The sequence below is a fragment of the Pyrus communis genome, chromosome 5, assembly GCF_041283825.1.
Source record: "Pyrus communis isolate YQ-2024b chromosome 5, ASM4128382v1, whole genome shotgun sequence".
NCBI lineage: Eukaryota > Viridiplantae > Streptophyta > Magnoliopsida > Rosales > Rosaceae > Pyrus > Pyrus communis.
Window position 1 is genome coordinate 27,214,745 of NC_142569.1, and position 72,089 is coordinate 27,286,833.

The following is a 72,089-nucleotide window of genomic DNA, read 5'->3' on the forward strand; positions in this document are numbered from 1 at the left end:
TCAACCTCCCAATCACATCAATGTAGTATATGTATTGATGTGTAATTAAATAAATCATAGGAATTAGTAATCGGCAAGATGCCAAAATAAACCTCTACAAAGATCATTCATAAAGAGCTCAAATGTAGTGACTGTTCATAACACGATATAATGATGATCCTGCAGTTATTAAAGAAGTTCAATTTTGTGCGCACCCATTTAATTAAATTTCATTAGAATTGGCTACATTCATAAGTACTTGCACTACTCTTCGGGTTCGGGTAGTGGAGGATATTATGCATACTGGACATAATTCAATTCAGAGGAAATTCTGACAATCTTGAAAACATATAATCAATGCAGCAACCAATGAAAATGCTTCGATGCTTGAACTAACCTCATCGAAATCAACTCCGCACTCAACTGCGATTTGGCGGATCAAATCAGATGCATGGGTATCAGCTGCAATGATCAAATCATGACCGCTATCCACGAAATCCAGTATACCAGCCAGATCAATGGATCCTCCAAAACCTATAATACACGACAAACACAATTTCTGAATAAATTGATCCTCCATTTCAATCGATCGAAGTTGGCAAATTCCACAACTTTCTCCCAAATCACAAAAACACAAACAATCAAAAATTCAGAACCGAGAGACGTACGATCGACGGAAGGAGAAAAGAGGATTAGGGCGTCGTAGCTGTAGAGGCCGTATCGCTGCAAGGAGATCTTGGGATCATCGGCGAGCTTGAAATCGAGCTCGAAGCCTCGAGACTGGAGGGACTTGAAGAACAAGGAATGGGAGGATTTGACGGCGAGGTCGTCAAGCAGAACGAGAACGCGGCGGTCGGTGGGGTGGTCCGGCGAGAAGGAGTGGGCCAGAAATGGGAGGGTTAGGGTTAGGAAGGCGAGGACGCCGACGAGCTTCGACATGGTTTGTTGGGTTTGGGGAGGGACTGCGGCGAAGAAATGCGAGCTACTCTGTCTCAGATCGCAAAACTAGCGCGGAGGAGGTGTTGACTGGCTTTTCGTAATTTCCTTCTTTTTTATTTTTTTTTTTTATTTTTATTTTTTTATTTTTTTTTAAATATCGAAACAAGAAAATTCATTAAAGGAAAAGTCCCGAAGACAACCATTCCTAGCACAATCGAAACGTAAAGCTTGGGTCGCGCAAGCAACAGGGGTGCGACCCCAAATAAGTTTTTGAAACGAAAATTATACAGAGCATCACACAACCCTTAACCTCCGCCTTGATATTGTATTATTTCCTAAATTGATTTTTCAAAAAAATTGGTTCAGTTTGATTAACTTGTTTTATTCAAGTCTGATCTTGTCAAATTTTTATTAGCATGGACAAACTCTTTATCCACCAACGCCGCTCACATTCGACTTTTGTAGGATTGGGGTTTATGTCCCTAAATATTATGTTATTTCTTTCATTCCAAATTTGCTAACAAATAAGAAGGGCTTTACTTGGGAGAGATATTTTATCTTCATCCCTGGAGGGAAGTTGATCAAGCCAGCTTACAATATCATTTGCATCTATCACTACACGAGCAATAAAATCATGTCAACAAACTCAAACACTCTCAGCAAATGGACAAGATAAAAATAAATGATTTTGGTCCTCATCCACATCGTAACAAGGGGACATTTGGAATAAATCTGCAGGACCTATCCCTTGTCTGAAGCCTTCTACGAGCTAGCAACCATCCAAAGAATTTAACCAATGCTTCCGTGAAACAATGGCAGGGTAATAACCCTGCTAAGGAACCTTAATCTGTTATAAGTTACATTTATGGAGAGTGTTGGAACAGCGGAAAACCCAAATGTCACAAGTGCAGTAAATTTGAGCATATTGCCAAAGATTGCAATCTCAACAAGGCTGTACAGCAGGTGAACTTTGCTAATCAGGTTGAAGAGACATGAATCTGTTCTATGCAAGTAATTCTACTGTTGAAAAGAAGAAGAGTGATGTATGGTATATAGACGGTGGGTGCAACAATCATAAAACCTACAGAGAGTATTTGCTGTGGATATAAACCAAAATGTTAAAGCTAAAGTGTAGGTAGGCACTGGAGTACTTGTAGATGTCATTAGAAAGGGCTCGCTGGTGATTGAAACAATGAAAGGAAAGAGGTATATCGGGGAAATGATGTTAGTCTCGGGGAATTGCTGAAAACTTGCTGACTGTGGGGCAAAGGACAGAACATTGACAAATTTGGTTGTGAGTGTTCAGCAGAAACGGAACAGATGTTTTCCCTTGTCCTTCAATTCTAATTGTCAAGTCAGAAGTCTTCAATGTGTTTAAGAAGTTTAAGTCAATGGTAAAATTGCAAAGTGGTTACACACTGAGAAAGATGAGAAAGGGATATAGAGTTTACAATCCCAGCACTGGACAAGTCTTAATTTCAAGGGATGTGCTGTTTAATGAAGATGGTAAGTGAATTCAGTTAAGCAAGTGAGAATCCCACTAATTGTCACAGAATTAGAGGAAGAATGAGCCAGCTAATTCTGAGAAATATAGTCAATCATTGTCTCCACTGTCTCAATGTGAAGCTTCAAGTTCAGTGATCCCAGTGATTAGCTTGACTCTGTTGATCCCGAGAGTTATGACATGACAACTTTGAGATGGAAAAAAATCAGTGAGGTTTATGAACATAGTAACTTGTGTGTCATGGAAGTTGGAACCTGAGAATTATGCAAAAGCCTCTGCTGATGTATCTTGGCACAAAGTAATGAAAAATGACACTTAGGAGCTAGTGAAAAGATCCACAGCTAAGCCAATGATTGGAGTGAAATGGGTGATAAAACCAAACTCAATCTTGATGGATCAGTTCAAAAGAATAAGGCAAGGCTGGTTGCAAAGAGTTATGCACAGAAACCAGAGATTAATTATAATGAAACATTTGCGCCAGTGGCTTGATTGAATACAATCAGAACCCTCATTGCTCTTGCTGCTCAAAAGGATTGGAAACTATTTCAATTGGATGTGAAATCTGCCTTCTTGAATGGGATATTAAAAAAGGAGGTAGCTTGAGGAATTGTGGTGAATGGAGAAGAAGAAAAAATCTATAAGCTAAACAAAGCTCTTTACGGCCTTAAACAGGCACCTAGAGCATGGTACGGTGAAAAGACTCGTACTTCACTGAGTGTGATTTTCAAAAGAGTTCAAATGATACAACACTCTATACCAAGGGCGATCCTGGTGGAGAAATCATGATTGTCTCAATTTATGTAGATGATGTAATCTGCATAGGAAGTGATCGAAGGCTACTTCAAGATTTGAAATTTGATATGATGAAACGAAATGAGATGTCTGATCTGGGATTGCTTCATAATTTTCTAGGAAAAGGAGTCATTTAGACAGAATCATCCATCTTCCTCATCAAGAAAAGTATGCATCTTCTAATCTGAGCCAATTTGAGTATGGATTGAAGTATGAAAATGGGAAGGGATCAGTTCTAATCGACTACTGTGATAGTGACTGGAACGGCTCAGAGAATGACATGACGAGCATTTCTGGTTATGCTTCTACTTTTGGCAGTGGGATGTTCTCTTGGGCTTCTGTGAAGCAGAATTGTGTAGATTTGTCCACCAAAGAGGCAGAGTACATTAGTGCAGCTGAAGCAAACATCATAAGCTATATGGCTGAGATTTGTTTTAGAGGATTTGGAGAGTTACAAGCTAAAGCAACTCCATTGATTTGTGATGACACCTCAACTATATCCATCACTAAGAACCCAGTTTTTTATCAGAAAATCAAGCACATTGACAGAAGATACCACTTCATAAAGGATGCTTTGCAGCAAGGTACAATCGATCTCATTTATGTCCAACAAATTAGCAAATTGCTGACATCTTCACTCAGGAGACAGATTCAACTATTTGAGAGGATTGCTCGGTGTGAAAGCAGTGCATGATTTGATGGGAAGTGTTGAAATAATACCACACTGAATTTACACTTGTAATTATGTTATTGGAGATTTCATTAGTTAGCTTATAAGCTTTTTAATGGTACATTAGTTACAATGATTGATTAGAAATGTGTTAGCGCTCTCTCTCTCTCCTCTTAACGATTATTTCTGTACATGCAGGAGCTCGCAAGCTCAGTGTGTGAATGAAGGAGTTTAAATTCTAACAAAATGAAGGAATTTTCAACTTTCATCCCATTTCCGAAACATCTCCGTTGGGGTGTGAAAAGTGTTCCGATTGGTTACACATTCGGTGCTGGAACGTTCGAGATGGACTCCCTTAAAGGATACGGTGCCGGTGTCTTTTCTGCTGATGTCACCAGGAAACCTAGTGAAACAGAAAATACATGGCTGCACAGAATATTGAACACTAATTTTGTTTCACAAGAACATGAAGCTCAATGTATTTTGATAAAAATGGACCCTCTCCTACGGATATGATTATATGACTGCACATCGGAGATTTTACAATACTATCGTACAAATACAACATGAAAACTTCACAAACACTGGTTAGCATAGAAGAAACACTTCAATCTCAAAACAACATATTCGGCCAACCCAACCCCGCTACCCCCCCCCCCCCCCCCCGGGGGACTCACAAAGGATGAAGGTGACATCCCTTCACTAGCCCCCCCCCCCCCGGGGGACTCACAAAGGATGAAGGTGACATCCCTTCACTAGCTAGCTCAGTATTGGCAGACCAATGGTTGGTCGGCATTGTAGAAAATGATGACGGATTTCAGTTTTTATCAACCTTCCTTCAATGAGCCATTTCTAGACCTTTTAAACTCCCATGGTGGTAGGCAGCCTTTATAGTGAGAATGTAGAAACAATGACGACATTGATACTTCCCTCTGTGGCATTGACATTGATGACAAGCAAGTGAAGGCACTTCTTAGTCTCTTTTTTTCACTTTCGCATCCTTCAAAATTGGGGTCATGTGGAACGGTGGTCGTCTTTAGGGTGTCTGGGAGTATACAGTTGCACAGAGAACCTAAAAGGAATCAGAAAAAATGATTTAAGAACAAACTGACCATAATCCTTAAGAAAATGAAGAAAAACACGTCACTTAATGTGTTCTTCGACAATAAATCATATAGATATTTTCTTCACTATAGTAAGGTGAGCCTCGTGGCATAGATGAGTAATTATGAAAGGTAGCGCTCAATGAGCTGCATGTGTGGAAGATAAATCTACACGAAATTAATGTAAGTGTTTGGTCCCCATCATGATATCTAGGGAAGAATACAATTATTGCAAGTCTAGCTTCACAGAAACAGGGGTTGAGAAAGACGTGCCATATACCTATTCTTGCTAGTCGATTGACCCATTTTGGTATTCGCTTTCCAGTCAGCTTATAACATATATCTTCACAGAAATGATTGCAGTTCTTGACAATCAAGTGATATGAGTCACCATTGTAGATTGCAGATTGATGCTCCATGAACTCTCTAACCTGGAAAGGATCCAAGCATGTCATGCCAATGAAAATTGACCTTCTAAACTTGAAGCCAGGGCATTGTCGAGGTTCAACCTCGAAAACACCGCTTGATGAGTACTCATGGGCTCCAAAGGCATATTCTACCCCATGAACTGTAAGTATGAAAACATGATCAATTAACATTTGTATAATCTTGAGAAACCTAAAACTCAGGACGCAGCATAAAATTGTTTCAAAGGAAATAATTGTTTGGAAATTTTATATTCAAGTAATTGTAATTTCCTTTAAATATGTCCAAGCAGGGAGCATCGCTATTCATCCTAGCGAAAGGAAGAGGAGGTAAGGTAAATATTTCCAAAGAGGACTGAGGCTGCAGGACCAAACTAATTTAGAGAGTTTCGCTCTTACACAAAATGTTGGTCATTGAAGTGGCCATAATGGTGAACAAATGCATATTGCACAATAAAGTTTAGGAAAGTTTTATCCAGCTGAATTGGCTTGGGTTGAGTTTGTCATTAAGGTTTGTCCGGCTTAAATACGAGTAATATCAAAGTAAAAGTTAGACAACAGTTTAAATTGATTAATTCACAATTGCTTTTTCAATCAAGAATCATACATAACCACATCAGTTTCAGGGACCATGGGGCTACTCTCTTCCAAAGAAACCACTAACATAGATTTATCATAAAATATGTACCGATTAAGGTAGCTAACCTTCTACGCCAGAGTGAAAGATGCCAAGGCCTGCCCAATAGACATAGCCATTTGCCGGTGTCAAGTCATATACATTCAGATAGACAGGTGCGCTCCCCTTAACGTAGTCTGCTGCCTTCACATTTGGAAACATGCAAAAATGTGAGGCTGCTTTGCCTCTCAAACAAAGAGGCATAATAGAGTGCCAGCCATCCTTTGGTCCTGATTTCATGCTGAAGGGTGAAACCAGGAATCAATAAAAGCCTTGTCCAGACCTGCAAATATGAACAGAAAATAATTTACGACAAGATACAGATTTTGGCCGTGAAATATTAAGGTCAAATAACATATCTATTTTATCATTTCTCTTTGTATCCATAATACCCTAAAAGATCATACTCGGCCCTCAATTTATCTAGTTATGTCATAATCTACAAATTCCGTATGCTTTGACAGAGTACATGAAATGAGAAACTTCGACTACCTCACCCAGTTCAGCTTTAAGATAGCTTGTTGCACAAAAACTGTGGTGATACTGGTTTCATTTAGCGTCAACTTTCAATAATGCATAACTGCAAATGCATATATCTCGCCGTAGTTCAATCTTACCAATTATAATATTGCTTAACCAAGTAGTAATATTCAGGACACCATTCCAAACAAACCTAATACGTCTCAGATTGCAGTATTGTCAATAGAAAATTTGCCCATCCAGAAAACATATCGTCTGTAGAACCTTACAAACTGGCAACGGTGAAGCTTCTTACGATTATTGCTGGGAAATTTTCAACAGAATTATCACTGTAAAGCATATAAATTCGTTCATCTTTTGATTATTTGTCTAAGAGCTATATCTAAAGTGAATAATGCGGTCCCTCACAACCCCAGTTCGATCATCACCCATCTAAAGGACCACATCCACCGGTCATCATATCCAGTTTGGCCTCAACATATTAAACCCATTTCGGTTTCCATTAATCCTCCTCGCTGAATTTCCATAAACGCATCAACTTGAATCATGCTAGCGCTCATAAGGCACCAGTGGCCCTTAACCAAAATAGTGAAAATATGTTGGGCTCTGGCATGACGGCGTAAGTTCAAACTCTGTCGTTGGTAGCTAATCTAACATCTTATCTACCAAAGACAAACCAAAAAAAAATAAAAAAGGAGGCAAACGAAATGTGGAAACTTGAATGATATTGGTTAATATCAATGAACGTTTAAATTCACAAAATGGTGGCAAAAATAAACCATTGTACAGCTCTCCTTTTTTTCTCAAAAGAGAAAAAAAAATTGAAACCTTTTAGTAAGACGACTGTATTAATCTACTTAAGTTCTAACCAGAGAAATCTTTGAAAAAGGTAGACAAGATTCATGAGGAAATAAAAACTTTATGTTCAAATGCGAAAAGCAAATCAAGAAACGCAAAAACTTGAGAAATAATCGAAACCCAATAGAGCAAACGAAAATCCAGAGAAACCCACTAACCTGTTGGAAGAGTGACACTCATCACCAAGTGGAGGAGCCAATGCACCCGCCGCTGAGACGCAAAGCAGCCCTTTTTTTTATTTATTTTTATTTTTTTCAAGTTCAAAGCAGAGAAGAAAAGAGAAGGGAGGAGCGTTGAGGTGGTGTGTGGCTGAGACCCACACATAATTTTTCTTCTCTCTCCTGGTCCTGACAGAAATCAGAAAATGAAAGCTGGCGTAGTACAGAAACTACTGTTCTTTGGGGAAGCCCAATAAGGTAAAGAGAAAGAATAACTCTTTTAATTAAATTTTAAAATTAAGCGAAATGTTACCAAAAAAATATATATATAATATCTCCACACTCTATTTTACTTTTCATACATCTTTTTAATTTTCAGCCGTGAGATCAGATGAATTGAAGAAGATCAACAGACAAAAAATATTAAGGGGTGTGTGAAAAGTAGAATGGGGTGTATGGATAGCACATCCTTAAAAAATAAACACGTTAATTAACACTTAAATAATAATCTAATAATTAACATACATACCATGAGAATTATTATTAGCACTCCAAAAATCTTATTCTACACTCAAAATTTCTATATTTGGAAAGATATTTGTGAGGAGTGTAAAATGAGATTTTTAAAAGCCAATAACACTTTCTCATATCGTTTTATTTATAAAATTTGGTTTAAAAATTTAATTTTCCTAGCATTATCGAAACTGATAAACCAAATTATGTGAATGTTAATAATTAATTAGTATTTAATCATTGATCAATATACTTATTTCTTATTAATATACATCATTTAATTTATAAATTTAGTTTAAAATTTGTTCCTTAATATTATCCAACCGTAAATGGTATGTATCTGCAATATTTAACTACTAAATTTTCGGACTATTCAATAGTACGCTATATCGAAAGAAAAATTTGATTAAAAAAAAAACAAGAAGAAAATGTTAAATGGTGGGGCTAAAGGTGAAAGAAACTCGTCTATTTCATTGTGACACTTTTGACTGACCCTTGCTTTTTATGTATAAAAACATACATGACGAAACTGTGCTTCTATTTCCGCAAAGCGAACTGTTGGGTCCGCCTTTCTCTTTCTCTGCCATAACCTATCTTTATAATGATCTTTTTTCACTTTTTTGATGTTGTGGTTTGAAATGATCAAAAATTCAAATATTGTGTTCTGTAGTTAGTTCTTGACCCGGAAAATCTTACATATAAAACATGTTGGAATTAAAAATTAAGTGCTCCTTCAAAGAGTAATTTCACGATCTAAAAACATTTTAAACTACTTTGCCAAACTCAGTAAAAACGCGGTTTTTGTTCGAACTAACTGCCTTAACTCGCACTTATAAGTCACACAATGGGCAATTTAATTTGGTATTAAAATCGTCATCCACGAGATTCGAACTTAAGACATTTCACTCACAAGTGAAGAGGAATACCACTACATCATAGTACTAGGTGGCTTTTGTCAAACGATAAATTTGTTATATTAGATGTTAGATTAGGGAACCGACAGAGTTTGAACTCACATCATGGTGCAAAGACAACACTCTTCTCTACTGTGGTAGAGGCCAATTGCTGCTTTTGTTACTTGTTAACGACTTGGAAAATTAAAGTGAAAATAACACTTGACCAAAAATAGTAATGTTTTATTGTAACGAGCTGTGTTTGATTAAGAGTCGGCTCCATCCCATGGGAGCTGGCTGCCTACAATTGTGAGTCCCGCGATGGATCTTGGATTAATATATGTAAAGTTTAAATTACCTGCAAGAGGAAGATGCACATTTTAATTTCCTTGATTAATATATACTAGTGAATGCCCACACATAGTGTTTTAAAATTTTTTATTTTTGGTTTTAAAATTGAAGTAGAAGGGAAGGGAGTGAGAGAGAACGTGAGAGAGGATTAATTTTTTTTTAAATTAGAGATGTTAAAATCACCTGTAAATTATGCTTAAACAAAAAATAGCAAAATTTTGCTTTGTGAAATTATGTTAATGCCCTTAACTTTTTTGTTGTGATAGAAGACTAAATAGTCTTTCCACCCTTTTTTTGTTAACAAAGAGAATTCTATTAATATGTAGTTTAGATATATATACACACACACATACATACATATATATATATATATATATGTGTGTGTATTGTAGACAGAGAGAGGGTTCTCTTGTACATTGCATTTGCCATAACACGCAGACTCTCCAGGATTAATTATTCTAACAACCGGAATTTGTCTTGACAGGTAGAGTTTTTTAAGAAAAATAAGTATTCTCTTTTGTTATTCTGTTGGTACATTTGTGATGGATCTTGCTAAATTAGGGTCACATGCATAATTAGTACATATGGCCTGAATTGGCAACAGATTCACATTGGTATTACTCTTCTTTTTCTTTAACACTAGCCTTCATACGCGCGTAAGACATATGGATACTGAATTGGCAACAGATTCACATTGTTATTACTGTTCTTTTTCCTTAACACTAGCCTTCATGCACGCGTGTGCAAAAGACATTTTTTGAATCATGGCGTGCTACGCGCGACTTACACGTTTTAAATGTATTTATATGCGTAAATTGACAAAAGGAAAGTCAAATATTGGAAGTAAATTAATAATCTTAGATCATGTTAGAAGAAACCCTTAGTGTAGATAATATCGTTTAAAAAAAAAAACAATCATTTGACAACTAATTTAATCACATTATTATGCGAGTGCGAAAAACCTTTTTTATAACCGACATTACACGTCTATCAAGATTTTTTGAAAGTGTTTAAAAATAGAGTAAATAATATTTAATGAACAACTGATAGAATTACGTTATTACTAGCCTATTATGAGGTACTAATTAAAAAAAAAATACTATACAAAAATAATTATTATTAAAAGACAATGTTAAAATGACGAAAATACCCCTACCACATTTTTTTTTTTTTTTGAGGAAACAAAATAACATTATGAGAGGAAGGGAACACCAAGGCCTCTAAAGTCAAATAACAAGGTATCAGAAGCAGCCAGAGGCACATAGCCAACCCAAACATGAAAATTCTCTAAACCATGCCCACACGAAGTGATGGCATCAACTACAAAGAGAGATCTCTTTCATAAATTCTCAAAGGTACAAGGCTTAACAAGGCCTAAGATGGGGTTTGGAATTAGTTTTCAACCAATAATAGACGCACCTCGGTTAGAACCTCATTATCTCAAGGCAGACCTCACTATTCTCTGTGTCACCATACCACCAGGGGAGTGCCTAACAAGGTATCCAAGATTATGGATGTGAGGATGTTGGCCTAAATGTTAAGGGTGATGTCACAAAAGTTGTCGCCAAAGGTGAATTCAATCCTGGTGCAATTTGGTAAAGGGTGTTGAAGTGTGTAAAGATAGGTGTATTAAGATTTTTTTTCTCTCTCTAGAGAATAGACAGCAAAGGCTACCATATATGGAGGTTAAGGAATGTGGACTGGGATCGGAGGTGATTGCAAGACTAGGTTTTTGGGTTGACAACTTTTTTATAAATTATTAAACCTATTTGTAATTTTTTTTTAAATTTAATTAGACTTTGTGTGACCCATTTATGAGTCACATCAGCACATAACAAAATTTTTGAAAGAATTGTGATAGAATGACTACATTGATTTGAGACACCTACTTGCGGGACTACATTAATCGATTTTCAGTTTCATGGACCATTTTGAGGTCGTGGGTCAATTTCAAAGACCATGTTGATGTCACGAGTGAATTTCAAGGACTATTTGTGATAAAACAAGGACTTATGGGACCCATTTATGTGCCACATCAGTACTTAAAAGAATTTTTAACAAAATTGTAACAGAATGACCACCTTGATTTGCAACACCTATTTTCAAGGACTACATTGATTGATTTTCAATTTTAGGGACCATCTTGATGGTGAGGGTCAATTTCAATGACGATTTGTGATAAAAACCTTTTATTTTTAGTGTTTTATGTAATTTGGAGCTATTCTTTACATTTTTTTTTCAGCTACTATGCTTTTGTGTATTTTATTTTGGGCCAATGGGTTTGATTCTTATGCATGTGGGTCATTTTTTTTTTTGGACTTTGACTCTTTGTATATGTGCTACCTTTGACTCCTTATTTGGGGCTTCTTATGAGATGCTTTGAGCTTTTTAACCATAAGATCTTGATTTTTAAACAAAGATCTAATGGTCAAAACAATCCATATTAAGTTGAATTTAACTACTAGATATTGATTTTTAACCATTAAAGGTGTTGTATATTTAGATGGGTTTGGGGCGTGACAATTCACACTTAAGCCTAATAATTATGCTCTACTACCATTCTGTCATGCCACATACCCGACTTAATGTGGCTCTTTGTAACCATTAGATATTTGTTTGAAAATCAAGACCTAATGGTAAAAAAACCCATCTTATAAGAAGCCCCAAACAAGGAGTCAAAAGTAAGCACAATTACAAATAGTCAAAGTCCAAAGAACTGACCCACGAACAAAAAGAATCATACATATTAGCTCAAAATAGAATACACAAAAGCCTAGTAGCTAAAAAAATGTAAAGAAAAACTCCAAATTACACGAAACTCTAAAATATCCCAAAATCTTAGGGCTTTTGAAAAGAGTCATTTTAGACAGTGAAATCCGGATTACATCAGGAGAATCTTGAAGAATATATAGCATAAGATATTGGTTTTTTTTAGAATTCTAATTACTTGCGGACAAGTCAATCCTTAGATTGTAAGAATCCCCAAGAATATAGGAAATAAATTTGATCCCCAGTCGGATTAGGTTTCTATGTCTTGCAAAGCAAGCATGGTCATTCTCAGCAAGGCATGTGGACATTGCCTATCATTCCATAGCCCCACAAATGTGGTGGCACTGTCGGTCCGTTTAGGCGGCTTAGTTTGATTTGAAGTTATTAAGTCCATGACTAGACTACAGAAGATTAATGGTCCCCCAATGTACATTTATATATGGGTTTTTGCTTCAGCACATTGATATAGGTAGTATATACTTGTTTCTACCCACTAGATGTGTTGACCCCAGACCATGTAAGGTCCTAAACCCCAAATCATGTTTTAGTGAGTAGATTAATGTAGAAAGAAAATTTGTTACGTATTGGTTTTTTCTTCAGTATATTAATATTAGGATTAAGTATCTACAACTCCCCAATCTGTTAGTGTCATTCCAAATTGGCCTCAACTTTTTTAAACTTTACAAATAAGTACACAACTTGTTGAAAATGTCACATCTGTTAAGCTCCATTTAAAAATCTTTTAAATTGACTAAGGCTTACTTTTCTCCAAAATCAATAGAAGGTAATGAAAGCATAGCCACCACTAACTAATAGTCGCCACCATCCCATCATGCCATCACCTGCAAACCCAACGCAAAACCACCAACTTCACCCTAAATCTCAAGCCGCCAATATTGAGAAGAAGGTTATGGAGATTGTTGAAATGGTATGGATTGCCATAATGCGGCCACCACCATCTTCACCGCCTACAAAGAAGAACTTGAAGCTTTATGAGCCGACAATTGGTGAATGAGGAAATCACTTGAGAAGAAACAATCTCCTTGAAACTCTATCTGAATTTGTAACCCTCTTCTTTGTTAAGAGATTGCCCTCCTGATGTAATTTCAAATTAAGTCCATTTTTTATTCAATTTAAACCCTGTTTGATCATTGGTTTTTGAGGTACCTAATATTAATGTCGATCATGATATACCCAAGTGGTGAGTTTTGAATATAATTTAGGGTAAATTACACTTTACCACCTCAGGTTTGAGGTCTATTGCAACCTTATACAACATCTTCAAAACATTTCACTTTCATACCTCAAGTACTATTTTATTTCAATATAATACATCTGTTACATTTTCCATCCATTGATCTGTTAAGAGCTGACGTAGCTGCCACATTGATGCCACATGGTAAAAAAATAATTTTTTATACATTAAAAATATTATAATAATTTACCCTATTATAAAAAATAAAAATAAAAAACACTGAAAACCCAGAATCCCATTCCCTTGACCACCTCTTTCTCCTCCACTCTCTTCACCTCCCTCCCATCTAAAAACCCACCCCACCCCACCCCACCTCCCCCGCAACCCCCTACCCCACCCCCACTCTTTTCACCTCCCTTTCCTCCACTCTCTTTACCGGCTTTAAGCAAGTTCGTACCGAGATTCTGGCGATTACCAACTTCTTGCCAACTTCTTGCCTTCGGATTCCATGCCTCCGTCCACCACCTGGGACTTCTTCAAAAAACCCATGTCTCAATTTTGGAAGAAATCGCTGACTTCTTAACTGAAATCCAACCAAAACAGAACAAGAAAAGAGCTAAAAAAGATAGGATTTTGATGTGAGAATCAGAATAAATTGAGTAAAAAAAAAAAGATGGGATTTGATCTGGGAATCGTAACAAACCAAGAGAACAAGCTCAAAGAGTCGGAGAAAGAAATGAATGAGCTAAGGGGTTTTTGGGGGTGGGAGGGGAGGTGGGGTGGGGGTTGCGGGGAAGGTAGGGATTATGGGCTTTTAGTGTTTATTTTTATTTTTATTTTTATTTTTTATTTTTTTAATAGGGTAAATTATTATAATATTTTAATGTATAAAAAATTATTTTTTTGCCATGTGGCACAAATTTGGCAGCCACTTGACACAAATGTGGCAGCCACATCAGCTCTTAACAGATCAATAAATGGAAAATGTAACAGATGTATTATATTGAAATAAAGTAGTATTTGAGGTATGAAAGTGAAATGTTTTGAAGATATTGTATGAGATTGCAATAGACCTCAAACCTGAGGTGGTAAAGTGTAATTTACCCTATAATTTATTTTTTAAAATTATATGGGGCTTAAGGATATGACCTTTTCAATAGGTTGGGTATTTGTTTGGAATGTTTCAAAAAGTTGAGACCTATTTGAAATGACACTAAAATATTGAGGAGTTTTAGGTACTTAATCCTTAATTTTATGTATGTTATTTCCATGTTTATCATTATACTGATGAATAAGCATGACTTAACGGTTTAACATTTTAAATAGAATTTACCTTGCATCTGTGAATTACTAAATTATGGATAAATTTTGACACACGTAATATTGGAGGAAGGGAAGAATTCAAATTGTGACTCGTGTAAATTTAACCAATTAAGTGTGAAACTCTTTCCAAAATTTTAATACATTTGATATAAGCATAACTTGGTCAATGTTTACTCGAAATCAAAATTGAAATCGAAATCAAACAAACATAAACTACATACACCAATCTTTCTTTAGGAAACTACAATTCACACACTTGCTTACCTATTATGATATGATAGCCTTGATTTATTACCACTTTGAGTTTCAAAATTTTCCATTTAAGGAATCTGTCTAAGCTTTCGTCATTATGCTTCATCATGTATATGCATGTATTTTATAGCAAAGTTCTAAAAGACGCTAGACGCTAGTCGACCGGTAGGGAATAAGCTAGTCTAAGCAGGGTCTAGGCATTTTTTTTTAAATTTTGATTAAATTTATTATATAACATATAAATAAATATCTATATATATATATATATAATTGTATCGAGATACATAAATTGCAAAATAGAATGAGAATTAAATTATAAAGTACTAGAAAGTATTGAAAACATTGGGACAAGCATATAATTAGTGCTCATTTAAGTATCTAACAAGTCTCTTACAATTTATTAAAAATATAAAATACAAAATAAAAGTTTTTATTTTATGTCTAAGTGAGAGGTGTGACCTAGGCAATTTAGGCGATCCTAGGCAGGTTTACGCTCCCTTTCTTATTTTCTAACCATCTAGGGGTTAATTGTGGCAGTGTCCAACCACTTAGCGCCTATGTGAGAATCTTCATAACATTGCTTTATAGAGATATCATCAACAAAGGAGGCAATGTAATGCTTTTTTGCCATATCAAAAGCCGTAGTTTACAATGAATTAGAGATGGTTTAGCAATTTTCTCGTTTGAACATTTTTGTTTTATCTTTTTGGCTCTCTTTTTCATCCTGCAATGGTGCAAGATGATCTAAATCGTCTATATCTAAGGTCACCCTTCAATGATCAAGTTTGATAAAACATCAACTATTGGAACCAAATTCGAGCACCGCTGTAAAGGGTGAAGATGCACAAACTCGAGACCTGTAAAAGAACAAATAATTGAAGGCAACCAAGGACCAAGGGAGGTGTGCCAGTCAAAGGCACTTTGACGGTCAAGTTAGTAAGCAATATTATGAGACTTAAGCAGCATGTGAGATAATTTTATTGCCAGAGGTGAACCCTAGAATTGTGTATTTATACTAGTCGAGATAAAGACCTTTTAGAATATAGCATCTGTACTAACCTCGGAGAATCCCAAATGATATCTATGAGTAGATATTGCATCCTCTTAAAAGTATGATTACATGTGGCGCATGCCAATCCTTAGATTGTAAGGATTCCAAGAATATAGGAAACATATTAATTCCTTGTTGGATTAGGTTTTTGTTTTGTAGAACATGCATGGTCAATCTCAGCGAAGTTAGAATTTGTACATTGCTTTGAAACATGATGATAGTGGCATTGCTGCTCCGTTTGTGCAGCTACACTATGGAAGTTGTTGAGTCCATGACTAGACATCTGAGGTAATCGCATTCCGATCCGCCTTATTTCAATCCCGTAAAATTATGGTCCCACATCGACTAAATACAAAATTGTTTACACTACTCATCTAACATCCAATAGATGAATCATATTATTTAGTTAAACACTAACATTCTGACAATATTAATCGATTGGATAAACGATTTCTGATTTAGTTGATTTGTTTTCCTAATTGTTCAATAAAGAGTGAGCTGGAAAGTTAAAACTCTAATAATCATAGGATGCGTTTGCTGTATCGTACTATCTCGAACTGGACTAGCTTCATGAATTAAGCTAGATTGGTTTAGACTAGACTAAGTTGAAAAAAAAAAGGATAATTAACAACTATAATATTATATTATTTAATACACATCTAACAATTTTTATTAATAATTCAATAATATTTCACAATTTCAAGCTTTTCCCTTTTTATTTCTAAAGCATCTAGAGCACTCCACCTCTCTCTAGAGAGTTCTCCCCTTTTCTTCCTCTTTAGTTTTGTTCCCCATTACTCATTTTCTCCATCTTTTTTCCTGCAACACAACATCCTTCAAATCATTTTTCTTGCAAATCGTCCCCATGCTACTCTCTCCTCCCTCTATATCTCTCCATTTTTCTTTGTCCCAAAGCTACTCTCTCCCCTTCTTTATCCATTCTCTCCGAAATTGTCTGAGAAAAAGGAAAAATTTCTGGAAAATTTTTGGGAATTTTCGGGAATAAGGAAGAATTTTGCTATTGGGATTGTAGTTGTTAGAGTTTTGCATATATGTTTTTGAATTTTGGTGTTGAGATTTAGGTAGTGGGTGGGGCTGGGTTTCAGATCTGAGCATGGATTGGCAAATGGAATTGCCAGAAGCATTCTTTTAGATTTGCAGTTCATAAGACTTGTAGCATGCAATCGTCCTACACAAGTTTGGAGATGGGGTTAGCAATCTCATGGTTTTTGGGGGCTTAGCTAAGACCAGCTACACCTTGTTTTAGTCGAGACGAGTGAGAGCTAGTCTCATTAACTCAAAGCTCTATGGGGAACAAACACGGGACTGGACTAACCTTTAGTTCAGTCTAGTCCAGTGAACTTTAGTGAGGGAAAACAAACACCCTTTTACGACATTGTTAATTAAGAAAAGAGAGGCGAAAATTGTAAAACAAGAAAGGTCGATTGCAAATGCAATAGCATCCCCAAATTCACAAAACACAATTACCTTTTTATAGCTGAAAGGGAAACCCAACACCCAAAAATTTTGAGAAAACGAAAAAACAAGAATTAGGACTCTGGAAACAAACCCAATTCTGAGCCGTAGAAATATTCCAGAAACAATCCTACCTTCCGTATTTGAAGCTAGTTCGAATAGGAAAGGTCCTGTACCCATATCCTACAATGTATTTATAGTTTCTCTCATTTAGCGCCAATTGTGACTGTGTTAGGTGGCGCCAAACGAGATAGAGTCTAAATATGTGTACGATACTCTCTCTCACTCTCTCTCTCTTTCATGGAATCATGGAATTAGATTGTGGCGCTAATTATTTTTAGTAATAATTATTAACTAAACAGTTGGGTTTTGTTTTTTTCTTCCCTAATTAACTTGTTGAGAATCACTTTTCTAAAAAAAAGAAAAACTTGTTGAGAATCAATAATTAGTGTTAGAGAAAATTGTTGTCAATGTATGCAGTTATTAATTCAAGTAATTCTTCATTTAGTTTTATCATATTATTTGTTTTTTTGATTAGCTTAAACTCTTACAGCAACTGCTAGTACAAGGTTTGGCTGCCTATTTAATTAAATTTGCAAGCTTAATGCTATGAAATTTACCCCCAACGAATACAGAACGGACATAACCTCGGTTGAAAGTGGGAATACTCGTAACCAGCTAAGTTACAAGCCGCTTGCTCAAAACTATGTGTTCAATTGAGAACCAATATTTCTGCACTTGTTTTTGTATGCTTTTGCTAATTTAGAATTGTTTGCTTGTTTTGGTCTTTCAGTTATTGGAGTTCAGAACCAGTACGATTGTAATACTTTCCAAACAAATTAATGGGGACCAGGGAAAGCAGTGCACCTTCACCTCAAGTGCGCGCTCTCTCTCTCTCTCTCCCCCCCAGATCATAATGCACCTTCAACTTACTTGCATATTGATGGATGAATACATTTAATCTTATAACCAATTAAACTGAATGGCTAGGGTGCGGCATTTGGAATGCAAAAGAAAGAATTGATTCTCGATGAGTACACAGAATTGTAGGTAATATACGAGGGAGGGTCAGTAGGCATGGAGTTCGTATGTGATAGAGTTGCAGAAAGTGAAAAGACAACGTGCATTTCTGGAAATAATTCTGATGGTGCTTCTCAAAGGTATTGTTCATTTGTATCCATCGTCAATCCCTTCCGTAACATGCATTGATCCTATTCATGTTTTGCATTGTTCCCCTTCGACAGTGCTGCAGGCAGAGGTGAGGACTCGTCAGACGAGAGTGATGAATCAAACCGAGTATGTATTCTACTTAATTTTATGTCCAATAAATTGAAAGGAAAAAAGTTTCTTGGGTTACTGGTATGAAGAGATTGTGTGACTGATTGGTAGAACACACGACGAGTTTACTAATATGGTTCAAACCTTTAGTTTTGTTTCTTTTCCAGCATTTTTCAGCAACTCAGATGCATCGAGATGGTATGCATAGAAAAGTTATGCTTTCATTAGGAATTGTTTTGGGTTTTGAGAGTCTAGTCTAATCAAAATAGCGCCGTCATTTGAATTCATGTGTAATGACTTCCCGTGCTTGCAGCAAGGGCAGGTAAGCGTAATGACTTCCGCTGTTTGGAATTTCTTGATTTTGGAGTAAACGTGCTGGAGATCCATTTGAATGTCGGAAGCCTCAATGTATAAAGGGAAGGCAAAATGGTTCCTCGGGTATACTGGCTTCAACATTAATGCTTGTATGAGAAATCATGTATTCCTCAATTCTTTTGTGTGTTTCCTTTTCCTGCTATGATCTGGTTTCAAGCATATATGTTGCTCAGGTACAATTACTACTTTAGAATTGTTGATTCATGTGATTGGAGACTAGCAGCCTACTCGTCAATGCTTTTCTTTTTCTTATAGAACATCAATGTTTGAGAGATTGCAGACGATAAGTTACAAGTTTTTGAATCCGGCACACATGATTCGTAGAATGTACTTTTGAGGAACATATGAAGTGAGGATGCTGTTATCGTCTTCATTTGTATAATTCGACAGGAAGATTGCGAACAAAGAATGGAAAGAAGAAGACTGGCCAATAGGGAAGCTGCTAGGATGTCAAGAACACGCAGACAAGTATTTGAAGAGGTTTCATTCATTAATCAGAGCTTTGTTTGCTAGGAGGTCTAAAACCCCTAACCTTTTAGTGTCATTCCAAATTGGTCTCAACCTTTTTAAACATTCCAAACAAGTATCCAACTTATTAAAAATGTCACATTCGTTAAGCCCTAGTTAATTTTTCAAACATAAATTATATTCAAAATCCACCGACAATATTAATTGTTAGGGAGTTACAATAGTTAATGACATTAATTCCAGAATATTGATCAATTGTCTGTTATGTTGTAACTCCATATTTATGTTGGCCAATTGTCCGTTATGTTGTAACTCCATATTTATGTTTATGTTTATGATATTTAAGATGTAACCGTAGAGTATTAGCTACTCACTTGTGTGTGTGTGTGTGTAAATATATACACTGTATATTGATGGTGTAATAATCAAGGAAAATCAGTTTCTACATTAATATTGGGTGCCTTAAATTTTATATTTCAAACATAGATTATATAATATGGAACCCCATGATCAAACATGTATTGAACTAAATCGAAAATGAACCCAAATTGAAATTACATCTGGAGGGCAATCTCTTAACAAAGAAGAGGGTTAAGAATTCAAATATGGTTTCAAGGAGTTTGTTTCTGCTTATGTGATTTCCTCATTTTGCCGATTCTCGGCTCGTAAAGCTTTCAATTCTTCTTTGTGGGCAATGAAGATGGTGGTGGCCGCATTGTTGCAGTCCATACCATTTCAACAACCTCCAGGACCTTCTCCATGTTCGTAGCTTGAGTTGTAGGGTGGAGTTTGAGATTTTGCGTTGGGTTTGAAGGTGATGGCATGCTAAGGGTGGTGGTAACTGTTAGTTGGGGGAAGCTATGATTCTATGACCTTCTATTGATTTTGAAGACAAAGTAAGCCTAGTTAATTTAACAGATTTTTAACTGGGATTCATGGATGTGACAATTTCAATAGGTTGGGCACAAGTTTGAAATATTTAAAAAGATTAAGACCAATTTAGAATGACACTAAAAAGTTGAGAGATTGTAGGTACTTAAATCCTACTATTTAATTACCAAATTAAAGTCGGACAAATAGAAGGATATTACCACGTAATAAAGACCCAAACTTTCAGTATGAAGCATACAAGACCTAATAGTGAAAATGCACGACACGAAATTTTTCAGAACATTTCTAGAACACAAATTATATCATGTGTCAAACGCTACTTGGATCTAAGTATTCGGTGTTAGCATTTTTTGGGGGGGGGGGGGGGGGGTGTCGATCTAATTTTGTGTTAGTCTTAACCACCACGGGTGGTCCAGTGGTTGAGGACGAATTTCAAGCCTGTATTTCACACGGCACATCCTCGGTTCAATTCGTAGCGCTGGTGAATTACACGATGGTGGCCAGAGGAGGTTGAAATGCCTCAGTGAGTCTTCCCAGCTCTTGTAAGACCAACTCTAACCTTCGGAGTAAGTCCTAAAAATTTCACAAATTATATCATGTGTCAAACGCTACTTGGATCTCAGTATTCAGTGTTTGCACTCTAAGGAAACATTGCCTTGGTTTCATAGCAAGAACTTGCTTATGTTTCTCAAGGATTTTTGATGTGGGGTGGGGGGGGGGGGGGGGGTGTCGATCTAATTCTGTGTTAATCTTAACCACCACGGGTGGTCCAATGGTTGAGAACGAATTCCAAGCCTGTATTTCACACGGCACATCCTCGGTTCGATTCCTAGCGCTAATGAATCACATGATGGTGGCCAGAGGAGGTTGAAATGCCTCTGTGAGTCTTCCCGGCTCCCGTAAGGCCAACTCTAACCTTTGGAGTAAGTCCTAAAATTTCCCTTCTACCCCCCCCCCCCCCCCCCCCCCCCACCAAACAAAAAAAAATTCATTCCAACCCTTGTTCTAAAATGGAGTTAAGTGATAAAACTAAAAAAAGGCTTGATTTCGGTCAGAATTTAGGCCAAAGAAAACTGTGGGACCCACAAGTGAGAGTGAAAGTCGCTGCATGAAGCCTAGATGCTACGCCCAGACGTGCGCACGCTTGGAACGTACTAAGCCCAACATCTAATACTTTTAGGTTAAAATGTTCATAAAATTAATTTAGGATAGTCTACATAATTTTTTTTTTAAAGTTAATTTTAAAAAAAAAAAAAAAAAAAAAAAAGCTTAAATTCATTCTTTAATAATTTAAGGCTAAAATTTTATGACAAAAGGATTGGAGCAGAAAAGCCGTTTCTAGGTTAAAACTTAAATTTTCTAGGGTAAAAATTTTAGGTTTTACTCCAAAGGTTGAAGATGGTCTAAGGATGGACGGTTGTGGTGCAGCCACAGCCTGATCCCCCATTTAAAAAAAAAAATTAAATAATATAAAAATTTTGTGTTAACCTTCCGCAAAATTATGTTATCAGTAGATTCGCCGAAAGACGTTTAACAATCATGTCATCTAAGCTCTGTTACTCTGCGATTCTCATGCGTTGCTCCTCATGTATCTCTTTCTTTTTGGAAGTAGAACATTTTGACTCGTCACATTTGATACATAAGTTTCTTTTTCACTTGATTATTGTTGTGTTTCATATGATATATCGGTTTTGTATTTCTTTCCAGCAAGAATGTGAAAAACTACTTGCAACCGCGGAGATTCTTGAGAGCGAAATTGCCCAGATCCCATGCGATATATGAAGGCTTTCTGGGAAACTTAAGGAAGAATATTATGCGTAAATATGATATCAGATGATTTCAATTTCTAAAACAATTTCTAACATACAAAAATTGGCTTAAAGCCTTACAATTCTTTTGATACTGTTTTGAACACAAAGTATGCTTTTCGAACATTTACGTTACATTTCCTTTTAACACAAAGTATCAAAATGTCCTGAGCGTACCTGTGATTAGCAGGAATAATCTCTACCACTCTGAACCATCAGGGAAAGGTTTCAGTGCATCCTGCTTCCCATTGACATAAAAATCCATAATTGCTAACATTCTAGGATACTTATCAGGATGGTAATTAACGTGAACAATAACCGGCTTCAACTTGCTCAGTTTAGCATCTTTCCTCACGGTCTTGAAGAGGACCTTGCTATTCATAAAGAGATAGAAATCCATAGTTCTCCTGGAAGCATGAAGTCCATCATACCCAGGATGAGAGGGGAAAAAGAGTTCCTCGTTGAACACTGCCTGGTCCCAAGCCTGCTCCTTTGAGAGTCGATTGGCCACACGATCCAATAGCTCAATTGAAGGAATTGTCGGTCGAATGTAGAAGAAACCAGAGTTATACACCCATATACGCATTGTATGAGCATATCGAGCCCAACCCATTCCTGGTTCATCAAAGACGTCATTGTAACCATAAGCAGTCATATTGTTGTGACCATCAGTCATGGACTCTACATCTGAATCACGATATAGATAATTAAAGGGGTTTTGCAAGTACACAATATCGACATCTGACAGAAGAACACTATAACCGAGCTGCAAAAACTCCCTCAGAACACGAAATTTTAGCCCAGAGACAGCATGGTTCCCTCCGGTCCTCGCAACCGAATCAATTACTTTGTTTGGGTCTCTCTTATAAACTGGAACATTTTTCAATTCGCAGAATCTGGCAATTTCATCATCCAAAGCAACAACCAGATAGTTGGATATGCCCACCCTATTGATGTTAGTGAACCATACCTCCAACATTTCCTTCACATTCGAGTTTGCAAGAGCAACTATAAGTTCTCTATTAACAGCAACTTTCTCCAAAATCTTTGCCAATCTTGGATTCACAGATTCATCTGGAAGAACACTGGGGTTGGTTAGTAAGCCTTTGACGGTACCAAAAGGACCAGCTTTCTTCTGATCACCCAACACAAGAACCTGTTTCTCTGCCTGATCTTTCCTTTGTTCAGCCAACCGAATCTTTTCAGTCAATTCCCTAACCAGCTTTTTCAACTCGGCATTTTTCTCAGATGCGGCCACAAACTGTGATTTCAACAGGTTGATCCGTTCAGATGATTCGCACAAGGAAGAACCAACCTAGTGCACAAATGACTAAAAATATCAACATCAACATGTTTAGGAACCACAAAATTTCACCTTAGAATATTAAACAATCTTTTTCGAGCTTAGCTATTTGAATTCGTAGAACCAGAACAGCTATATGAACGGCCAGCAATAATGTTACCGAGTATACTTATATGATTTCGGTCTCATGTCAAAGCTTCAAACAAATGCCCAAGTTCCTCAATTCGCCTAACAAATATGATCTGATTTCGATATTTTTTAAACCAAAAAAAAAAAAAAAAAAAAAAACTTTCAGCATGTCAAATTATCAGCTCTAATTCTAAACCCTGTCGCTTGTTAGGGACAGAGCACAAACAAATCAATCACATTATCTGGGTTTGAATCAAAAGTCAATGCACCAAAATCTCAAGTCAACGGACAACATTTCGATCGAATTTCCGAAATCACAATCGCTAATCACCCATTCATTTAAAATTATCAAAATTTCAAGCACTAATCACTCAAAAAGACAAGTATTAAAGCCCAAGAGTTATACGAAAAAACGAAGAAAATAAAAACAAGCAATGATTGAAAGGGTGAAGAGGAACCTGGGCGATGGATTTGGCGAAGCGGCGATTGAGAATGGGGGCAGGATTGGAAATGGAAAGGAAGCCGCTGGGGAAGCAGAGGGCGAAGACGCAGCCCAGAAGGATTCCGATTGTTATAGCGACGACGACCCTCGATTTGCAGAGAGACTGCGCTTTCTCCCTGCGACCCACCACCGCCATACCTACCTTACTTTTCCCTTCCCAGCTATGCTTGCTTGCTTCAGCAGCACGAGAGAGAGACTGACTGTTGTTAACTTTGGACAGTGGTTGACTATAGTAATGGAAAAACGATATTTTGTTTTAGTTAATTAACTAGAGGGTAAGCCCGCGTTGTCGCGGGAATGTTAAAAGAATTATTAGTGTTGAAAACAAGAGTTATAATATGAGAATAACGCCTGGTTTGGTACTGAGATGATTCTGAAAAAAATTGGTATAAAAAAAAGCTGAGAGATATTTTTGTGTTTGGTAAACATTCAGCTTCAATTTTTTTTCACAGTTTTGGGTGAAAAAAAGCCAAAAACAAGAAGCTGCAAAACCCATCTTTGAAAAACCGGCTTATTTTCACGTCTGTTTTACATAAAAGTTTACCAAACACTATAATACTGCTTTTTTTTTTTTTTTTTTTTTTTCAAAAACACTTTTACAAAAAAGTTTACCAAACATTCTGCTGCTTTATTTCACAGTTGCTTATTCTCACAGCACAGCAGAAGCAGCTTTTTTTCAAAGCACATCAATACCAAACCAGCCCTAAATCTATTGTAAACACGGTTCGTACATATGTAAAAACTATTTACATAAAATATGTACACTGTTATTGTGTACAACTGTACATACTTGTAGCTGTGCAAAATATAACTGCTCCTATCTTTTCGATGTATAATTGTAGTGCTTAGACTACTGAGCAGTAGTTAGTACATTGGTTATATTTACGGAAACTTTGTACATTTCAAAAGTTTAACACAACTACACAGATCTTCAGTGATATTGCATTCCTGAGATTCATTCATTTTTCTCTTTGGTTTCTCTGTTATAAAATAAATTAACCAAATAAAGACAAATTAGTAAGTCAAACAAAGAAATTAGAGAAATACCTCAAAATGAGATAATTTCTTAAGCTTGAGATATAAATAGGACAAAACGGCCATGCACAAGCCACGCACACAATGCACAAAATCGAAATTACTAAAATGCCCACATATAAATACTAAAAATCCTCAGCTCATTTCATCACTCTCATTTGCTGGAAAGGGATGTCGAGAGCTCTGGGTTTCTAGGTTGAACTTAGATCTCTGAGCACCAATTTTGAAGAGAGGAAAGTCGAGAGTGAAGCTTCGAAGTGAGAGTTTTTCTTTTGCATCAGTGTTCCATCCTTAAAGATATGATTTTTGTACTAGATTTTGCGTTTTGGCTAGAAAGTTCTATTCTTTCCAGCCAGTGAAGCTTCGGCAGCCATATTTCCACAGCCATTTGGTTCGTCTCTCTCTCTCTCTCTCTCTCTCTCATCTCTTTCTTTCTCCAACTCGGTCATTGTCTCCACTTTTGCAATTAATTACTTGTTTGTTCAAGTAGGTTTTTTGGATTTGCAGAGATGGGAAGTCGAACAAAAGAGGAATGGGGAAGAGAGGGCTCGAAATGTGTTTTGGAAATCTTTATTTATTTATGGGTTTTGTTATTTTAGATTATGGGTTTCAATCTTAGAGTTTTACGTTTTAATTATTGTTTAGGGTATTGAAGATTCATGCAGTTGTGTTGGTGGATTTGGCTTTGTGGGTTTGTTACAGAATGCTCAATATTTGTTAATTTTGTTATGAACTTGCAAATTTTTGTGAATTCAATATGGAATGGGCGTTTGTTTGAAAATGTAAGTGAATTACAAGTCTTAGTTCAATATGTAAGAAATTGTATATGATTTTCACATGATATGCACATGACATGCACATTTGTCATCTCCATATGATTTGCCCTATGCGTATACATTGTTATCAATATATCCTAAAATAAAGGTTATTATACATCCCAACCCCATCCCCTGGAAAGAAAAAGGTAGCACCGAAAAAGAGAGGGATGGTGGTTTCATCTCTTTTATGATTCTACAACTCCACAACGATAGCTATCAACACGGCAGTAATATCTCCGAGTCAAAGCCATAGAAACGAGAAATGAATCTTGGGCTTCTTTTGCGTTAAAAAGCTTGCTTCCCTTTTCTTGAAATATCTTATTGTTATCAATATATACAAGGTGTTGGATTATGGGTTTCAAAAGGTCATTTAGATGATGAGTTAAAACCATAACAACGGGTTTAGAAAGAGAAAAAAAAAAAAAAAAAGATGTAAAAACCTCCAAGTTTCGAACCTATGTCTTGTTGAAACTATGAATGTATTGTCCCCACCATTTGATGTGATATAAAATAGCACACAAATTAAACCCTATAATTGTAGTATATGTAAGTAGGGATCATTTTAGGCCGGGGATTAAAAGGGATGCTAATCTACACAATTTAAACTCTAAAATACTAAACTAGACTCAAAAACAGAAAACTAGACTCTAATAACTCAAAACAAGCTAAATAGACTCAAAACACACAAACTAAGTTAAATTGACTCAAAACAGGTACTAGAAAGTGATTTGGACGAAAATTAAACCAAAAAGACTCAAAACACTTAAAAACACAAGTTTGGACAGATTCTAACTAATTTGACACAATAAAGTAAAGGGGATTGAGTTTTTGACGAAATTGAAGTAAAGACAAGTAAATTAAAGACTCTAAACAACTTTGGACAAAATTGGGTGTTTAAATGGGTGAATGGCTAGTTAGAGGGTTCATCTCCACACATGACACATATGCATATGAATCGATTTCCAGTTACTATTCCTATAAACCATGAATGACAATGCCCCAAATTAATCGTGAACTGCACAAATTAACTCTCAGATTTTCCTAAATTCATTGAATTGGATGGAATACGCATCGGCAACCAAATTATTCTTCAATAGTTCCCTACATGAACAGCATAATAAAGATACAATCAAAGATCATTAAGTTCTATGAAAATCATAAGCATTGACAAGGCATTCGTAACTATGAACTGCATGATACTCCTGCCATAGATTTACTTAATGCGATTGTGACTAGCAACCTCCACTACTTATAAATATAAGTTCATAACGATTAGGTGAAATTCCCTTATATTTTAGCATCAAATTCATGCATGCAAACTAAGTAGGCCTCCTTAATCAACATACAAGAATAAGTTATCAATCAAACAGATAAGTAAATCGCATTCATGTTTTACGAAACAATAACTGGAGGAAATTAATTCATATCACATATTTGTTCATGGCTTTGAATCCACCTCTAGCTAAAAAAAAATTAGTTCCACATGTCTATCATAACTGAAAACCAAATTAAAATAAACATTGAACTAAAACTAAGGATAGAATACACCTAGAAATGCTCCAGCAACCCAAAGGTCTTGAATGGCAGGGACGGCTCCAAGCTCTTCTCCTTCCTTCCTTGCATGGCACAAATTGTATGTTTCTGATTTTAGGCTCTTGTGTGTGTTTTGAATGGTGTGGCTAATGTGGGTATTTATAGGGCTAGGGGGTACATCAAGGTTGTTTTGGAGAAGGATTGCACTTCACAAACTAGCAGGGACAAGGATCCAAGGTGTGGCAGATTCCTAGGGGGAAAAGGTTACTTGTTTGCATGATTTTAGGACTCCTTAAATCAGATGGGAAGTGGTTTAATGTGATAAGGAATCCCCCTTGCAGCTGGAGATAAGGTAAGATAGGATTAGGATAAGATAAGATAAGATTTTGGATAATGTTTCCTTCTTTATAGCTGATTCCTTATCTTCAGTGTCTTGAATTAATTCTTCTAGATGTTAAGCACATTCCTAGCCCTTCTTGAACTTCAAATTCGTCCATCCACCTTGCTCCATACATATGCTATCCATCCCAAGCCCAAAACTGCTCTAAAATGCTCCAAATTGCACTTTCTTGCCAACTTTGTCATTTAAACCTACAAACACACGAAAATAGGTTAAATCACTATAATAAATAGAAACTAACTATGTAAATGCAAGAAAACAAGCTAACCAAGTCGCATAAATATGCTCCTATCACCATTACAAAATAGTTAGATATGCCTAGTCCAACCTATGCACGACATGATGTAGGGGGTGTGAGATTTGATAACACACTAACCTTTATGTTGGAAATGAAGTAACAACATTTGGAAGCATCGTTCAAGTTGGGGGACAAAAAAGTAGTAGTGGGGATTCTTACGACTTTTAAAGGTCACATGCATCACATCTTCACCACATAAACACCTTCAACACATTTCCTCTTTTACCCAATTGATTTTATCCTCATCATAGTAGACTTGTGTATAAATATGCTTCTCACACATAGTTGCAATAACCATTAACCCTTCTAAAAAATTAGACTTCTCACATAACCAAAACAATTGAGAACACAAACATGTCCAAGTTCCCACATGAAACCAAGGGCTTTAACGTGGAGTTTCACAGATGGTGCAACATGGAACTTCCTCCATTTTCGAAGTCGCCGAAGGCAAATCCTACATCATCATTTAGCTTTGTGGACTTGAAGATGCCATTGAAAAGTATTGATCAGGTCAACTAGAGAATCGACTATGAGACGGGTGTCGCTGAGTATTGGAACCACAAGCTAATGAAGGCAAAAACAAAGCTTGTGGACCTCAACAGTGAAGCCAACGAAGCGCTCTACCGTGCAAGCAAGTAGAAAACGAAGACTGACACGTTTAGAGAAAAGATGACATTCCTAAATTTTGAATTGTTCCAAAAGCATCGGGGCCATATTAAGTCGTACTAGCATTCTCGGGAAAGGAACTGTGTCAGCCATAATGGGATTATATGACATTTTATTGTTGTGCAATGTATTAGCTAAGTATTATATGATAATAAACATGTGTACTATGTATCCTTGTTATATGCACATAATATGCACAAAAAATGCCATACGCAAGATATGCACACGTTATGTACGCAACGTGCACAACATATGCATGTCGTATGCACACATTCGGAAAATTTTGTGAAATTTCTATGCAATCTATTTTTGACGACATTCTTATCAAAATTCTCATCATTGTTGCTACGAAAATGGTCTCAAAGAATTTCAAGGAAATAGCCGAAGACCCTCGCATCTACCAACACATCAATATTACAAACTTGGAGACCATCAACCCGCTTGGATCATGGGGTGCGTCTAACAAAGTCTCAACCTTCATCAATCGCTGTAGTGGGGATGCAATATTTCTTCTGAGACAACAAGAAAGAAGCTGGAATTCAGTGGCTTAAGAATGCAATCTCAGAGGGCCATCAAGTAGCAATGTACGTGTATGGTGCGATATTGGTGTGCCAAGGGTGAGATTCAAACCACGAAGGGCTCAAACTTCTCTATTCTCTCAACCGTCACAACTCGGTACGATTGAGTGTGATGGAATGCCAAGACAGGTTTCAGCTGTGTTTGCCGGGTTTTTGGGTGCATAAGGAAGCAAGGGCCTGAATCCTAAAACTGCACCACGACAACGTTGCCATCAAACCTTGCAGCGACTGTGGAAGTCTACAGGGTCTGGTCACCCTCTGAAAGCATTGGGATACATGTGACCATGAAAAATTCACTACCTATAATGCCTGTAGATGGCATCAGGAAGTGAATATTTTTGTGATATATTATGTGGTAGAGATAGGTACTAAGATTGGTTTTGTTCATTTAACTTTGTTGTAATCACATAGTTTAAATTCCAGCGTTTAATTTTGTTGTCTCTTATGTACTGCTAAATTCGTAATTCTATAGACTTTGTACTTTTAAATTTTTCTTTGTATAGATACACAAACAACAAGCTTTAAAAACTACACATAATTACAAAAAACTAGCCCAAGGTGTCATCATTACCATGTCATCGATCTAACTTGCCGCCACTTTTTCCACTCATCAATGCTTGCCTATCTTTTTATTATTTTCTTTGGATATTGTACATGAATGACTGACATGCAAAGAAAATGCACAGTACATTCATAGTACATGCACAGTAAATGCACATGTACTGTATAAGAAATGCTGCGGTGCAATTGGTGGCATCAGGAAATGAACATTTTTTGTGATATGTTAAATGGCTTTAATAGGGACTTGATTTGTTTCTTTTCCTTTACTTTTCTTCAAATTTAGTTGTCATGTACTTTTTGTTAGTAAATGGAAAAGGGAGATGGTTTTTGTCTCATTAACAATGTTTGCTTTCCTAAATGAAAAATGCACAGAACAAAGCATGAACAAAACATGTTTAAGTAATGGAAAAGGGAGATGTTTTTTGTCTCATTACCAATGTTTGCTTTCTTAAATGAAAAGATGCACATAACAAAGCATGAACAAAACATGTTTAAGTCCCCAAAATCCAATGTTGTAGGTTCGAATAGTATATGGCGTGATTCTGTGTCATTGTTAATCGTGTTACGTTAAAATTAGACAACAATAATTGAGCACAAACCCAATTTGACCTCCTTTAATGTGTAGAACATGATCGAGAATGCACATAATATGCACATAGCATGTACACACCATGCTCATTGGATGCTCACAACATGTAGATTTGAAATGTACAGAAAAAACAAACTTTGAAATATCACTAATCCTGATAGCATTCCTTATGGTAAATCAGTCATAAAAGTGACAAAAAAGACACAAGAAACCGAAATGGACAGGAACACCCCATAAAAGAATCGAGTAATGAATTTACAAACGATATAAGAAAATAAACGAGAACATTCATTTGGATACATATTGTACCAAGTTTCTTCGGTTTATCTTTCACAAAAGCCTTCAACAGAGGCTAAAACATTCAAAATTGTCAACAATGTTTTTATAAAATTGTCAAAAATTGTCAACAGAACCTAAATAACAAATCCACCTTGTACAATAATAAATGTGAATCCTCAAGCTCAGAAGCCTTACAAAAGTGATCAATAAGAGCATTGAAGCTTACAATAGTAGCCACTGGAACAAACCTTTCGTACTCATCTTTCTCAAGAAGTTAAAAGCATCGTTAAGTTTGACAACATATGATAATTCATTGAATCCAAGAATATAGCCATACATCTTAAATGACATGAGACCACATCAGAAAAAGTAAAGAAAAAGTTAAAAAAAAAAAAAAAAAAAACTCGTACAACTATATTTTATATCCTTCAAAACCATTCTCAGATCATGAGCTTCGAACATTTTTATAATCCAATATGAATCTCAAGATTAAAGAAGCTATATATATGTTGCAAGGGATCATCCCAACTATCATCCAATACTAAGATGTAATTTAAAAATTGGAAACCATAACAAACCGTATAAACAAGTTTCAATTCACAAAACTCCACCAAAGGTACCAAAATTATTCTCAAATTATAATGACCTAGAATTCAATTCCCCATATCAACTAAAATCAAATTTCCTCTAACAAAATCAGTTCTTCAAAAGTGCAACCAAACAACAAATCACAATAAACTCAAGCCCATTTCTACAAATCAAAGAATCAATTTTCTTTACAAAAATACAACAATTTGCAGAATTTAAGCCAAACATAAAAAGAAGATGAAGAACAAAGTGTCATAAAGATCCTGAGAAGCAAAAACCAGGGAAAATGGAAGATGAGTTTTACCTATGCAGATGTTCATGTTCCAGGTAGCCGGCGGAGTATGAGAATTTGGGGGAGGCAAGAAAGGTTTCCTCATGAAGAAAAAGAGAGTCATAAAGATCCGATGAGAAGCAAAAAACCAGGGAAAACTGAAAGATGGGATTTACTTGTGCCGTTGTTCATGTTCTAGGTCGCTTGCTGAGTACAATAAGGTGGGGGAAGCGAGAGAGGTTTCCTCTCTCTCTCTCTCTATTTCTCTCTCTATAAAATCAGAAATGAGGGTTGCAATTTTCTGGATAACCCATTTTTATGGGAGGGTAATTAGGTCATTTCAAGGTGTAGAAAAATCCTATTTCTGTCCAGTAATTGTGCATGGCATGTGTATGCTTTGTACATATTCAAAAAATCCTATTTCTGTCCCAAGATTAAGAAATTGTCCCATTTTGGGGTATTTCTCAAAAAATTATAATAGCCAAAATTTTGTTAATCTTTTTACTGGACAAATAATTATACAATAATGTGCAAACATTATTAAATTAACATTCATAAACATCTTGACCTCAAATTTTAAAAACCTTAATCAATGCAGTTCTAATATATTCATGTTTTCGGATTAAATAGCATGCTCTAAATCGAAAAGTAAATCTCTTGCCAACAAGATATAATCACCTTTCTCTACCCATCCAAAACAAAGATTCAGTTGTAGTGTATTTCCCATACATCTTGAGTCCCGTTACCAGTAGTTATCGTTGGTGTGTGATCTGTAAATTCCTATGTAAATCTATATTGATGACATCTGGCAGTTAGGTGCCACATGTAAGCCCTTCTGGCTTGAGGTTGTGGATATGCTTTGGTGTTGGTGGTGATACTAACCAATCTCTCCCTTAAACTTTTAGCAAACAAACAAACAAAAGACTCCTAAAAAATAGGATGAGATATGACAACTCGTCCCTAAGTTTACATGTAATTTCCTTCCCGAGTGCGTAAAATGACGAATATGCGCTTTTTGGCAAAGTGGAAATCAGACGTGGACGATTATTGTTCAGCATTTAATTTATTTTTCCTATTATCATAATTAAATAGTACTCATTATTACAAATGCAGGAGCATGAGTTAGACTTGAATCGGATTTGTAAAAAAGAAATTACGCTAAGTTAAAGTACACTAACAACGGGTCAAATTGTACACGTGTGTACGAATTATTGAGTGTCGGTGGACACTCTTTTAGATAGGTTGAAGCAAATTTTTCGTTCTACTTCTAGAATTGTCCAATTTTGGACCTACTTTCAATTTAAGAACCGGTTTCCTTTTCACCCCATCACCCAATCACACCTCTCCCTACTTTTCCTCACTCAATCAAACATTTTCTCTTTCTTGTTCAATCAGAAATTTCCCTCTCTCTCTCTTCTTCGTCACTCTCACTCTGCACATTTCTTTCTCTCTGCAACACAAACCACCATCATCAAACATCACAAATCGACGTTTAAACCACCACCATCGTACTATTCTCATCACTACGAGTCCATCCATACGAGCCTATTCGAAAACGAGCGAGTTTTGACTTTCCAACTCAGAGCTTCGACTTGGATCGAACTTCTCTGGCGACTTTTCATCCGAGTTACAAGGTTTTGGAAGATTTAGAAGCAACTACACAACTCCTAGAGGTCCCTAGTCCAAGTTTGAAGCCAACTCAAAGTGAAAATACATGATTTTGAGATGTTGGAATTAAGGCCGAGACTTTCGAGCCATTTTCAGTCCAATTTCGTCCACTTTTTGGACTCCCAAAAAGTATGACTTTATTTTTATCCTCCCAAGCTTCATTTCCATATAAAGAACGTCGAAAATGATTGAGAATTGAGAAAGTTGTGCAGTTTTAAAGTTTTTACAAAAATCTGGCATACATTTTCTAGATTCCAGCGAACCAGATGGCATCGACGAACGGCAACAACGACAACCGAAGAATTGAGGAAGAAGGAGAATATTTCGTTAAAGTTGATGGAATATTCTCACGCCATTACTCACGCCTTTACTCATGCCGTTTAGGTATTCTGTTAGAGTTAACGGAATATTCCATCAGTTGACGGAATATTCTCTAGGATTTCTACTAGCACGTGTAGGCGCGTGCCTCTTTGTAGTGGTGCGTGGTCAACGTGTACGGGTTCGTGATGTCGCTAGAATGTTTTTGTATATTTAAACTCTTTATTTGAGCAAACTATGGGGGATTTTCGTAGCCTTTTCATGTATGTTTTAATTAAATAATTACTATAGTTGTTTCACATATAGGAGAGAATTATCTTGAGGAGGTACGAGGTCAAGCAAGGCTAGGAGGCTACGATCCGACTACGTACCAGTAAGTGGGCATTTGTTTATATATATATTATATAAAGTTTTATGGTTTCCACAAATACATTTGGATTTAATATTATGCTTATCATGCCATGTTTTATTTCATTTTAAAAGTGCTATTATATTGTTGAGATTTATAAATTGTCATGACTTGTTCATATACATTTGATCTACTCATCATGCATGCTTGCACTGGTGTAGTCCTCGCCCTGGGCCAGGCTTTATGTGTATGTTCATAGCACACCGCATGCTCAATTTGGATTCATTGTACGTGCCAGTCATGTCCTAGGTTGCAATAGGCAACTAGGGCTCGTATGTGATGCGCTTAGCGCTAGTCTTCACGTGATTGTAGTACTAGAGCATATATTATGATTACACCTAGTCGTGTTCATGTCAGAATTTCTCTGCATGAACTTGTATGTTAGTATAGATTGATGAGCACCTAATTTTCATATGCTATGGTTGAGATATTATGATTTGTTGTGCTCTTGAATTATTGATGAATTACATTTGATTTCATACTTATACGTAGTATGATTTTTTAGAAACTATACTTGTTTTACGGCGAGGGGTTAGTATGTTTAAAAAATAAATGTGTTTCATAAACCTTTGTTTTTGCCCACTCACACTTTCTGTTTTTCGTCTCTCCAGGACTTAGTTAGCTGAATCTTATGTGGCATACAAGGGATCTTTGGCGATTTTGACATCTACCCAAATAAATGTAGGAGTTTATTTCCAGTTGTGTATTAAGTTTTTTAATTAGATTCTACTGCTCTACTTATGTCATACTGTCATCTATGCTCTAACTATTATCGGTTCTTCCCACTAATGTGCACTCTCTTTATTAGCTTAAATAACTTCTTGTTTCAGTTTAAATTTATCCATATTTCCATCTCACTTTCCTTTTGGCTACATCACATTTGGATGTCGGCCAGCATGCCTTGACTTCGGTCGGGTTCGGATGTACTACATATTAAAGCAAACAAATTAATTCATCCTCAGTGGTCATCCAATGTTTACATTCATGATTGATATCAGATGCATTATTTTTTAGAGTGAAAGATACCATCAGATTAAATGATATGATTAATATGTTGGTGTATCTAAACAACACAAAAAATATGCAGTAAACAATTAAGAGTATGTATAAATATGATCAATCAACCAAAAAGGTAGATATAAAACCTATGTCTTTACAATCCAACTGATCTTGGAATTGGCATACAATATTGTGATTTCATAATTCTCAATTAGGACATATTTTTTAATTGAGGTATTTGATTAATGAGGATGTGCGACATCCCGTCTCGAATTTAATAATATTTTATTTCCTAACCTTGAGAAATTATGAAAATTCCCATTATGGGTGGAAATCCTTCGTGGACATTCGAGTCTTTATCATTATTTGTTCCTTTGCACATTTCTAGGTGGTACATGTTCTTACAAACATGTGAGTGTGAACTGGCGTAAATCGGATGATTTATGCACGTTTCCCAATGAGGGGCAAAATGGTAATTAGCACTTTTGAGAATTGATTACTTGTTTATCGAGACAACAATAAGTTATCGATATTGCAGGTTGTAGACTGTAATATCAATGGCTTATTCGTTGGGTTCGTTAAGCAAGTGGGCAAGTAGGCCTGTCTATTTTAGTATTTTATTAATTAGGGCTCGTGCCTAATTAATTATTATTGGGCTTGACCCAATGATGCACATACACATATTCTCGAAGTACTCGACGATACGAATGCATAAGTACAAGTAGAATTCTAGATATTTTCTTCCTTATTATTTTATATTTTTCTGGTGGGGTTTTGTGTTTGTGTGGCCCACACCCTATTCCTTCTTTGTCCCCATGTTCCTTTTCTCCAGAACTCTCGGGACTCACTCGTCTTTCTCAACTCTCTGTCTCTTTTCTCCCTCTCACTTCACTCTTCTTCTCTTTTGCTGCCACCTTGCTTCTATTCTCTCTCACTTCTCTTTTTCCCTAACCTGTCTCTTATCTCTCTGTTTGCACTCACTGCACAGAGGTAGTGAGCTAACCACCGTGACCACCATCACCATTTTCATGGTGGAAAAACTGCACGACCACCATCATTCTCGCGGAGGACAACCATCACCACCCTCAGTTGCCATTTTTCACGGCTGGTTTTACCAGCCACCAAGGATCAAGAATGATAGCTTCTCAGGCGCGATCTCGAACCCATACTTGGAATTTGCACTGCATAGTGGTCGCTGCACTGTTCACTGTGTTCTTCGGCGAGGTTCTTAGTTTTTCGACTAAGATGAAGATAGGAACCCTCAAATCTGTTCTTTATTGTTATATTAGTTTGATTTCTGGATTATTTATGTGATTTGATGACGTCTAGTGCTGTTTCAACTCAGGGAAGATTTCCTAAAAAACTGATGAGGAAAACCGTGGCCATCAAGCCACTTTCAGATGATTTTTCCTTCCATCTCCAACCTCTACTGAGCATCGATTTTGGTATAGACATGTTCCTTACATTTCTAACTTCATTTTGGCTTTTAAATCATCAAGTGGTGAAGAATCGAGCTTGAAATGAGTCCTGGAAGTTGGCCAACAACCTGTAAATCTGCAAGCTGCACGGGCGCGTGGTGGCCGACGTGTGCAACACGTGGCTATCTGTGCAGCCACCTTGTGGCAGCATGTGGCGGAGCATGGAGGAACCTGAGGTCCCTCCTTAGATTTCTCGACATGTCGAATCTGAATCCGCCCTCGTTTTCATTTTGGCTTGTACATTTCTAACTTCATTTCCCTTCATTTTCATAAAGGGAACAATTCACATATCAAACCAATAAAAATGATTAAATTTAATAGTTGAAACTAAATAGTTAGTACCTATTTTGGATCCCTCTCCGTCAACAGTGGAAGCCATTGCAGACTCTTCATGCTCCTCGCTACTCCAGGGTCGTCGATGAGAATGCCGAACGCTCACTAAGGGATGAGTCATCGAAGAAGTCGATGACTCCGGCACATAATTGTGCAGTACGAAATAACATAAAAATGGATTCATTAAAATAAAAAGGAGGACCTTTTACTCATACTCAAATTGTTTCGTTTTGACAGGAATCTAGGGGACGGTTCATGAATTTGAAATCAATCTATAGGTTAAGAAGTTGGAGTAAGGAGTTGTTGCATCGGGGGCTGGGGCGGAGGTAACGAAGATCCCGACGTCGGGGCCAGTGCGGGTGGAGCAGTGGCAACAATAGTAAGTAAGTGGGGGAGGTGTCGGAGGAGACCTACCCACTGCCCGACGATGCCTAATCAACCACGACATCTACAAAAACTAATTGAACAACAAACATTTAAATTAAATTTTAAAAATTGAACCCTAAAACTCTGAAATTAACATTAAACTTATAAAATTAACTCGTTACTTATAAAATCAACCCGAAAATTATAAAATTAACACTAAACTTATTAAATTATACCTACAACTAAAATCTTAATCCTAAAATTATGAAATTAATCTAAAATCCTAAACCTAAGATTTAAAAGTTAACAAATTAACAAAGTAAACTAATTTAACAAATTTATCCTAATAAGTAATACTTAATCCAAAACTTATAAAATTAATCCTAAACCCTAATGTTATATATAATCCTAAAAATATAAAATAATCCCTAATACTAATATGTTAATCCTATCACTAAATCAAATAAACCCTAAAATTACAAAATAAAAACAGAAAATTATCAAGTTAACCGCAAAATTATAAAGTTGTCATTAATCCTCATCTTCACTACAATAATATCATTATCGTCACTTTCATCACTTTCTGTTCCCATTCATCCTCGTCGATTGGGGCATCAACATCGTCGTTCATTCCTTAGGTGGATTGTATCTTGGAAGATTCCCGAGATCAATTGTAGTTGAGTCTATAGGAATTTTGATTTGAGGACCTCCATCTACCTAAAATGTGATGTCTCGTGCCGAATTTGATATTATTTTATTCTCTAACATCAGAAAATTATAAAAATGCCCCTAATAGACTAAATTCATGGACACTTGAGTATTATCACTCTTTATCACCGTGCAAATATTTCTAGGTCGTACGTGTCGACATGTGAGCGTGAACAAGGCGTAAATCGGACGATTTATGCACATTTCCCAATGAGGGGCAAAATGGTAATTTTGCACTCTTGGGAATTTGTTACTTGTTTATCGATACAATAGTGAGTTGTCGGTATTGCAGGTTGCAGACCGTAACATCGATGGCTTATTTGTTGGATTCTTTAAGCAAATGGGCAAGTAGGCCCGTTTACGTTAGTATTTTATTAATTAAGTCTTGTACCTTAAATATTATTTGGGCTTGACCCAAAGACACCCACACACACATATTCTCGTATTACTCTACCATATGAATGGTGGGCGCAAGTAGGACCGAATTAGGAGTTACGCACATATTCTCGTAGTACTCTACCATACGAATGGTGGGCACAAGTAGGAGCAAATTAGGAGTTATGATGAAGATTTTACAAAACACCAAATACCAAGGACATTTTTGTAAATTAACTATTCTAGATATGCTTATTTTAATATTTTCTTGTGAGATTTTTCTATCCGGTGAGAACTCACCCATGTGGGACTCCGCACTCCCCCTATTCCATGTGCTCCCATTCATTCAGACCTCCTCTCCCTTGCTGCAACCTCACTCTTCTTTCCATCATTTCACTCTCACCCCTCTCATTTTCCCCTTTCTATCTGTCTTAAACTCTCTCTTCCTCTGTGCTAATCGAGACACCCCAGCCATGTACGACCATTGCCACACCGGCGAGTCTTCAGGCCACCACACCACCATGCCTCTCTCTTCGTCTTCTATTTTCTCTCTTCCACTATCGGTGCACACCAAAAAAATGCACGAAGGACAACAACTACCCACCATTTTCTCCAACGAGTTAACATGGAATTTGACGAAGTTGAGGTGAGCTTGATTTGAGTAAGACTTATCTCAGTTTCTAATTATATCTTCTAGTTACTTGGGTTGTTTTCGATTTAAAAATCAAGGGTATTAACCCTGCCTTGTCTTTCTCCATTTTCCAGTTTTCTAGCGAGTAAAATATCAAAGTTACAAGCCATTTTCTAGCCTTCTCCAACCACCCATTGACCCTAGCTCATGTATAAACTAATTCCTTTGGTCTTTAAATCCCTGGAAATGGTTGAGTATCGACCTCAAAAAGAGCTATGAAAATCGGCCAAAAAAACTGGCTAGAATTTTGGTTTCGAGATGAAGATGGGTATGGTGGTTCTCATAGACATATGGGCGAGTATGAGGGGCCACTGTGAGTGGCTGCTGTACAACGACCTTGTGGAGGTGAGGGCGGCTGCTTGTGGCAGCGCGTGGAAGAACCTAAGGTCCCTCCATAGGGTTCTCGACATGCCGAATCCGATTCCACCCTTTGTTTTTCGAAATTCAATTATTTTAAAATAGTTCCTTTATTAGCCTACTTTGTACAAATACGTAAGTTTACATTAGTACGTTATATATTCGTGTAAATGGTTCCGTTTCTAGGTGAAACGCATCACAAAGATCTTTGATGCCTGCGAGGCGGGTTCGACCTTGACAACATGATTTGTGAGTAGGTCTTTGCTTTTAAATATTATATATTTATTTTAGTTTCCATATATATATATATATATACTTAATAAAGAATTTTCTATGTTATGCCTTGATTAGACTAACGTTTATAAGAATTAGCAGATTGATGGAACTTACGAAATTATCCTAAATTCTACAGGATGCATAGGTATACGTACTATTATGGGATGCCTTAATTATAGTTGCGGCCATGAATAGTATTTTATTGACTAGAGTAATCAAATTACCATTGCATGATCATATTTATGTTAATTGCTCATCGTGCACGCTACACTAGTGTTAGTACTCGCCCAAGTGAGGGCCAATCTTCACTTGTATGTTCACATCGCACCGTATGCTCACTTTGTATCCATTGTAGGTGCCAATCCTATCCTAGATTGCTATAGGCAATTAAAACTCATATGTCACACACTTAGCGCTAGTCTTCAAGTGATTGTAGCACTAGAGTGTAAATCATTATTACACCCAGTCCTTTCATGTCAGAATACATCTACATGAACTCATGTGTTAGCATATGTCGATGAATACCTGATATGATATGTCTATTTATGCGAGACATTGTGACTGTTATATATTATATGTTCAATATGTTCAATATTGTGAATTATTGCATTCTTGTCATATTACTGTTTAAGGTAAGTGTTTTCATACTATACGTTGTATGCTATTTATGTCAAGCCACTTTCAGATGATTTTTCTGGCCATCTCCAACCTCTGTTGAGCCTCAATTTTGGTATAGACATGTTCCTTACATTTCTAACTTCATTTTGGCTTTTGAATCATCTAGTTTGGTGAAGAATTGAGCATGAAATGAGCCCTGGAAGTTGCTTTGCAACCTGTAAATCTGCAGGCTGTGCGTGAAGAAGGCACGTGAGCGCATGGTGGCCAGCGTGTGCAGCAAGTGGCTACCTGTGCAGCCACCTTGTGGCGGTGCATGGAGGAACCCGAGGTCCTTCCTTAAGTTTCTCAATGTGCCGAATCCGGATTTGCCCTCAATTTTCCATAATTCAACCATTTTAAAATAGTTCTTTTATTTGCCGTAGTTTGTACAAATATGTGAATTCACGTTAGTATATTATATATTTACAGGCATGGTTTCATTTCTAGGTGAAATGCATCGCAAGGATCTTTGGTGTCTGCGAGGTGGGTTCAACCTGACGACATGATTTATGAGTGGTTCTGTCACACCTCGCCCCGAATTATTTACTTTTTTTGGGGAAATAATAATATTAGTGATAGGCCCAAACTAAACTCCTGTTTAGTTTGCTACTATTTCTTTTATCTTACTTCTAAAACTCTAATCAATTTAATTCCTATAAAATTAACCATGTTTTTAATTACCATAACAATTAAGTAAGTTAACAACTTAATTCCCCAAATTCTTCTATCAAGCAACCTCTAATTCAAAGATTAATTCTCGAATATTTAATCTAACTGGTATTATGGCTGCATCTAACATCTCGTTAGACTGCCTACGTACCCTAAACAGGGATCAAGCCATTCGTAGTTCACAAATTCCAATTCAATTAAACTTTGATGTCTCTACACATAACTAACAATCACCATCTAGCTTCAAACAAATGTATTACATTAAATGCTTAATAAATTTAATTCCAGAACAGCAATATTAGCCTAAAAATACGGCGTCGGCTCCCTAGGCTCGCGCCGCCGCACACACCGCCGCCTGTGGTGGTCGGCCACCCCGATTTGTCGAAAAATATCAACTATCTCCAAAAATTACCAAATTTTACCAGAAAGTAGATCTTAGTGAGAGGAACAACTTTCATACTTGCGGCCAAGCCCAATTTATCCAGCAAACACCTCAAATCAGCCACGATCCGCTGGAAACCCTTGAATTTAGGTGTGTTCAATTCGACCTCAAAGTAACTCCGACGCCTCTAAACTTGTTTGGGCTTTGTTCCACACCTCAAAGGGAGTTTAATGGTGGTAGTAGTTTGATGGAAACATTTCAAAATTTGGGGAATCTCGAGTAATGACCGTCGCACCCCCCGGTGCGTTTTTCCTAATTTCAAGGCCAAATCTATTATTTTTGGGGTGTACTAGGAAGAGGGAACGATTGGCTTTGAAGTAAGGATCAATTTGACACCCTTCATGTCATCTAAGGTGGCCGAAATCAAAAGATCTGATCGGGTCGGGTCGTGGGTATAACCAGGTCGAAGGATTCCCTCCTTCTCCCTTCTCTCCTTTCCTCTCCTTCCTCTCTACCCCCATTGGCCATCCCCCCCTCTCTCCTTTCTATGCTTTTCTTTCAATCCCAACCGTCCATTTTTATTTCTTCCTTTCATCTCAGCCACATATATGGCATGTCACATGGCTCCAAATTTTCTGGAGCCTTCTAAAGATGTTTAAAATTACCAATTTATCCCCGACTTTAAACGTTAATAACTTCTTCATTAAAACACTGTTTCACGAACGGTTTGCACCTACGCGTTCGTGAGATCGAGCTCTATTCAAAAATATAAATTTTGACCTCGAAAGTTCTACGTATTTTAAATAATTAATGTCCAAACTTTAAACCTTGTTACTAGTTTAATTTAAAACTAAACTTTTATGAATTAATATAAATTCTCAATTCTTTTCGCATATTCATAATTATGAATATCCAATTCATATATTTAAATTTTCTAGGGTATTACAGGTTCTTTTCTTTTAAATATTATATATTTATTTAGTTTTCATTTATATATTTAATAAAGAATTTTCTACGTTATGCCTAGATTAGATTAACATTTATAAGAATTAGCGCATTGACAGAATTTATGAAATTATGCTACGTCCTATGGGATGCACATGTATACGTATTATTATGGGATGCCTTAATTATATTTGTGGACATGAATAGTGTTTTATTGACTAGAATTATCGAATTATTGTTGCATGATCATATTTATGTTAACTGCTCATTGTGCATGGTACACTGGTGTTAGTACTCGCCCAGGCCAGAGCCAGTCTTCACGTGTTAGCACCATTGTTGGTGCTAGTCCTATCCAAGATTTGTATTGGCAATTAGGACTTGTAAGTGATGCGCATAGCGCTAGTCTTCACGTGATTGTAGTACTAAAGTGTAAATCATTATTACAACCAATCATGTTCATCTTAGAATACCTTTGTATGAACTCGTGTGTCAACATATGTCGATGAGCACCCGATATTATATGTTCGTTTATGCGAGATATTGTGATTACTGGATGCTATATGTTTTATATGTGAAATATTATGATTTATCCTATTCCTGAAATCTTTATTGTTCATGGTAAGTGCTTTCATACTGTATGTAGTATATCTATTTGGAAACTATATTGTTTTACGGCGACGGGTTATATGTTTTCGAAAAGGTTTTGACAAAACTTTATTTTCAAGCCTGTTCGCCCTTGTTTTTCACCCCTTTAAGATTTAATGGTAAAGCTCTTGTGTCGACGAGGATTCATGGCAAAACATTGTATAGGAGACTACTTTCAATAGTATAATTCTTATTCTAATTTTTAGTACTTTACTTACACTCTGACATCACGTGCGAAATGAGTTCAATCCTACTCACTGATAGGAGCATATTTAGGTGACTTAGTTAGCTTGTTTTCTTAAATTTTTGTTGTTAGTTCATAGTTATTTTAGTATTTTGAGCTATTTTCGTGTGTTTGTAGGTCCAAATGGCTAAAGTAGCAAGAAAGTGCATTTTGGTGCATTTTGGAGCAGTTTTGGGCTTGGAATGGATAGCATATGCTTGGAGTAAGATGGATGGACGAAATTGAAGACCAAAGGAGGCTAGGAATCTGCTAAAGAGATGGAAGAAATTAATTCAAGATTTGGAAGTAAAGAAATCAGCCACAAAGAAGGAAACATGAGTCAAATTTCCTTATTTTGACTTTGTTTCCCTAAATCTTTCCTACATAAGTTCCAGTTGCCAAAGAGGGTCCCTAATTAATTTAGGACACTTAAATACAAGTTCTAGAAGCCTTAATCCCAGCCAAAGGGGGATGCCGCACCCAACTTAGCCTTTATTCTTCTTGCCGTGCAAGGGAAACAACATTCCCTTTCTTATTTTCCTTGCCGCAAGTTCCTATCCCTTTTCCCTTGGGATTCTGACTTTAATTCTCCTTTTCCTTGTGGATTTGGGGTCCAATTCTTTCCTAAAACATTGAATTAAAGTTTAGATCCTTTCTCTAAAATATATACCTTGTGCCGCACCCATAGACACATCTATTCATTCACATACACAACCAGCCATCATTCATCCTTCTACACATCATCCCGTAGCCTAGCAAGGAAGGAGGAGAGGAGAAATAGCCTTGGACATTTTTACATTCAAGTTGAATTGTTGGAACGTTTTTAGGTGTAATCTATCTTTTGTTTTCAATGTTTAATTTAAGTTTTCTTTGTTTTGCTGTGAACATGAGAGGCTAAACTTGTTTTAGCTAGGGGATACTTTGAAACCATGATTATATTTGCGATATGAATTGATTAATTCCAGTTGTGATTTCATAAATTGTGAATGCAATTTATTTAACCGTTTGATTAATAACTTATTCTTGTATGTTGATTAAGGAGGCCTACTTAGTTTGCATGCTTGAATTTGATGCTAGAATATAAGGGAGTTTCACATAATCGTTACAAACTTATATTCACAAGTAGTAAAGGTTTCTTGTCACAATCATGTTAAGTTAAATTCCTGGCATGAGTATCATGATGTCATAGTTATGAATGCTTTGTCAATGTTTATGATTTTCACGAAACTTAATGATCTTTGCTTGTGTCTCTATTATGCAGTTCATGTAGGGAACATGGGAAGAATAATTTGGTTGCCGATACGTTGTCCATCCAATTCAATGACTTAAGGAAAATCTGAGGGTTAATTAGTGATGTCATAGTTAATCTGGGGTGTTGAGGTTCATGGTTTATTGAAAAAGTAACTGGAAATCAATTTGTATGCAAGTGTGTCATGTGTGGAAAAGGACCCTCTAGCTAGCTTATCAACCATCCATTCACCCAATTTCGTATCAAACTTTGTTTAAGTCTTTAAGTTACTTGTTTTTACTTTAAATTCGTCAAAAACCCAATCCCCTTTACTTTGTTGTGTCAAGTTAGTTAGAATATGTCATATTGTGTGTTTTAAAGTGTTTTGAGTCAAAACCAATTCAATTTTCGTTCAAAGTAAGTCCTAGAGTCTAGTTTGAGTCTATTTGATTGTTTTGTGCTCTTTTGAGTCTTTTTAGTTGTTTTGAGTCATATAAGTTTAGTTAAGAGTCTTTGAGTTTATTTAAGTATTTTTAAGCCTAGTTTTGTATCTTTGAGTCAGTTTTTATTAGATTAGCAATCCCTCTTAATCCCCGGCCTAGAACGATCCCTACTTACATCTTTACTACAATTGTCAATAAGAGGGTTTAATTTGAGTGCTATTATTTACCACATCACTCACATGTGTACTCTTGTATTTAGTTACTTTTCGGTTTAAATTCACTCACATTTTCCACATCACTACACTTTATGGCTTCGTCACCTTCCTGATGTCGATCAACATAGCTCGATTCAAAGTCCAGGTGGACATTCCGTGTCGGAATGTGTCGGGGTTTTAAGATGAGTTGTAATTATAAAAAAGAGTTGCTAGAGTTAAGACACGTACTCTTTTTTTGAAGCAATACAAAGGGTCCTAGAACTGCCTGGAGAAGTCTTTTTCTTTAGAGATTTGATAGGAACATTGAAAAGAGATTATCTAATTTAGTCTCCCCTTCTCTTGTGTGATTTTGTAATTTTTTTAGATGAAGAAGTGGCAGATGATGTAGTGGTAGAAGATATTGGAACTGTTTTCTGGAAAGACCGTGGAGGTGTTGGCACCATTTGTGAACTTGAAAGAGAAGTTGGGTTTACATCCTTGGAAACTACATGAATGAGAAATACCATGGATGAGGAGATTATTTAAGTTCATGTTGTTTTTTTTTGTCCCAAATCGGAGATGAAAAGCCTTGGTCAGTCCTATTGTTCTGTTCAATTGGTAATTCTTGTTTTTTTTTTTTTTTTTTTGTTTTGTTTTGTTTTGTTTTGTTTTTTTAATGTATCCTTAATTGAGGACCAAATCCTTACATGTTGTTCCAAACACTTTTTCTCTAGATTTAGGGAGTTTTAATAAAAATGACATTTTACTGTTCATTTTTAATCAAAAGGACAATTTGTGTATGAAATGTCTATAATGGGTCAAGCTATTTTCTTTATTTACTCTTATGCCATTATTTCTTTATTGTAGTGGGGTCTACAATGATATTGACATTTCTGTCTAATCAAAATACATTATTTTGCAAGATGTTATTCAACTTATGCTAATTTGTTGCCAGCTCTTCATACTTCCATCATGTTGTCAATGTTATTTACCTCTTCTTCTGTCAAATTGTTCCAGTGCTGTTCATAGCCTTCTATTAGCTCTGCATCTCTTTCTTTATCTTTTTTCACCTTGTAGTACATGTCTGCTGTTTCTCCCTTGAAAATTTGAGGCTTCCAGTAGGGTTGATGACTTATTTTTGTCTTACTGTAAATATGCATTTCTTCTTCTTCTGCTACTAGTAACATATCATACTTAAAATCTTCAAACTCATATAAGGCTAACATTTGGATCTCTTGAAATTTTAGAATATTTTTATATGAAGGAGTCCACCTATGTGAAGAGATAGAGAATATTCTAATAGACTCTTCATTAATCATGGCTATATGCCTAACTTTCTCCTTATGCATATGTTCATACCAATCTGGAGGACTACTAATAAAACTTATGCAAATTTGTTTCCACTGTTCTAGATAATCTTCTGCTACTTTTATAAGCTTTTTAGGAAATGATTATAGTTGGGAAATATGATCAATGAATATTTTATCAAGATAGCCAAACTCTAATAGTAAAGTTGGGGTAACTTCTACCACATTATGCTTTTCTGATGCTCATAACTAAAATGTCATGGTCTATAGTCTCTCATGTTAATCCTGGCCACAGCTATGCTAATCTCGAGTTTACAAATACAACTCTTTGTACTATCACAAAGACATGGTAGATACATCTTTGTGATAATATCCATCCCTGGTTTTGGATCAAAGATGGACTGATACAAATAATTGTAATTGTAACTCTTTTTCATGGACTGTGATGCTTTGCTCAGGATCTCATTTTGCATATATGGTGACATTATTTTTAATTTTGCTTTTGAAATTTCTTCTAATAGGATATCTTATTAAGTCTAAAGATATATTCCTAAGAAAACTTTCATCTTTTTTTTTTTTTTTTTGTCACTCAGATGCTGATGCTGCTCCATTTCAATGCCTTATTCTAAGAGCTCAATCTTAAATCTCTTCTATGGGATCATTAGCCTCTTGTTCTACGGGTTCAATAACCTCTTTTTCTAATGCTATTTTATTTTGTAACTATTTTTTGTCTTCTAATTTATTTGGAAATTCTAAAACTTTTTTAGTTATATGATCTTGTAATTGTATTGTAGCTGATTTGATATAGATTCCTAAAAATTATATATCTTGCTTTTCTAATGCTATTTTATTTTTGCTAATCACAATTCCATTATTAATAAATTCTTGTAAAACTATCTCTAAGTGCTTCCTATGTTCATTTCTATTTTTACTATGTACTAAAATACCATCTACATAAACACTACAAAATTTATCATATTTCTTAAAAATTTGGTCCATCTTTCTTTGAAAGATTGATGGAGCATTTTTAAGTCCAAATAACATAACAAGCCACTTAAAATGTCTTTCTGGGCAAGTAAAAGTTGTCCACTCAATTGATTCTTTTGCTAATCGTATTTGCCAAAATCCTGATTTACAATCAAATTTACTAAAATGTTTACTTTCTTGAATTTTATTTATAAGTTCATCCTTATTTGGTAACTTATAACTATCTTCATATGTATTATCATTTAATCTCTTGTAATTATAAACAATTATAGTCTTACCTCTCTTTAGTTCTGAATGTTTTCTCACAATAAATGTTGCTGATCTATGTCTAGACTTAGAGGGTCTAATTACTTTTAAATTTAACAACTCTTTTATTTTCTGTTCAAACTCTTGTTTATCTATTAAACTACAAGGCATATCAGCTATCTTTATGGTTAATTCTAGATTAATTATATTTAATTTTGCTAGTATTTTATTTTTATTCAAATGTAATTGTGGGTCTTCTCATAATTCTAGTTTGTTCTGCTAATTATAACAATTCTTCTAAACTCTTTGGTTTATTACAGTTCCTTGGCTCATTACAGTTAGATAGACCTATATAGGGTTTTTCTTTTCCTTCTAAAATTGGTTATTCATGTTCAAATAATTTTTCTTCAAACTCTTCTATATTATTATGCTCATCATTTTCTTTTGAGTTTTCTAAATAATAATTATCTTGGCCACTAGACTCTTCTATACTTATGCTTTTGTATGTTTCTACAGTATTACTTTGATCAGTTATTGTAATGCCTCTTTTGAAAAATGTTATGTTAGGATTCATAAATAAAAAACCTTGCAAACTTTTCAAAAAGTTTAATCCTAAAATGAATGGATATGATCCTACTGGTGAAACAAATATTAGTGGTAAATTAAATTGTTGTTTTTCTACTTTAATAGACTCTATTATTAATACAATGTGTTAAGTAAATTGGTCTCTCATCAAACTGTGTTATCCTCACTGGTTTTGCTAATTTTTGTCTATATGTTTCTGGTACTAACCCTTCTCTTATGACACTCTTGGTACTCCCTGTATCTATCATAGATGTCGTTTGTATCTTATGTTTTTTTGCTAATTCTATTTCACAATTTATGGTAATTAAAGAACTATTTTTTGGCTTTTCTATACTATAAACAATATTTCCTAATATTTCAGTATTTTCTTGTAATTCTGCTGAATTAATTTCTAATAACTTATTATTATAACACTTTTCGCACAATATTGAATATGTATTATAGTATTTATTTGCAACTAATTTACTACGCTTATGACATTTTTCTAGCCAACCTAAATTAATGTATTTATGTTCTTCTTCATGTTGTTCTTCTATGAATGCACACATATACTGTTCTAAATCACTATTTGTGCTACTTGAATCTTCCAAATCTGAATCTATCATGTTAATACTCTCTATACTGGAAATACTCTCATTATCACTTAAATCATCTAAACTGTATATTGACTGAATATCGTCATCTTTTTCTAACTTAAACAACTCCATCAAATGTACTTTTTCTCTTGGTTGTTTACCCAATTTTGGACATTTAGGTCTAATGTGTCCAGCTTCTCCACATGAATAACATTTACAACTACTCTTATCTTTTGGCACTTTATATTTTCTAATCCAAGGTCTGCCACTTCTTTTCTTAAATTGTTTTGAAATATATTTTCTCTTCCTATATGTTCTTGAAGGTCTTATGTTGAAATTATTATGTTGTTTGTATGATTTGTATGACTTATATTTCTTTTTGTATATTTTCTTATACTTATTTTTCTTATGACAATCATATTGTTGTGGTAAATTTATATTTTTACAACTCATGTAAAATTGCTTCCTAACTTGTTTCTTTGCTTTTATTTGACTACACTCTTGTCTAAGTATATCATATATGCATTGAGTTCTAAGTCCTATTGCAATATCATTTTTCTTTGGATGCTTTTACCATTCATTCCAAATTTTTTCTCTTATTGGTCCTTTTATTTTTATCATATAAGTATCTAATAAATTAATTTCACTAATTCTACATGTTCTTCCTAAATATTTAAAAAAGTCTGTTGTATACTCAGCTATATATTGTAAATCACAAATTTGTAACTGTTCTAAATTTCTAATTTCTCTTATTTGTTCTTGTTCGCTTCTATCATCTAATCTATTATGATCTAAAATTTCTTGTTTAATCAAAGTAACAAAACCATCAATATAAAAATGTGTTTTAGTTACCTGATGTTGTTCTGGATTTTGAATTTTCCATGACTGAAAATAATAAAAAACTAAACCATCTAAAGTATGTTCAAAATAGTCTAACATATTTTGTGAATTACTAAAATCTAACATTAATGCTGCATGTAAGCAACATTTCTCCCATCTCTCAATTGTTCTTTCCCAATCTTGTGGATCTACATTATCTAAATTTAATATGTTTCCTGCTATATTAATTTGTTCTAACACTCTCAAATATGGAATCATATGTTTTCTAGGTGGTTTTGTCATATTTTCTTCTATGTAATCTACTCTTTCTTTTTCATTATATTGTTCATTTGTTGGTCTCAAAATTTGTTGATTAGTTCTACCCGTGTATCATGGATTTTCTACTCCTGATGTACTACTTTTTTCTGCTAGATTACATTTCACTTTCAATTCTAATAAGTTATTATATTATTTTGATCCTAAAATATGTTCTACTCCTATTTCTAAAATTAATTTTTTCATCTCTTCATCTGAAATTCTATGTAGTCCTAAATCATATGTCTTATATTGTTCTAAGTATTGTTCTTCATCTAAATGATCAATATCTTCTATAACCTTATCTACACTATGATCAAAATTTTGCTCAACTAAATTAATAGCTAAATTATCAAAAGCCATATGAATACTCTCATTTTCGATCTCACTCTCATCCTCTTCTATTTTTTTTCTAGTTGCTTGTAATTATAAAAACCTAATTGTTGCTTTACTTGTACTCTATCTAGTTGTATATTTCTTGGTACTTGTAAATTAGGTAATGTCCATTGAGTTCCTTCTAAAAAGTTATTATCTACGGGTTTTACTTCTATCATATTTACATGTTTACTACCAAATGTTTGAACTAAAATTTGAAATTCTAAATTAAACTTATGATTATATTTATCAGACACTTTACCAATATACATTAAGCTAATACACAAATTTTTATACTCTCCTTTCATATTATAATTTTTTGTTCTTATGCTTACTTTAATATATTTACTAAATTTATTAATTGTCATAACGTAATTTGGAATACATCGTATGATTGCTAAGTTTGAACTTAAGTTTACTTCAGCTGTTGCTATTGCTGCTTGCTGGTGATTATCCCATCTATCATCATATATGTATACTAAAGTTTTTGTGCCTACTTGTGCTATGGTTAATCCTAGTATTCCAATTAATATTGTTCCTATGTGAATCTAACTAAAATGTGATTTTCTCAAATAAGTAGCTGATTCTTTACTAATTAAATTAAGTGTAACTTCTTTATTAATATAGCTAACTTCATGTTGACTAATGCTACTTACAATTCTACTTCTATTGAATCCACCATGGGCAACCTAATTTGGTATCGAATCCAGCATTCACTTATTGTATAGTTTATTCTAAGAGAAAATTCGAATGCCCTACAATTTTTCTATAGTTTTTAAATTAAACATTCATTCATTTTAAAGATTTGATTAAGATGTTTTGACCAATTGCCACCTCAATAACTTTCTATTTATTTAATTTCCATGTCATTAATTTAAATGCATTTATATAAAGGCATAAGGTAGCTTAGCAACTAATTCCTCATTTCCTCATTATAAGTATTAAAAAAAAAAAAGTTCTCCTTGTTGTAGGTCTATTTAACCGAATTGTATTTTGGACAGAGAGGGAGAGAGGCCGACGGCAACAGAGAGAGAAGAGAGAGATGTAATTCTGAGGTGTGTGTTATATCACACCATTGTGCCTTTATTTATAGTAGTAGGGAAAGTTAAATCCTTACCCTATTAGGATTACAACTCTAATAGGAATTAAACTACTAAAGGGAATATACAAAGATACTCCTAGATACACTAGGATTTACACAATCACATACCTAATCTAATAGGACTGCAACACTCTTTCTATTAAAAACGTCTCAATAAAAAGTCTTCAATACATATTTTTTACCTAAGAAAACTACATTAACTTATTAAATTTCACGTATAGATATATAAAAAATATACTTAAAACTTATGGTATATTTGAGAACAAAAGTATCGACTTTTGGTATGTTTAGATTTCAAATGTACCGAGAAAACAAATATACCAAAAATTTAAATGTACCATAAAACCAAATGTACCCATTATTACGTAACTCATTTGGTACGTTTAGATATTAAATGTACTATAAAACCAGATGTGCCCATTGTCAAGTAACTCTTCTAGTATGTTTAGATTTCAAATGTACCCAAAAACCAAATGTACAAAAAATCTCAAATGTACCACAAAACCAAATGTCTCTATCAGATAATCCTTTTGGTACATTATTTTTTTTTTACAGGAAAAAGGATTTCATTAAACAGAAAAGCCTCTAGTACAACTGATTCCCAAACAATCAATCTAAAAGCATCCAAGGCCGAAGCAGGACGGTAATAATCCCAAAAATATGGATTCGTCATTGATAGGCCCACGTGAGCTAATTTGCTCGCAACAAAATTTGCCTCCCTAAAAATATAATGCCATCCAATGCACTGAAATTGCAACACTAGCCACTGGATGTCCTCAATGATCGGTATAAGATGCCAATGGGGTTCCACTCCCCCTGCACCACATGAATGATGATCTTGGAATCCCCCTCCACCACAAGCTTTCTCACACCTTTGCGCCTTGCAAAAGAAAGACCCTTCTTTAAAGCAGTGGCTTCCACAAGCGAGATGGTGGCCCCTCGAGATTGAAAGCACCAACTCCAACAGGTTATCTAGCCTCGTTCCTTAAACAAACTCAGCAGGCGCTTTATTTAAACAAATCAAGCCATCAAAATTTAACTTCACAAAACCTTGGGGAGGAGGCTTCCAACGAATGTTTGCTTGATTACAAAGGTTGCTTTTGTTAGTCCTTTTGCAATTGGCCTCAAAATAATATAAACCCACTCTAGTGGCAATGTCAATACTTCTGGCAAGATGAGGACTTATGCTTCTTAAAACTGTATTATTTTTGTCATTCCAAATTTGCCAACAATTCAGAAGAGCCTTACTAAGCTCACTCAAACCACTGCATTTATCATTGTTAATTAATTCTAACCAATCTAAAAAATCATTTGTATGACCAACATTACTCCATCGTGTATTTAATGGGGATAGGTTCCAGAATTTTTTTGCAAAATCACAGTTCCGAAAAAGATGATTTTGTTTTTCTTCATCCTTGCCACATAATAGGCAATCTTTGTTAGCATTTTGAACGAATTTACTCAATCTTACCTTAGCATGCAATTTTCCTTGAATAAGCAACCATGCAAAAATTTTTAACCGCCACATCCTCTTAAGGAGCTTTTGTCGCTTCACTTCATGGTTTTGATTACTCTGAATCCAAGTAACTGATTTATTTGAGAACTCACCAATTGATGAATGATCCCAAATGAAGTAATCTTCCTTATTCTGAAAGGGAATAGTTACCAAACGAATTTTTTTCTCAACATCTTAATCTAATACTTGAGAAAGCTGAACTTTGTCCCAGTTCCCATTATCAATAAAGTCACAAACTTTAGCTTCCCAATTAATATTCTGATGATGATTAACTGGAATGAGGTGGGCAAGCGGATAAGGAAAAACCCAACGATGGGTCCAAAATAGGATGTCCCTACCATTACCCACCACCCATCTCATTCCTATGTGGATAACATGTCTACTATTTAAAATTCATTTCCAGGCTATAGAATAGTTATGTCTAACCTTACAACTTAAAAAATCATTATTCCTTAAATATTTCCTTCTAATCACTTACGCCCACCAATTGTTCACATTTTTTAGAACTTTCCAACCTAACTTAGCCAAACAAGCATTATTGAAATGATCTACTCTTCTAATTCCTAACCCCCCCCCCCCCCCCCCCCCCCCCCCCCCCCCTAGTCTTTAGCCATGCAAACTTTATCCCAAACTAAAGGACAAAGTTTCCTATTTCTTCCCTAGAAGAAATCTCTACATTCCTTGATTAAATTCTTTGTTACATGAGGGGGACACTTAAAGCAAGACATGATATGGTTAGTCATAATAGTTAGATTAGACTTAATAAGAGTTAATCTACCTGCTTTAGAAAGATTATTTGCCTTCCACCCCTCTAACTTTTGTTTCACTCTTCTTAATAATTCTTGTTCATTAACTGTATCTTTCTAGAACACAATGTTATGAATACCCAGGTACTTACTAATTGTTGTTTTGTGTTGTATATGTAGGATATTAACAATTGCATTTCTAGTTTGAGCACTAGTATTGTTTTAAAAGTATAAAGATGATTTATGAAAAGTTACTTACTGACCAGAAGCTTTAGCAAACATATTAAGAATTTGGAGGACATTCCGTGCACCCTTAGTAATTGCTTTGGCAAACAAAAGACAGTCATTTGCAAACACTAGATTAGAAATTCTAAATCTTCGGGAGAGGATAAAATACCTATATGAGACTTTTATTGGCCATACTGTTAAAATGCCTAATTACATGTTCCATGCAAAGAATAAAAATATAAGGCGATAAAGGATCCCTTTGCCTAATCCCCCTTTTTAGGCAGAAATAACCATGGGTAGAACCATTTATTAAAACTGAGAATGAAGAGGACTTAATGCACTCCATAACTAAATTTACCCACCTTACTGCAAAACCAAATTTCAAAAGCACATCAACATAATCCCAATTAAGAAAATCATAGGCCTTTTAAGATCTAATTTAATTCTCATTGCTCCAATCCTTCCTTTTTTCACTTTAAAGTTAGAGAACATCTCATGAGCTATCAAGATATTATCATGAATAGAACGTCCCGGGGCAAAAGGCCCTTGACAGTTAGATATGCACAAATCGAGCAAAGGTCTTAACCTTTTGATAATGATTTTCTCAATAATTTTGTAACTAACATTACGAAGGCTAATTGGTCTATAGTTACTTACCACCTCCACATTCTCCACTTTGGGAATAAGAGCTATGTTGGTATGATTAATCAATCTTAGACTAGAATTATTAAGGAAAAAAATCCTTCACCATTGTAGTAACTGAATCTTTAATGGTATCCTAGCATTCATGGTAGAAACTTGCACTAATACTATCAGGCTCTGGTGCTTTTAGTGCACCAATGCTTTTTACCTCCTCCCAAACCTCAAAATCCTCCATAGGTTTAAGAAGCATTTCATTTTGACTATTATCAATGCAAGGGGTAAGGTGTAATAATATTAGCACAAGAAGAAATATCAACGAGTGAAGGAGGACAATCACAAGAAAAAAGCAATTTAAATTCCTGCACAAAAACTTGTTCAAGTCCTTCATCCACATTCCACCAAAAACCATTATTGTCCTTTATCCTCTTAATTTCTTTTCTTTTCTTTTGAATAGTTGCTATCGTTTGAAGAAACCTAGTGTTCTTACCACCTAATTGGAGCCAATTGACTTCAACTTTTTGTGCCCACATAATTTACTCTTGCTTTAGTATCGAACTTAGTTCTTCACTTATCTTAGTTTCGAGTTCCAATTCAACATCAACATTTTTGTTTCTCATAATGGTCTCTTGGATCACAGCCAATTCACCAAGGATGCATTCCTTGTGAACTTTCAAATTACCAAAAGTAGTCTTATTCCAATTCTTTACCAAGTACTTAAACGTATTTGCACAAACTCTAAAATTATTCATAGGATTGAAACCACCATTACACTTCCAAGCATCTTTCACAAACTCCTTGAAATCAGGATGCAACAGCCACATCCCTTCAAATTTGAGGGAATTATTATGTCTACTACTAATGCTTGTTGAATTAAAAGTTATGAGTATTGGTGCATGATCGGACCCAAAAATAGGATAATTATGAAGATTATAATGAGGATTTTCATTTAACCAATATGAATTAGCCAAGACACGATCAAGTCTTTCATAAATTCTACTACTACCTTTCTGATTATTAAACCAAATAAAAGGCACCGCAGAAGCATTAAGAGATAAGAGGTTACCATTGTTAAGAAATTAGAGGAATTTGTTCATAAAAGTTGTAGTAACTTGGCAACCTTCTTTTATTTTTCCAGAAATGTCCATAATGTTGTTAAAATCTCCCATTAAACACCACAGTTTGACTTTAGGATTAAGCAATAAAATGCCCTCCCACAGACCAGATTGTAAGTGTTTTGGTGGGTATGCATACATAAAAGTGAAATAATGTTCAACATTTGAGAAAAGATCAGTAACCACACAGTGTAAAAAACGAGAAGAGGAAGTGATAACATTAACATCCACCTTACAAGAATTCTAGAACAAGCATAATCCCCCAGTCCTACCAATACGGCTACAACTACAAAGTTTATCAAAATACCTTCCATAAATGTTTCCTTGGCCCTTATCCACATCCATCTTAGTTTCCATTAAACAAAAAAGGTCCAAATTAAAGGTAGTACAAAGAAAAGTAAAATTACTTATAAATTAAAGTCTACCAAGACCTCTACAATTCCATGACATACACTTCATCACTCAATTTGTTCACGAAAACTCTCAAGTTGAGCAAAAAGAGAGATTTTATTCAAAATTTTCTAATTTATTTAGCATGCAAAGATTAATAATTCCAACAAAATTAACAAAAGAACTCAGTTTACCCCAAAAATTCTTCGAGAATTAAAAAGGATGCATCCATAGTGGAAAACCAAGCTTGAACAAAACAATCTGACTTTTCCCCAACCTAATTTAACAAAGCCAAGAAAAGCCCTAAATTTTTGAAAACCCTAACCCTATAACTTGAAATTAGCTTGAAAAACCCAGCAAAACAAATCAAGCGCTACAAAACTACCTCAAAGATTGTAGATAAACAAATAAAAAATCAGAAATAAAGACCTAAACAGCGAAAAGAATTTGAAAAATTTATAGTGAGAAGCAATGGTGAGAAGACGAGACTGATAGAAATAAATTATCAAACCGCAGATTATCAACCCCCAAATTATCAAACTAATTAGCAAACTAATTAACCCGTAAATTAGCCGAATTGGGTGGAAAATTACTTGCGATGAGAAAAAGGGGGATTCGTCAAGGTTCTTCACCCCTGGACTCTCGCTGCTATTTGTATAAATTCTTTCCCTTTTGGTACATTTACATTCCAAATGTACTGAGAAATACAAAAAATCAAATCCACTATAAAACTAAATGTGTCCATATTATAGGTAACTAGACATTGCTATACAATCAAACAAATCTTCATTATGTGCTGGGTCTTTCCAAACAATGAAATCTAACAATTTTTTTTTTATAAATATTCTACTGTTGTAAGCATAATTTACTAAACAATCATGGAGGCCATAGAGAGAGAGGGGGTGCGGCACATAGAAAGAGAAGAAAAAGATGTGTGATTGTGAGGTTTGTTCTATTCCACCCCATTGTGCCTTTATTTATAGTAGTATGGAAGGTTAATTCCTTACCCTAATATGATTACAACTCTAATAGGATAATATCTAGTCTAAGAGATATGGTAGAATCTCATAAGGATATCCTAGATATGTTAGGATTTACATAATCACATTCCTAATCTAATATGACTACAACACTCCCCCTTGAGTGTGTAAATACTCAAACAAATGGCGCATCAAGTCTTCAACGATGAAGTTGATCGGTTGATGAAGTCATCAGCACAATGAGCGAATGCGAGTCTCAAATCAACGGAAGAATGCATAAAAGGTAAAACTCACAAAACCTCACTATGGTAAAACCCAAGGTGGGAGAAAAACCCATAATCTAAGGAGAATAGTGAGAAGTTACATTAAGTCAAAACTATAAGTCTTCTAGATGCAAGTAAAAAAGCTCACAAGGATATGATCAGCCCAGGATGGGTGCCTCTTCAAAACCTAGTTAGGTAGCAAAAACTCAGTGGGAAAAATGCTCCTAATCGTAGGGAAAAAGAGTACATTAAGATCAAGTAAGTATACTTTTGGATACTCCCCCTGAGTTTAACAGAACTTCCAAATGAGAACTACAAGCATTGCATATGAATAGTTAGGCATACCAATTTCTCGGACAAGCTTCTGGAAAGTTGACTTCGGCAGTGACATCATGTAGAGGTCGGCAAGGTTGTCTGAAATCGGCTTGCATGACTTCAATCTCCTGATGCTTTGCTGATGTAGATGTAGACGCAATATGTCTTGGCGTTGACTTCGTTGATGTATCATGGATTGCTTGGATCCATACATATAGCATAGTCTTTATGGATCGTAGTTGGGACTCAACGATGGATGAAAACAGCAAGTACTTCGAATATGCTCAACAAGAACTCCTAACCATGTCTCACTTATGGTGTAGTGAAGTGAGGTAAGTCTTGAAACGATTCGAAGGTTTCGCAATTAAGGTCATATCATGGACCTCTAAGATATTGCGATATCCCTAACGGTAAAGATATAACCATTCGGGGATTTTACCTTGTGCAGGTTTGATAAGTAACCTACGTCAGCATAACAAACAAGGCAAGCATCATTCCTAGGATCAAGGGGGTCGGATCCGCTTGAGATGTGTTGGGATTAGCCCAAATCCATAGTACCTTCAAGGTAGCTGAAAAACATCTTTAATACCAATTTAGTGGTTGCGTGTAGGTGCGGTGCTGCATCTTTACCGATAGATCAACAGCAAAGGAGACGTCCTATCTAACGCAATGAGTTAAGTTCAACAAAGCGCAAAGTTGAACTTAGATATGGAATTTCAGATTCCATAACCTCTTCAAGGTTTCATTTGCATATACCGTATGGAAGATCATAGGTATACTCAAAGGTAACACCTACTAGTAGACCAAAGTACCTTAAAAAAAACATTTGATAAACAAGTTAAGAGGGTGTTCCGTGGTTTAAAACTATTTGAACAAGTCCATGTAATTCTTTGGGAACTTACATGTAAATCTCATTATCAAGATCCCCATGGAGAAACACTAACCACATTCATAATGCTGCAATCAATCATAGGGCGTTTGAGAGAAACCTTGCGCCATAAGGCGTGCATCATATCACACTATTTCATTCATCTCATTCATCTCATTGCTCTTCGTTTCCCACATGTAACACAGCAGGGTTACCTTGGGTAATGTAGGAACAATAGGTCCAAACACACTTTGGTAAGGAATTTAAACTGGATTGTAATTTCAGTTATCCAATTAGTTCTATGTTGTCACTCATCAACGGAACACAGTTTGATATCATCACTTTTCATTTATGTTGGTAGTTACCATATAAGCGAAAACATCATCGATGATAATCTCATTTCAATTCCATTAACTCATCCAAACTAGTATATTGGACCAAGAACTTCTAGTCTAGGGAGTGAGTAATCCGGATTAATCTCATGAGATGAAAATGATTTGACAGCAATCAAGTATGGATTTATTGTTATGTTGTGATCTTCCTCTTTTAGGGAAGTGAATCCTATAAACCGAGTGATCTGTCATGCTTCAGGCCAAGGTAGATTGATTGGCTATCTGTCGGTATATCGAACTATCCAATAGGGGCGGCACACCCTTCGGTGATGTTGACTCGATGTCCATTAAGTACATATATCCTTCTAGGCATATTTGTAGCTGGTATATAATCTCTTCACTTTAGCTAGATTAAAGGAATGCGTCTGGAGCAACATTCTGAAAACTATAATTCATCACACTTGCTTTTCACACTTGTGCAATATGGGGATCAAGATGAGTCATTGTGGGAACCGTCCAAGTAAATTTGCGCCATTCAACAGGAACGTTAATGTTCTTATCTCTCTCTAACGGCAAGAATATTGTCTCATTGAAGTGATAATCTGCAAACGAACGATAAAATGATTGCATGCAAGGGCTATAAGGGAGTTAGTGTGAAGGAGAATCATAATCGACAAAGATTCACATCCTTCTTTGAGGATCTATGTTGGTACGTTGCGGCGGTGCACTTGGCACATGGAATGCACACCCAAATGCATAAGTATGAAACGTCAGGTTCATACCCAGTAACCAACTGTAACGTCAAATAGGTTGGGTGGCAATGGGCCTCAAGGCGGACCAACGTAGCTGTATACAAGATTGCATAGCCTTAGGCAGAAATTGAAAACATGGTACATTCACCAAGGTCCGGGTGATCATTTAAATTGCGCTTTATGATCACTATGCGAGGCTATTTGGGGTGAACATGGGAATTTGATGTTCAATTATAAACCCAAAAGACATGCAATACTTATCCAAAACTATTGACATAAACTCTCAGACATTATCTAGTCTCCCAGACTTTAAGGGATAAGTAGGGTGGTGAACCCTTAAAATTGGACAGAAGGTTTAGCAGCAATGTGTGTGGACAAACATGTGACCAGTTTGTCAATTCATCAACCAAAACCATAAGTATTTATATGGTCCACATTATGGTTCGATTAGTCCACATATATTGTAATGACCCAATTTCTTAATTCGGAAGATAATTACTATGGTAGGCCCAAAGAAATTAAACCCTAAGATTTATTTTTAAACTAATCACCCAATTCCTTTTCTTAGACAAATTTTCAATAAAATATTAATCTCAGTTATTTTATGGCTGCGTCTAACTTCTTGGTAGATTGCATACGTACCCTCAATAGGGATTAAGTCATTCGTAGTTCACCTTTCATTTTTAATCCATTTCCTAAAATATTCAATACCATATTTAGCAATTGAAACACATCAAATGGATACCCAAAAATGAATTCAGAATATCAAAATCTGCGTAAAAAGGCAGCATCGGCCCACTAGCCACATGTCGCCGCATGTGGCGGTTTCCAGCGAACGGAAACCTAACTTTTTCGATGAACTCAAAAAATTACCAAATTCTACAATAAGGGGAACAACTTTCATACGTGGGCCGAAGCCCAATTCGGTCGGGAAGAAGTCGGAAATCACCTTGACCTGCCAGAAATTCAGTTTTTTGGACTAACTCTAAAAATTACCAACTTTTACAAGCATTACATCTCAATGAGGGGAACAACTTTCATACCTAGGCCAAAGTTCAATTCTGGTAGAAAGCACCTGAAATTGGCCTCGCACCATCGGAAACCTTAGAAATGAATGGTGCGAGGCCAATTTTAGGTGCTTTCCGGATGCATTGAACTTTGGCCCATGTATGAAAGTTGTTCCCCTAATTGAGCTCTAACTTCTTGTAAAATTTGGTAATTTTTAGAGTTAGTCCGAAAGACTGGATTTCCGGCAGGTAAAGGCGATTTCTGACGTCTTCCCGACCGAATTGGGCCTCGGCCTAGGTATGAAAGTTGTTCCCCTTATTTTTTTCTACAAGTCTGTAAAATTTGGTAATTTTTGGAGTTGTCGGAAAATTGGGTTTTCGTTCGTCGCAAACCGCCACCTGCGGCAGTGCGTGGCCAGTGGGTTGATGCTGCCTTTTTACGCAGATTTCGATATTCTGAATTCGTTTTTGGTTATCCATTTGATGTGCTTCAATTGCTAAATATGGTATTGAATATTTCCTCCACTTGAATATTTTAGGAAATGGATTAAAAATGAAAGGTGAACTATAAATGGCTTGATCCTTATTGAGGGTACGTAGGCAATCTACCAAGAAGTTAGATGTAGCCATTAAATAACTGAAATTAATCTTTTATTGAAAATTTGTCTAAGAAAAGGAATTGAGTGATTAGTTTAAAAATAAATCTTAGGGTTTAATTTCTTTGGGCCTACCATAGTAATTATCTTCTGAATTAAGAAATTGGGTCGTTACATATATTCCCTTGAATCCGCTGTGAAAAATGTTGATTTAGTATCTTTTCTAGGGATGATTTAGAAAATCAATTTCCCTAACGAGCAGGCCTGGCAATGTGTGCTTGTAGGTACAAAGTCCTTACTTCGGGCAAGGAGATGCGTAGTGGCATTATTATTCAACCTAAGTTTCCCAAAAGGTAATTCCAAAGCAAGTAAACTACTTGAATCACCCGGCCCCAAGCCGATCATATGTGGCATGTTCCTAGTTAGGAGGCAGCCCATTAGCCCCAAGGCAAAGCTTCAGGTTCATTTTTGGAGGTGGTGCAAAGATATTTCACTCTATTTTCTTCAACGGTTTCATTCATGATCAGCATTCTCTTGAATATCCTTAAAACTCAAAGACATTCTTCCAGAACGGAGAGAATATAAAGTTTCTTAACTGGTAATTTAGTACAATTCATACAACGAGGAGCGTGCCAATACTCTTAATCAAGTTGGATATACCTAAATCGTTGCTAGAGATGTGATTTAGGTATAAAGTTAGTGTGCATAGTATCACATTCATCCAAACAACTAACTTTCCCACATTCCTACCTAATCACGTGTTTAATTGAATTTCGTCACATGTTTTAAGAAACATGATTCAATTAACTCACATTCGAGGACAATATCAATAAGATTATCCATAACTAAAACAACCACCAAATGTGAATCCAAGAACATAAAGAAATATTCACAAAGTAAATGGTTTACTAAGGGGATTTGACCAACAAGGCCATCCATATCAAAATTCTGCTCTTCCAACGATGTTTGATGGAGTAAAATTAGTTTTACATATTGACTACTAGAATGGTACTCCTCAAAACATTGGTAGAGGCATGAACAAGTGCATAACCAACGATCTATTCGATTGAGATGGAAGAAGATTTTGTAGGGTTGAGGTTTGGAAATATTGTCCCTTATCTGAAGTTTTAGGTCTTAGGTGCCAAGGATCATGCTTCGGGCATGATGCCACACCTTGGCAAGCCTTGATTCTACCATATGTTGTAAAAACAAACTCAAAATTAGATTATGAGAAAAAAAGACCCAGACTTAGGTTCGATAGGCTATAGCCGAAGCTGGAGGGCTTTGTTCAGTAGGCTTCTGTCGAAGCAGAACATTATCATTCGATGCATTTCTACTGAAGTAGAGCATGCCTTTCGGTGCATCCTTGTCGAAGCAAGGCACCACCATTCGGTAGGCTTTGACCGAACTGGGTTGAGTCATTCAGTAGACTCTAGCCAAACTGGGCTTGTACCATTCGGTAGACTTCAACCAAAGCTGGGTCTGTACCTTTCTCTCACGTTTATGGTAGTAATCAAATCCAAGAATTTGGTAAACTTTTGCTTTCTACACTGTTGCTTTAGGAGCAAGTTAGAAACATGGAAGGATGAGAAAAAGTATTCTCGAGTCGAAATTATATCGAATTCATAAACTTCAGAATTGTACTCATTCATGGACGTAATCATAGTGTGCTTTAGGCAATGTTTTTCATGATTAGACGGTCCATAGGAGCTAGCCAAAGAGCCATGGAATCCTCGTTCGGGAGGTACTTCCATGGGTAATGCTTCGGGTATAAGTCTTCGAATGAAGATCATGGCTGAGGCTTATTCAGCTTCTCCATGCCATTGTTGGCTTCAATGGTTTCTTAGCTACTTGATAGTTAAGTGGAGATTCACGTCTTGTATCCCACATAAAGTGGTTTCTATTAGAAAAGTCCAAATTAGGAAAATCAAACTTGTGACAGTTCGACAATCCACTGAATTGGAGGGAACAAGATTGTGAATAATGTTATAGGAAATAAAATATCCATAAGCATCAAAGTTAGAACATTAGATTTCTATGACATGGTGTTCATGAAAACATCAGGTCATGGGTGTATTTGTTTTATGAAAACTTCGGGTTTCAAAGGCACTAAATTTGAAACTACAGGTTCAATTTAGTTTAATAATGTTTAGTTCATAAGAGAGAAATTCCTACAAAAACACATAATACAATATGCTGATTTAAGTTTAATGGATTTGAGTTGCTTTGGGAACTCAAGTATGAGCGCTTCGGGACTACAAAATGATGTCAACGGTTCAAAAAAGAGAATTAAAATTTTGAATTCTTAATATCCAAAAGTGAGCTTCAAGCCAATAATTTTGGATTTCTTGTCTGATTAATGGACTGCTGGTCACTTTTAATTAATTCAATAAATCGGACCACTCAGGGTCGATTGTAGAAGCAAAGAAATATAAAGATTCAGGCCATATTTTGGGCTAGACAACTGCGGGCCATTCAAAAGAAAAGCCCAAAATTGGCTAAGGCCGTGAAATTGGGCACCAAAAATCATTGTTCTAAAAATCCTCGCCTAAGCGCTAGGAAGCCACTGTCCAGATTAATGCCTAGGCGTTTGAAAATTAAGAAAGGGCACCTAGACCTGTTGAGTCACCCGCCTAGCTCGTCCAGACTCGCCTAGGCACCTGCCTAATTTGCAACTCACTTAGACAGAAAATAGATAACTTTCATTTTGCATTTTATTTTTTCAATAAATTGTAAGAGACTTGTTGAATACTTAAATGAACGCACATTATATGTTTGTTCACCATATTTTTATTATGTTCCGATACTTCATAATATACATGTCATTCTATTTTGTAGTTAATGATGAAACTATATATATTTTAAGTATAAACATACGCTTATTTACACGAAATATAATAGATTTACTCAAATCCACTTAATCCGCCTAGGCGGGCCTAGGCCCTACCTAGCCACCCAACCAGCGTTTAGCGTTTTTTAGAACCTTACCAAAAATATGGGTGAGGGCTAAAAAAAAAAAAAAAACAAGCCAAAAATGGCTTTAAGCCGAGAAATAAAGGCAGCTCAGCACTGAAATTGCTGGCTGCAGGCCCCAACAACTTGTAAAAACAAGCTTGCAGGGTTGCTGCAGTCACGGGCCGAGAAAGAAAAAGAAAAAAAGTAGATTACCAAATAAGAATACATTAAGAACAAGAAAACTTCAAAGAACCAAAGAAATCACATAGCAGGATGTATGCATAGCAGTTTCTTCATTCATTCACATGTCTACCAAGATTAAGCATGATGTGTACTATAACCTTGATCAAATAATCTATAAACAGCCTTAATGGTGATCAAACATTAAGATTAACAAACAAATTATACTATAAAATCAGTGAATGAAACAAGAACACAGATTGGTAATTTGAGTACTTTAACTTAATAACATAGAGTAGGTTTGCAAGGCTACATCGAATTCCCCAACTATGAACTTAATTACACAACATGATTACAAAATATATAAATATCAAGAACAACATTAGTGAAATTAAAGTTTATAGAAGAAACCCCCTTGAAGCAATTCTGATGTTGAACTTCTCCAAGAATAGCGCAGCTGCGTGGTTTCTTTGGTGGTTGCGGATGGTGAATGGAGAAAAGATTTTGTTTTTGGAAAGAAGGCCAAAGAAAGAGAAGAGAGAGAGCTATGGGCGACCCTAAGGGGAAGCTTATGTAAAAGTGGCTTAAACTCTCAATTTTATAAGGTTAAAGAGGCTGTTATAGATTGCCAATACATCCCAGTAATTGGGCATTTAATTCCCACGGTTTTTTTGCTGTTATTGGTCTTATAAAGAGCCATATTCACCACCATATTCAGTTTCCACTTTTAATTCTTTGTCTACATCAACATCCTTATTCAATTCTCCACTATTAGCACCATTTTGCCTTATTTATCCTCAATGGAGCTCCAAAATACAATTAGTTGCACACTAACACAAAAGAGGGTAAAATGCAACTAATTTAACTCAAAAAATATCACAAAGGGACTAGGAATGGATGGTATAAATGTATGAAATATATGAGTTATCAAACCGATGAAAACGGTGAAAGGTATAAAATAGCAAGGTGAAAGAAGACAAGAGACCTAAACCAAGTCAGGTGCATCAAGGATGAGAATGGAAATGTACTTGCTACAAAGAATGCAGTCGAAGACAGATGGAGATATTATTTCATAATCTTTTCAATGAAGGACATGAAAATAGTACTTCTTTGGGGGAGTTGAGTAACAAAAGAGTGTAGAAACTACTCTTTTTACCATCAAATTAGGAAGGAATAAGGGGTTGTAGCTTTGAAAAAGATGAAGCATAGAAAAGCGGTGGGCCTTGATGATATGCAGATCGAAGTGTGGAAAGTCTTAGGAGACATGGGCATAGCATGGCTCACAAACCTTTTAAATAAGATTTTGAAAACGAAGAACTTGTCAAATGAGTGGTGAAAGAGCACTTTGGTGCTTATCTACAAGAATAAGGACGACGTACAAAATTGCATGAATTATAGGGGTATTAAGTTAATGAGTCATACAATGAAGCTCTGGGAGAGAGTAATTGAGCATAGATTGAGGCAAGAGACACGGGTTTTGGACAACCCATTCGAGTTTATGCCAAGGCGCTCAACTATGGAGGCAATCTATCTCGTACAAAGATTGATGGAAAGATAGAGAGATATGAAAAAGGATTTGCACATGGTCCTTATAGATTTGGAAAAAGTGTATGATAGGGTCCCAAGAGACATTCTTTGGAGGATTTTAGAGAATAAATGAGTACGACTAGCATATATCCAAGCTATAAAGGATATGTATGATGAAGTAAGGATTGTCGTAAGAACTCATGAATGACAAACCGAAAGCTTCCCCATGACTGTAGGGTTACATCAAGGGTCATCTTTAAGTCCTTACCTTTTTTGCATTGGTAATGGATGAGTTAATGAGACATATTCAAGATGATATTCCTTGGTGTATGCTTGTCGAAGATGATATAGTGTTGATAGATGAAACTTAGGAAGGAGTAAATGCGAAGCTTAAACTTTGGAGAAAAGTGTTGGAATCTAAAGGTGTTTGCCTAAGTCAGTCAAAGATAGAGTATATCGAGTGCAAGTTCAGTGCAAACGAAGGCTTAAATGAGTTAGGGGTGAGGATTGGAGATCAAGAAGTACCAAAGAGCGACCTCTTTCGCTACTTAGGATCTATCTTACAAAAGAACGGAGAGTTGGATGGAGACCTCAACCATAGAATATAAGCTAGATGGATGAAATGGAAGAGTGCATCCGGCATGTTGTGTGACCGTCGTATGCCACTGAAGCTCAAGGAAAATTTTTATTGGATGGCAATAAGGCCGACAATGCTTTATGGCATGAAATGTTAGGCGGTGAAGCATCAACATATACATAAAATGAGTATAGCAGAGATGAGAATGCTTCGTTGGATGTGTAGGCACACGAGAAAGGATAAGATTATGAATGAGGATATTCGAGGTAAAGTAGGAGTAGCTAAAATTGAAGGAAATATCAGAGAATCGGTTATTGTGGTTTGGACATGTGAAACGAAGGCTTACTGATGCTTTAGTTAGAAGATGCGATTATGGGATAGAGGTTCAAGGCCAAAGAGGTAGCGGAAAACCTAGAAGGACTTTGAAAGAGATTCTAAGAAAAGATTTAAAGTACTTGGATCTTACGGAAGACGTGACACATAACTGAGTGCAATGGTGCTCTAGGATTCATATAGCCGACCCCACTTAGTGGGAAAAGGCTTTGTTATTGTTGTTGTTGTTGTTTTGTCCCTATAGGTAAAGCTAAAAAAATCGATGAACCGTCGTAAAGAAAAAGTAAATATAAAAAAAAAAAAATCTAAACTACCTATCAATAAAACTCTCTTTGTCAACCAAAAGAGGGTGAAAAGTGTGACAATCCGTCCCTAATTTTATGTTTTTATTAATTTTAAATGAGTGATTTGACGAAAATGCCCTAGAGGCAAAGATTTTGACTTTCGGTGATCGTCGGTTAGGGAGACGTAGGATTTATTCTTTTAGCGTATCCTCGTAGTACTCGTCACAAGGAGTGCATAGGCAAAAGCCGTTTGAGAGTTCGGGTTTTAACAGTATAGTTACGGACATTTGAAGTTGTTTTACTAAACTATGGATTTGAAATTAATTAAAACTCTCATCATGTGGAAATTGTAACCAATCATAAATTAAGGAGGAAGAAGTGGACCAATCAGACAAAGGGCAAAGGACCAATTAAAAGAAATTGGGGGTAGCCAATTAGGAAGGAGGATCTCCCTCTTCTCATCAACCACACCCACGACAAAATTGGTTTCAACCTGGTTCTAATTCCGACCAATTTCCACTACTTTTTTCGACGAAATTCTCCCATTCTTCACCTGCAACCTCTTCTCCGACCTCCCATCTACCATTTCCGCCCAAGATCGAAGGGTTTTAGGATCCGATTTCTTAAGAACCGCACCAATGGGTGCGAGGGAACTTTGATGGCGATCCACCATTTTTAAAGCGTTTCTCTTCAATTACCACCACCAAAACACTCCTCAAGAGGTTAGGAATAAATAAGCAAGAACACATAAATTCTAGGGCTCCGTCAAAGTTGATTTGAGGACGAATCAAGAACACCTAAATTCTAAGGCTCCATCGGGTTCATGGTGATTTGGAGCCTTTTCCGGCCAAATTGGATTTGGTCACAGGTATAAAACTTGCTCTACTTATTGAGATCTTCATTTTTGTGAAATTTGGGAATTTTTAGAAATAGTTGAATTTTCCAGCAAGTTAGAGCGGCCGACCATCGCTTGCGGCGGCGTGTGGGCCAGACTTGACCTGCCCATCCTAGGCTAATTTGGATGCCCTAATTCCATATTTGACATTTGATTAACGAAATTCCATTGTTTGGGTATAATTTCGCTAAGGTCTGCCACTTGAACGTTATAGCAATCGATGATCCGACCGTTGGATCGTCAGCAAACTTAAAGACGTAATACTACATAATATTTGAGTACCATAGGAACTTACGGATCGGGAATCCAAGGTACGGATCTTCCTGAATTAGATTTATAAGCTCGTAAAATAAAACGTCGGCTGCCACTTGATTTTAACAATTGGCGGATATCCAACTGTTGGATCGTAATGAAATTTTAGTATGATATTCTAGAAGCATAATGTGGATCTATACAGATTGAAATCCATGGTGCGGATCTCCCGTATTGAGTTACGTAGGGTTGTGGACCCTACCGTCGATCTTTGATTGCCGGTTAACTTTGGTCAATGGTTTTCTAACCATTCTCGAACGTCCTTGGGGATGTATTTTTTGTAAGTTACGTATTCTATCAATAAGAATTCTGAGACGTGATTTAATAATTGTTCTAAGGGCCGATCGTTCATGACGCCTGGATATTCGTGCTAAGGAGTTGTAGCGTGGACTCCATATGAGTGTGTCTTTTTTTTTTCTTTTTATAGTGTGTGTGTGTATGTGAATATATAAACTTTACAGTTTCCAGAAACATTTTTTTATATGGAACTATGTTTTGCTTGCCATGTCGTAAATAAGTTACATTTTAAATATTGCGTTGTTACACTTGTGAATTGTATTGTGTGATGTTGCAGAGACTCAGGTAAGTTTTAGGTGAGTATTATGTGATTGAATGGGTTGAATTGCATTGGTATACACACATTTATTTAGAGCTCATCATGGCTGCACCCTGGTATTAGTGCTCTCGCCTGGGGCTAGGGCCCAACCTTAACGTGATTGTTCACCTCCAGCACCACACGCTCACCTTGGATCCAAGTCTTGTGCTAGCCTGTCGTACAGATCACAATAGGTGGTTCTGACTCGTAGGTGACCCGCGATATAGGGAAAGAATGAACATGGAAATGGGAAGAAAGGTTTTTTTTTTTTTCTTTTTTATTTTATTATTATTTTTTTTATTTTATTTATTTTTAATATTAGATGTATGCTAAAATTACATTTAGGTGAGGCTTTAATAGAAAACAGCAAAATTTAGTTTTGTGAGATTACATTATTTAGCCCATCAATTTTATTTTCTTTTTCTTTTTTCGGTGATGGAAGACTAAGTAGTCTTTTTGACACACCCTGACCTGATATGTCCATTAGGACTCCGAATCGAGTTGTGCTGGCTAACACCTGGAAGGTGACGAAACCATAAAGTGTAGTGATGTGGCAAAATGTGAATAAATTTAAACCTAAAAGTGCCTAAATATAAGAGTGCGCTAGTGAGCGAAAATGAACCCATTTCACACGTGACGTCAGAGCATAAGTAAAGTACAGTGGAGTGGATAAGGATTACACCCTCAGAAGTAGCCACCGATACTAAGATTCACTAAGAATCCTCATCGATATAACCGTTCAGCAGCTAAAACCTAGAGGGGTGAAACAAGGGTGAGTGAGCCTAAAAATAAAGTTTTAATAAAAACCTTTTGAAAGCTCTATAACCTCTCGCCATAAAACCTGTATAGTTTGCAGAAAATAATATTACTACGTAGGTATAAAAACCAATGCCCAAGAGCAGCGAAAACTGAAGTATGCCATGTCATAATATCTCAACAATAATAAACGTAAGCCAGCTGTGAAGCCAATATAAAATAGTATGCTAATCGGAGTCACCTAACGTGACCTGTACAACTAGACTTGTAGCTCATCAATCTAGGCTAGCACACGAGTTGGAGTCACCTAGTGTGGCTTGTACGGTAGGCTGAGTATAAATATGTACGCTCAAGTGCTATGATCACGTGACAGCTGTGCGTTGGCGAAGCAGCGAGGGTTGTCTGGAGGCGTCAAAAACAGCCTCTGAGCATAGTGTTAAGGTTGTAGTTGTTGAACACGCAACCAGAAAGGATTGGATAGACTTATGACCTGGGTTATTTTGAATCGCTAAGTCCTCCTCTTGGTTGTATTCCTTTTCTGTTTGAAGACTCTCTTGGGTATCTGCCGCTGTCTTTCCTATTTGATATTTGTCCAAACAAAAATAAAAAATGTTCAGACACAAAATGTGTAGACATAGGCATATGCTAGTGTCTTTTATATTTACTTTTTCTTTTTGGCTGTTCATCGAATTTTTTAACTTCAACTACAGTACAAAAACACAACATATTTTATAGAAATTCACTATTTTTGAATTAGAGTAAAATATATTTAGTGGTTTTGTCCCTATTGGTAAAGCTAAAAAAAATCAATGAACCGTCGTAAAGAAAAAGTAAATATAAAAGAAATATATAAATACTTTATGAAGTTGAAGTTGAAGTTGAAACTATGCGATGTATCATCAATAGGAAATAAGCACGTAAATCAACATTTTAGTATAATCCAATCATCAACCAGTTTCATGGTTTACAAATTTGGTCTAACTAGTTGGTTTTCCTAGCATTACCCTTTGAATTATTTCAAGGAGAGACAAAAGTAGAAACCTTAACAAATCTAGCCCAAAAAACAAGCAAGCCAAAATTTTAAAACTTTAGCCATACTTTCTATAGACTTGTTCAAAACTACACAATCTGTAAAAATTTCAAATTGATTTTAGATCCGTAAAAACTAATTTATGCAAGATCAATTTTATAATTCATGCACTTCTACATCAGTTTTAGAATTTTTTGTACTTCTGTAAGATCAGTTTCAAAATTTTTGCACTTTCGCAAGATCAATTTCAAAAATCTTGCACTTTTGCAAGATCATTTTCAAAATTTCAGTATTTTTGCAAGATCGGTTAAAAATTTATTTATCGAAATCATCACAATCAAATACTTTCAAAAAATACGAAATGGAAAACCAAAACTAAAAATCCCAATGGCTCTCATAAAAGAAAAAACCCTCATAAATCTAGGAACGATGCAAAGAAGAAGAGGTGAAGAGAGAGAAGTATGAAGAAAAGTAGGAGACAAAGAAGGACGAAGGAGGAGGAGAAAAGAGGGAGAAGGAAAGATGTAGGAAGAAGGAAGAGACAAAATGCGAAAGAAGTAATGAAGAAAAAAGAGAAGAGAGACAAAAATGCATCTTAAAAACCATATTAAAGAGAAGAAAAAGGATTTGAGTTTTTAAGTTTAGGAAAACTAATATTTAAACATTTTAACTTATCCCAAAATATATAGTATTGTTGGAAGTTGTAGCTAGCCAAATTAACATTTAGGTCATTTGGCTAGCTACAATACAAAAATTTCACTAGTATTGTTAGAGATGCTCTAAGAAATGATGTTAATGATTAAGAAAATTGAAGAAGATCTTCAAGCCCCACTTAGTGGGAAAAGGCTTTGTTATTGTTGTTGTTGTTGTTGTTGTTCTGTCCCTATAGGTAAAGCTACAAAAATCGATGAACCGTCGTAAAGAAAAAGTATATATAAAAAAAAAATCTAAACTACCTATTAATAAAACTCTCTTTGTCAATCAAAAGAGGGTGAAAATACTGTTTAGTCTTCTATCACCAAAAAAATAATAATAATAATAATAAAATAAAAAAATTGATGGGCAAAATAATGTAATCTCACAAAACTAAATTTTGTTGTTTTCTATTGAAACCTCACATAAATGTGATTTTAGCATTCGTCTAATATTAAAAAATAGAAAATAAAAACCTTTCTTCCCACTTCCATGTTCACTCTTTCCCTATCTCATTCCCATTTTATAAAAAAATGTTCAAACACAAAATGTTCAGACACAAAAGTAAAAACCTTTCTTCCCACTTCCATGTTCACTCTTCCATGTAAATCCTGAAGAACTGAAGATTTTGGAATCCACCAGAGATTAGGATAAAATCATAAATGTTGTTTGATTAGTTCTGGACTGATTGAAAGATGGTCACAATGGAAATAGCCATCACTTAAATAAGTCGCTTGCAACACCTTGAGACAA

The 72,089-nt window shown here is 35.7% G+C and overlaps 3 protein-coding genes, 2 long non-coding RNA genes and 1 pseudogene across 5 annotated transcripts in view; 3 read left to right on the plus strand and 3 right to left on the minus strand.

Annotated features, from left to right (window-relative positions):
- Positions 1 to 1,320, minus strand: part of LOC137725370 (dolichyl-diphosphooligosaccharide--protein glycosyltransferase 48 kDa subunit) — a 5,879-nt gene extending 4,559 nt beyond the window's left edge. Inside the window, exons 1-2 of the mRNA XM_068464031.2 lie at positions 648 to 1,320; positions 377 to 513 (exon numbers count right to left, since the gene is read on the minus strand). Coding sequence (XP_068320132.2) covers positions 377 to 513; positions 648 to 918 — 408 coding nt within the window. The 5' untranslated portion in view covers positions 919 to 1,320. The remainder of the gene's footprint in view (positions 1 to 376; positions 514 to 647) is intronic.
- A 3,045-nt stretch (positions 1,321 to 4,365) lies between these two features.
- On the minus strand, positions 4,366 to 7,785 carry LOC137726742 (deSI-like protein At4g17486). Its single transcript, XM_068465693.2, has 4 exons — positions 7,585 to 7,785; positions 6,118 to 6,371; positions 5,268 to 5,555; positions 4,366 to 4,956 (listed from the first exon to the last, which is right to left on the minus strand). The coding sequence occupies exons 2-4, from the start codon at positions 6,326 to 6,328 to the stop codon at positions 4,712 to 4,714; spliced, it is 744 nt and encodes a 247-aa protein (XP_068321794.1). The 5' UTR covers positions 6,329 to 6,371; positions 7,585 to 7,785; the 3' UTR covers positions 4,366 to 4,711.
- A 10,464-nt stretch (positions 7,786 to 18,249) lies between these two features.
- Positions 18,250 to 22,240, plus strand: LOC148697050 (uncharacterized; annotated as a pseudogene).
- Positions 22,231 to 24,450, minus strand: LOC137726234 (arabinosyltransferase RRA2). The gene is made up of 2 exons (XM_068465126.2): positions 24,118 to 24,450; positions 22,231 to 23,542 (listed from the first exon to the last, which is right to left on the minus strand). Exons 1-2 carry the CDS (start codon positions 24,295 to 24,297, stop codon positions 22,427 to 22,429), a joined length of 1,296 nt encoding a protein of 431 aa, XP_068321227.2. The 5' UTR covers positions 24,298 to 24,450; the 3' UTR covers positions 22,231 to 22,426.
- Positions 24,451 to 33,999: 9,549 nt separating this feature from the next.
- Positions 34,000 to 34,961, plus strand: LOC148697051 (uncharacterized). Its single transcript, XR_015962074.1, has 2 exons — positions 34,000 to 34,136; positions 34,784 to 34,961. It is a non-coding gene; the product is annotated as an uncharacterized LOC148697051 (long non-coding RNA).
- A 3,781-nt stretch (positions 34,962 to 38,742) lies between these two features.
- On the plus strand, positions 38,743 to 41,033 carry LOC148697052 (uncharacterized). The gene is made up of 3 exons (XR_015962075.1): positions 38,743 to 39,077; positions 39,666 to 39,728; positions 40,540 to 41,033. It is a non-coding gene; the product is annotated as an uncharacterized LOC148697052 (long non-coding RNA).
- The last annotated feature ends 31,056 nt before the right edge of the window (positions 41,034 to 72,089 follow it).

Bases quoted from the DNA above. Each gene is read 5' to 3' on its own strand.
- LOC137726742 (XM_068465693.2), bottom strand. From the start codon at position 6,328: ATGAAATCAGGACCAAAGGATGGCTGGCACTCTATTATGCCTCTTTGT. The intron at 5,556-6,117 runs GTTAGCTACCTT...TCATACTTACAG, and splicing joins CTTTCACTCTGGCGTAGAAG to TTCATGGGGTAGAATATGCC. The intron at 4,957-5,267 runs GTATATGGCACG...GATTCCTTTTAG, and splicing joins CAATCGACTAGCAAGAATAG to GTTCTCTGTGCAACTGTATA.
- LOC137726234 (XM_068465126.2), bottom strand. From the start codon at position 24,297: ATGGCGGTGGTGGGTCGCAGGGAGAAAGCGCAGTCTCTCTGCAAATCG. The intron at 23,543-24,117 runs GTTCCTCTTCAC...TTTGTGCACTAG, and splicing joins TCGCCAAATCCATCGCCCAG to GTTGGTTCTTCCTTGTGCGA.